The following is a 60,948-nucleotide window of genomic DNA, read 5'->3' on the forward strand; positions in this document are numbered from 1 at the left end:
TAGGTCTTTCATAAAGCGAGAGAAACTCCCGCACCCGGAGGCGTCTTTCAGTTAGCCCCTAAACAAATATATATACTAGTTCAGTGATAATGGACGCCATACTAAACTATAGACAAGAATCTAAAATTAAAAATAATACAAAGACTAAAAAAGGTCAAAAGCTCCTGACTTGGGACAGGCGCAAAAATGCGGCGGGTTAAACATGTTTTTTGAGATCTCAACCCTCCCCCTATACCTCTAGCCAATGTAGAAAAATAAACGCATAACAATACGCACAGTAAAATTCAGTTCAAGAGAAGTCCGAGTCCGATAGTATTTATGTCTTATAAAGTATAGTATGTAGACGGCTTTGTACAGTGTTACCAATATTTTATTATGAATTATAGAAAGTACAATATAAATTCATATTCACAGATAGGATTCAGAAACAGGCTTCATTTGAAATTGAATATATTTTCACTCATGACATAGACAAACAAAGAAGATAATAGTTCGGATTGTATACACCAAACAAAGCATGTAGTCCTCGGTCTCGTTTTCAAATCACATCTGTTGATGTCCGTTCTTTTTACACAGCCACAGGAACTGAAACATGAGAAAAATATATTGTTTCAAAATTAGTTTACAAACACAAACACAATTATATTCGTTAATTTTTCGTGCAAAGTTTCATTAAATTCTCATATTTTTTTCAACTTGTAAGTTTGAATGTCCCTCTGGAAGTTTTTGTCTTTTTTTAATTAGACTACATACGACTCATACTGTATAATTTCATGTTAAAATGATTCGTGGTCAACGGTTAATTAAGATGATATTGGCCAATGTTAAAGCCAGTTATAATGTATCATACTAATTATAGACTAAAATTTAAAAAAGTAACATATATTTAAGTTTATCTTTGAAAACCAAAGACCATTTCTGCCATTTGAAACATGAAACTAGTTCATTATTACTGGAATGATTAGGAATTTAAAATTAGTACATGGATTGTTCCATAAACAAACAAAAAAACACTCTACAATAATTTAGCATAGTTTGTAATTTCGTCCTTGTTAATCAAGCTAAATGCCTTTTCGAAGTCGGCATAATAAGAACAAAAATGTACCTAAACTTAAAATTAGAAAAGATGTCTTACATGCAATGAAGGCAACAGTAGTTGGCCAACGTTAAAATCAAACTCCTACCACATATTCTTATTTATATATAGAGAACTATTAGTTTTTATCAGTTTTGTAAATATGTGTGAAAGTGGGATTAGGCGAAAAAGATCTTAATTTTTGTGTTTTTTTCATTTTTAAGACAACAGTAGTTGACCGATGTTAAAAATCCATATATCTAAAGAAATGGACTGAGTGAATCAATAAAACTAAATAAAAGAATGACAGCGGGAGGGCATAAAAAAGTATGAAATAAATGCCGAACTTCAAGGCAAATTCAAATAGAAGAAGCTCATTAAAACTGACAAAATCAAACGATAAAACAAACTGCATTATTCCTGCTTTGTACAAGCTTCGGAAAATGTTAGATTGAACCTGGTTTTATAGTTGGGTAACATACAAATTGTTAAATCGTAAAACTTATTCATAACTGTACCAGCGTATTTGTTTTTAAACATCGGGAATCAACCGTTGATTAACTTAAAAATACACCGTACTTCATGGTGTTCGCTTTTGCAGATTACATTCGTTGCTCTAAAACCTCACTATAGAAAACTTGAAACCACCTGAAGGAAAACGTGTTTCCGAATAACATAACACGGTAGAGTGTAGTGGAATCCAAAATAGATATATAATGTGTTCCTGTTACTACGATCATTACTTTTTGGTAGTTTGGTTCGTGGTGCTCAGCTGTACCAAGTCAGGAATATGGCCATTGTTATATTATAGTTCGTTTCTGTATGTGTTGCATTTTAACGTTGCGTCGTTTGTTTTCTTTTAATTTTGAGTGTAAATTCACATTGCGATAAGACGTGTCACGGTACTTGTCTATCCCAAATTCGTGTATTTGGTTTTGATGTTATATTTGTTTTTCTCGTGGGATTTTGTCCGTTTCTGTGTGTGTTACATTGTAGTGTTGTGTCGTTGTTCTCCTCTTATATTTGTTTCCCTCAGTTTTAGTTTGTTACCCCGATTTTGTTTTTTGTCCATGGATTTATGAGTTTGAACAGCGGTATACTACTTTTGCCTTTATTTAAGGTTTATATGTTGTGTTTTGTGTACAATTGCATGATTGTCTTTTGATTTTTTATTCGTTTTTATCCACGTCATTGTGAGTTTGTTTTCGATTTATGAGTTTGAATATCCGTTTAACATTTTCACCTCTTTCATTCGAAGGGGCACACCATAACGATTCAATGCCATCATTTGTACATGGAAAGTGATTGTTACATGCTCAAACAAAGTGCAGCTTTTTTTCTACAATCCATCCAATAACACAACCTTTCCGTTATGCCGATCAAATCATGATTTCATATGCATAAGACAATAACAATCAAAACAACGGAGTAAACAAAGACTCACAAAACCAAAAGACATTTACATCAATAGTTATAAATAATGAATAAGAAATAACACGAACTCAACTAAAATCCGGGAGTGAAATCAGGTGCTCCGGAAGGGTAAACATTTCCTGCACCTTATACGGCATCCGTCGTGTTATTTCTTTGTTCAGTTCGGTAATGATGGAAGGTTATTATGACTGAGGAAAAATATAATTACCTTCGCATAGAGTTCCTTGAAACCCTGTAGTACAGGAACACGTATACCCTGACCCAGAAACAGTACAACTGCCACTATTTTTACATGGTTGACCGTGACAGGGGTCATCTACAAACAAATATACACACACAATTTAAGATTTCTATGGAACACAACTTCTTCATTCATTTGTGTGATGTCAATGAATAAATGCAGTAATTTAAAAGTGTGTGTTACAATTTGGTGTAAACAGGAAAAGATGTTTGTTACATTTAAGGTGGTACCTAACACTACAGGGAGACAACTCTGTAAAATCAGCAGATCGTTTTAATGACCTTGTGTTCTCAAAGGAATATTAAGCTTCTCAATGACCAAAACAAGTTTTTGTCAAACTGCTATATAACCAGTGTATTTTTTCTGATTAAACGGTTGGTTCAATTTTTTTGAAATTTTTATATTTTTGTCAAAGGTTCAAAGTAAATACTTTATCAAAATTTTAAGAAAATTAAACGAGCCAAATTTATTTTAGTAAAGGTGTTAGGTACCACCTTAAGAGAGCTACCATTTGATTTTTATGTCGGGGGAGGGGGAGCTAGAATGAAAATGTGTGTCCTTCATTTTCTGGTCTTCAATACATAATAAACAACGATCACGACTCAAAGTCATATATTACGCAGTGTAAACCTAGCAATAAAGACAAAATTACAAATAATTTTGGTCGCTCATTGATACAGTTGTGTTGTGCAAAGGATTTATATATATATTAAATGGACGCAAACATAATGATAGAGATGGTGAATTCACTTATATGTGTGCAAATGGTGCTAGTGTTATAGATTATATTATTTCTAGCTATAACATATTCAGATGGATATCACATTTTAGTGTACTTTCTGTTGATTTATCTAAACATTTACCAATTTCTTGTTGCTTAGATATTCCAGTTTCAGGACATGTTGAAAATGGTGAAGAATATTGTAATGAGAAACAGATACGATTTAAATGGAACAGTAACAAAGCTCAGTTGTGCAAAGATCTAATAGTCAATCCGACTTCCTTAGCAGGTTTAAATGATATTTTAGAATTAATAGACAGCAATACAAATGACGCTGCCAAGGCATTAATATCTCACTTGCAAAATATTTGTACAGAAGCAGGTTTATTATCATGTCATAATAAAAGCAGTGAACGTGCTAGTAACAATCAGGAATGGTTTGACTCAGAATGTGTGTCTATGAAAAGAAAAAAGTGTAAATTATTAAATGATTTTCGAGCAACTAGCAATGCTGACATACTACAAGAATATGTTAAAACGAAACAAACTTTTAACAAGTTGTGTGAAACTAAACAAAAACAACACAAAGAGAATAAGAAAACTGAATTATGTTATATTGCCAAAACTGGAGATTCTTGTAAATTTTGGAAATTGATCAAATCAGTTATTAGTAAATCTAATATACCTAGGTCAAATATTTCTAGCGAAGAATGGAAAACTTATTTTTCTGATCTTTTGAACCCTGAAATAATAGATAAAGATGTAAATTTTTCTGAATTTGTTGATAATTTTGTACAGGCTCATAATACTGAATGTGATTTATGTACTGATGAAAATTTTTCATATTTAGACAGTGATATTACTAGTGAAGAAATTTTAAGTGAATTAAAAAAGCTTAAAAATAATAAATCACCAGGTGAAGATGGTTTATCAGGGGAATTTTATAAATGTTTATCTTCAACACTTCTGCCAGTGTTATTAAAATTATTTAATAAAATATTTCACACTGGAGATTTTCCAGAATGTTGGTCTACTGCTATTATTATTACATTGTTCAAAAAAGGCGATAGAAATGATTGTGGTAACTATCGTGGTATATCACTTTTATGTGTTATAAGTAAAATTTTTATGGGTATTATTTGTAATAGATTAAAAGTATGGTCAGATTTGAATGAGCATTTAATAGAAGAACAAGCTGGTTTTCGCAGTGGCTATTCCACAATAGATAATATTTTCATACTGTGTAGTATTATTATGAAATATTTATCAAGAAAAAAGGGTGTTCTGTACTGTGCATTCATTGATTTTAGCAAAGCCTTTGATGGCATAAATCGTTCAAAACTTTTTTATATATTGTTAAGTAAAAATTTACATGGTAGAATGATAAAGCTATTGCAAAATATTTATGGCAATGTCAAAGCAAAAGTTAAAACAACTGATGGATTATCAGAAACTTTTACATGTAATTCTGGTGTGAGACAAGGTTATCCTTTAAGTCCTTGGTTATTTGCAATGTATATAAATGAACTTGCAACTGAAATTGAGAACAGTGGTGGAAATGGCATCTTTATACATGAGAACTTTCATAACGTTATGCTACTACTCTTCGCAGACGATCTTGCACTTATAGCCGATACACCAATTGATCTACAGAGAAGATTAAACAATTTAGAAAAGTATTGCGAAAAGTGGAATATGACTATAAACATGGACAAATCAAATATTGTTGTATTTAAAAATGGAGGTAAATTATCTAAAAACGAGAAGTGGTACTTCAATAATGAACCTTTAAAAGTTGTCAGTTATTATAAGTATTTAGGAATATATTTTTCCAATAGACTGAAATGGACTTACTGTTGCAAAACATTACGAATGCAGTGTGAAAAGGCTCTGAACATGATAAAACATTGTATGTGTAAACTTGGAACTAGAGATATAAATCTTGGATTTAAGTTATTTGACTCTATGGTTGCTCCAATTCTTTATTATGATGCAGAATTATGGGGAACAGAGAAAGTGAAAGACATTGAAACTGTTCAAAATAAATTTTGTAAATGGCTACTAGGAATGGGCCAAAAGACTAATAATCACATATCAAGAGGTGAATGTGGCCGTCATGAACTATATATAAATTATGCGTGTAAACCTATTAAGTATTTTCTACACTTACAATGCATGGATGATAACAGACTTCCAAAACTATGCTATCGTATGATGTTTAAAATGAATGAACATGGACGTTTAAATTGGTGTTCTAAAGTGCAAAGACTATTATTTTCAAATGGATTTGGTGTTGTATGGGAAAGTCAAAGTGTTGGAGATGCAAAATTGTTTTTACATTTATTTAAACAGAGACTTACAGATATAAACTTACAATCTTGGTCAGATTATATTGGCAACTCATCAAAGTGTACTTTTTATTCAAAAGTTAAGGATTATATTTGTATAAATGAAAATATACAGAAACTGTCATATAATCTTAGATATGAAATTTTTTCAATTTTATGTTCAAACCATAAGCTAGCTATTGAACAAGGTAGACATGAAAACCAACCAAGGGAAAATAGGTTGTGTAAAATTTGTAATACAAATGCAATAGAAGATGAATTCCATTTTGTACTAGTTTGTCCAATTTTGGCTGATATAAGGAGAAATTTTTTACCATTATGGTGTCAAAGTAATTGTAACAGAGACACTTTAACTAGTCTTTTTAGAACAGAAAATTTAATTACTTTGAAAAATCTGGCTGTATTTTTGAAAAAAGCTAAATGCTGTAGAGAAGAAGTCTTGTCACTATGACTTGATCAAATGAATATACTTAATAAATAAATAAATAAATTTATTACAAATACAAGTTTATAAAACTTTTTGAAAATTAATAGATATATATATATATATATGTTGGTAATATGTGTGTGTTGTATTGTTTAATATATGTTATTATTGAACTGTAGTTGATATTAAAATTTGAATTTATAAATGTACCGTGGGCTGGAGGCCTGTTTTTGTACAATAAACTTGATTTTGATTTTTTTTATTTGATTTTTGTCCTTCATTTTATTTTAGTTGTTATCTCTGCCCTGCCTTTTCATTTTTCAATCTATTCGGTCTTGCCTTTTTATTAGTTAATCATGACTTTTTTCACATGAATTGGCATCCTGTCTTTTTTTTAAATCAATCAAAACTATTACCCATTGCTAAGTTTTCTATTTATTCAGTTTTAAAGAACTACATCTACTCCTTTAAAAAAAATCCTGGATCGACCACTGATCATTCGGTTTAATTGGTTTTAAAATAAACCTTTAATAGACTCAGGAGAATTCCAAGTTTGACATAGTTGTATAGAAATTAAAAATTGTTAATTATAGTAAACTATGTTGCCAGAACACCTAGTCTGAATAGGAACTTTAAATCAGATGCCTCGTGTAGGTTAAAGGTCATATGCACGCTTTCTGCATGCTACTGAACCCTTGCTCCAACTATTTGAGAGGAGAACTACAAAGGTGGCCTTCACTAAGTCAACATTTCTGCATATATTTACATGTATAATACATGATTGGTTGATTGATTTGTTGATGTTTTTATACCACATTCAGCACTCTTTGATATTTCATGGCAGTGAGTCTTGTGTTGGTGAAGGAGGGAAGATGGAGTGCATGGAAAAAAAATAAATATCCCATAATGGTCCAACGCGCCTGCCATGTGCCTTATTTTCTCTAGTACCTGTACAGTACCGCCCCCTTTTGAACATCTTTACCTTCCACTAGGCTCATAATGCAGTTTACACCTTTTATTCTGCTTTATACAATATTTATTGAATAGCATACTTTGTAAGCTTAAGGTGTAACCTCAACTATATTCGTGCCTGATTAACTACTCTGCGTGGCTGTCGATTCAATTTTTTTCCAGGCTACTTATTTTCGAAGATTTTTTGAAAAATCATGTTTTTGTGGATATTTGAATTTGCGGTTTAGGCAATGTCTGCATATAAGCTTTTAGCCTCGTTTAGTATTGAATTCGTGGTTCACCTAAAACCACGAAATCCATCAAAAATTGGTATCCCTTGAATATTAATGAATCCAAAGTATGTTGATATAAAAACTACAAAAAATGAATTTCTATATAGATTTTAACATTTTTTACAGACATTTTTATATTGTTTTTCATTCACGATGTTTGATAACAAGTTTGGTGTCTTTTTATTTCAAATAAAAATATATATATTTAATCCTATCTATTTACTATTTGGGGTTTTGATTCTGATCAAGTTTTAATACTTTGAATGCTCAATACATGATGTCCAGCACTTCTTAAAATGTACAGTTTTACATAAAGTTATTTAATATATTGCACATCATAATTCTACCGTATATGGTACATCAAAGCTATTACGTATATGGTACATCAAATTAATTTGGCATCTTGTAATAGTTATGGTTTACTTACTCTGACATGTTGTACCTGAATACCCTGTTGGGCAGTTACATGTATAACTGGATCCAGCAATTGAGCAGGTTCCACTATTCAAACAAGGTTGTGGATTGCATGGAGTATCTGTGAAATAACAGGAATGCAAAGTTTTAATGTGGTAGTTCTAGACCATATGAGTAAGGTCCGGATCGTATGCGTACTTCTTTAGATACGCATACAATTTTTATTTCAGACTTCAGTAGCTCATAAAATGACATTTACACAAATTAAGGCAGGTTTAACATTTCTTTTCTTTCAATTTTGAACACAAGTAATACACAAGCAAATATGTGTGTCTAAGTTGCAGCCTAAAAATACCTTTTTACTTCAACCTACAAGACTAACGCTTTGTAAGAAACCGTTTAAAGTCAACATAAAATTAAGCAAAATATTTTAAGCGGATCTTATCTAGACAAAAATATCTACTGATTAACATGTCATGGACGCAACAGAAGTTCAAAGGAAAAAAAAAATGAGGGAATCACATACATGTTACCTTCTATAGTGCGTTGACGGGGAAAGCCTGATACTAACTTATCCACAGCTGTCCTAGAGTGAATCATATTGGTGCGTAATAATTATTGTTTACTTACTCTGACATGTTGTACCTGAATACCCTGCTGGGCAGGTACATGTATAACTGGATCCAGCAATTGAGCAGGTTCCACTATTCAAACAAGGTTGTGGAGTGCATGGAGTATCTGTGAAATAACAGGAAGACACAGTTTTAATGTAACATGTTCTTTATACGAAACCTGAAAAACTTCTTTTGCTAAGCTCAAACCAATACTTTTGAATTAATCAATTTATTAAGGCAACAGAAAAACAAATGACATGCAAATACTTTCGATATATATAGTTCAAGTTAGGCTAAGAAAACAATAATAAGAATCTTAATCAGAATTCATTGTATACGACATGTGTTTCATTTTTAACATTCATCGGGTATGATCTAGGATATATATAGGGAAAACCATAAATTTTAAACGTTTTAGAACATCAAACCCAAACATCAAAACATGGAAATTATAAACATAACATTCTAACGCAAAAGGTGTTATTTGCCTACGATGCACCTAATCCACCTAGTTTTGAAAATGCCTGTACCAAGGCAGGAATTTGACAGTTCTTGTCCATTCGTTTTTGATGCGTCTTGTTATTTGATTTTGCCATGTGCTTATGGACTTATCGAATTGATTTTCCTCTAAGTTCAGTATTTTTGTGACTTTACTTATTAAACATTTAAAAGCATTCGAACAGCTCTTGGATACAAAGATGAATATACATATACAATGGAATTGGTTTGCTTTAATGTATTTTTATCTCTAGCGGGGATATAATTACATGTTTTACTATTAATATACATTCGTAATTCTGTCTTGATTAAAATTTGAACTTCGATTGTATTGTATCTGTTTTTCTTGAAAAAAAATAATTTGATTAGATATATAACATTCATATTACAGTAAAACGACAAACGGCAGTGGTATAAGTAACATTTATAATAACTTTGGTTGAAATCAATTACCGTGATTATCCTGTATGAAAGATATCAAATATCGCCAAAAAATCAAATTGTTACAAAACACCATTACTAACTAACGCATGCGCCCTTACGTACGTTTAAAAAAAGAAAACATAACAGTGGATACAATTTACTCAAGGATACTTTGTGAAAAACTTCATATTAAATTCTGCAAATATATTTTAGGCGTTAATAGGAAGAGTACAAACTTTGCAGTTTTGTCTGAATTAGGCCGTTTTCCACTTCACTATGATATAGTCAAACATGTTTTAGGATATTGGCATCGTTTAGAAAATATTGGCTCATCATTTCCCTTGTTAAAAGCTGCATATAATTGTTCTAAAAAGCTATTTGAAACAAAAAAAACCTCTTGGTATGGATCAATTAATATTTTAAGGGAAAAAATGTCAGGCATAGAAAAACATATTCTTGAAAAATACTCAACATTTAAACTACACTGTGGTCAGATAGTTAAGGGATACTATACTGCATTGTGGAAAAAACAGCTAGACATACATAAAGATGGTAAACTACGAACTTATGTAACATTCAAGTGCAACTATGGTTTTGAAAATTATTTGTCAATAATTCGACATTTTGAGCAAAGGAAATGTATTACTAGATTAAGAATATCTGCTCACAAATTGCAAATTGAATCTGGTAGATACCAGGGTACTCTTCGACAAAACCGAATTTGTCTCAGGTGCACCTCAGGTGAGGTTGAGGATGAAGTTCATTTTTTATTTAAATGTGACACTCATTTATTAAAAAGAGAGGAAATGATGCAAAATATATTAAAATCATGTCCAAACTTTCAAAATTTAAATATTGATAACAAATTAATTTGGATAATGAATAATGAGGATCCTAATGTACTATTTGCATTTTACAAATATATAGAAGATACTAAGAATTAAAGTACAACTTAATCTGCAATAACTAATTCATTATAACTCTTTAATATGAATTTGGATACCATGTTAAGCCTGCACAGATCATAAGAAGAATTTCAAATTCTTTGGCACCGTCCCTTGATGATCTTTGCTGGAATAATCTTAGAAATATGTTTTTAAAATATATTTTCAATAATTAAGGAGCTTGACTCATCTGCATTAAGTACAAGTAGAGACTCCCCTTTAAGCACCGACTCTTGGTGCTTTCTGCAGATAAGTCATATTAAATATCCTTTATTAAATAAACTTTGTTATTTGCAGTATACCTCATAGTCAAATGTGGGAGTGCTTAATTGCTTTGTTTTTTATTGGGTTCTTTTTGTATTTTTTTGTATTTTTGTATTTTTTTTTTTTTATATATATTGACATTTCTCCGCACAAACTACTAATGCCTCATGTTTGTCTTCTCACAGTGAAGATACACTTACCGGGTGCACTTGAGTCATTTTCAACATAGTATTCATTGAATAATAATACATTGCTACTATTTTGTTGAGTGTATTTTCTGTGTTATATTATTTTATTTTATTATTTTTATAACACTTGTTACATATCTTTACTGTGTGTGTATTGCATATGTTATTGTTTATAATAATATTGTCTGTATCATATGCCCTCCTGGGGCCCTAATTTGGTAAATAAAAATATTCTATTCTATATTCTATTCGTACTTTGACAAGTGTCTCCGTAATATCCGTCTAAGCAGTTACAAGTATATCCTGAACCACTGACTTCACAGTTTCCATGGACACATGGTGATGATGTACATGGTGTTGCTGAAATAAATGTGTAAAACTAAACATAAAGTGATAGTGATACGCATAGAAAATAACAAAAGAGGTATATATAGATAGATAAAAGATTAATTATTTAAATGAATGCAATATTTTTATTATGCAATCATTATGTAATCAATTATTATGTAATTAGTGGCAAAATCTGGGTAAGTTCACTTGAATGAACTTAGCTCTATCATCTCTTTAAGACCCATTTCGAATTAAACACTCAGAAACAAAATAAATTGTACATACAAAAAACAGGGAAAATCTCCTACGACACTATCACAAGTTGACAACTGATTGTATTAGAAAGCTAGTAGGAAATTTGTTATGAGCTAAAAGCTATGTTGTTGGTTTGGGTTCCAACCGAGTTACTGCAGGTGATTAGCTAGTCTTCATGGTATGGTGCACTTACTACTTCAGTGTATTTCGACAGCTTGAACGTCACCTTAAACATGATAAAAGCCTTGTAAGACGCGATGAAATATGAAGAATTTTAATTCATTAACTTTTTTGTTTATTTTCATTGCAAAAAAATCAATGCAATTCAAAATTAAATTTATTGTAAAAAAATGTTCATTCTATGCAATTTTTGACATTATTAACAAATATAGTAAGTGTATAGCAAACATGCATAAAAATCATCATACTTATAAAAGAGTATGCAAGGCGCGAGTTTCGTTATAAAAGTCTGATCAGGGACGCTCATATATCAATCTAAAAGGTTAAAAGATGAAGAGACAGGAAAACCTCTCTATAGTTAATCAAATGTTATGATGTTAGCGCTATAGAACCAGGTTTAATCCACCATTTTCTACATTTGAAAATGCCTGTACCAAGTCAGGAATTTGACAGTTCTTGTCCATTCGTTTTTGATGCGTTTTGTTTGATTTTGCCATGTGATTATGGACTTTCCCAATTGACCTTCCTCTAAGTTCAGTATTTTTGTGATTTTACTTTTTATAATTGCAACAAGTTAAATATAAATATGAAAAATAATACTTTTTTCTGTCTTGGTGCAATTTAGAAACTAAATGATGTTTGAACAAACTTTAGTATTATTTTAAGATGTTGAATCAATATGTTGTGAAATAAGCTTTTGTCACTTTGGCAACATAAATTAGTCAATAGAAAGTTGCTTTGTATTAAGTTGTTGTTACTTTACTTACATTCGCAATATTCTCCATAGTATCCCGTTGCACATCGACAACCATAACCATTTGCCATATTTCGGCATATTCCGCCATTTTGACACTCATCATTGTAGTCATCGCACGGAGAAGCTAAAAATAATATATAATTTAGAATGGGAATGGGGAATATTCAAGTAGACAACAACCCGACCAAAGAGGAGACAACAGTCGAATTACGGCCACCAATAATTGCTCATTTCTAAGCCATTGATGTCTGCTGGAAAGTTGTCTCATTGGCAATTTTACCACATATTTGATATTTTGAATAAATTCAGTCTTATGGCTTTAAATCTTTGAAACAGTATTGACTCCATTTGCTATATTCACTTAATCATGCGTAGTGAAAACGAGAATCTGTTCTCTTCAATTTCTTCTTGTTTTTATGCTTTTGTGTGCAGAGATTATTATTTCTTTGGGGAGTGGATTATCTATTTCTCCCGTTTGTATGTATGAAAAATCGATGAATCATTTTAGTCCACTTCTAAGGTTGAAATAAGTCTATCGATATAGTCGTCTTCATTGTACAATTTTTATACTTTTACATAAAGCAATACAAAATTATTAAATATGTCTGTATGTGGGAAAATATCAGGAATTGGAACTGTTGGATTAAACTCATCATAGATACCAAGATTAAAATTTTGTATTTGCGGGAGACGCGCGTTTCGTCTACAAAGTACTCATTAGTGACGCTCGAATCCAAAATAATTTTTAAATGGCTAAAAAAGGACAAAGTTAAAGAGCATTGATGATAAAAAAAAAAGTTTGACCAAATACAGTAATCTATACAAGATTAGGTAATCTATTCCAGAGGTAGACAATGTAAACTTTTGTAAACAGTTTATTTATAATTATGACCATTTCAATAATACTTCATACCAACACAGCAGTATCGTCATACATACAATCAATTATGGGTCATATATGTGGGATGTACTTTTTTTAATGTTAATTGCTTTCCGACAGTTCCATGTAGGTGATAATGTTGATTGCAAAGTATATAGTCAATAAATATTATATTTAACAGTATAATTTACAATCAAATTTCTATAAATAATTGATATATACAAATTTAAAAATGGTTTTTAGGACAGCAAACAAAAAGTGTATGCATCGTAGGTGAACATAGAGCTTTCAATAATAAGCAAAACTAACGGCCTGATTAATTTACAAAACACTTAACGAAAAAGACATATGATACCACGGCAACATACGACAATGACTTAATGACAGGCTCCTGACTTCTTACAGACACATATAGAAAGTAGAGGACCTAGACATGTTTCCCAGCGTCTATCCTAAACTAGGAATGTTGTATAACAGCACAAATTGTGATTAAACTATATAAAAACGAAAAGGTATAAATAGAAAAAATGTAAGAAAACACAGACCATACGTGGCGGGTATCTATACATCCACTAAGCAACAACAAAAAGACACCGAGTGCAGATCTAAGAGTAATCGCGCTTACTGAAAGCTAGTTCAAAGCACTAACAAACTCTTTAAGGTGGTACCTAACACTACAGGGAGATAACTCTGTAAAATCAGGTAAACGTTGTAATTACGTTGTGTTGTAACGGGAATATTAAGCTTCTCAATGATCAAAATAAGTGTTTGTCAAACTGCTATATAACCAGTGTAATTTTTCTGATAAAACGGTTGGTTCAAATTTTTTTTAATTTTTATATTTTTGTTAAAGGGTCAAAGTAAATACTTTGTCAAAATTTTAAGAAAATTAAACGAGCCAAATTAATTTTAGTTAAAGTGTTGGGTACCACCTTAACAAACAGGTATCGACGACTAAAATAGCACACATCTAACAACAAATGGATTTAGTTTAAGGACGTCATTTACAATCAGTGAAAAACAGGACCTTGTGCAATGCCAAAATACAAATGGTATCGACAAATTGTAGAACCTTAAAAGTCCATATGTATATAACAATAATATCAGTTTAGTTTTAATTTACTGATAACAATATCAATATTTATACAAATAAAACAATATTCAAAGACGTAATTACATTGTTGAATTATTATCCTTTAAGAATAAATGTATCTTGAGGATCGAAAAGTTTACCCGGATCGTATCTCTGTTTCTGTGTTCAGTAAACAACATCTTCGCAAAAATTAAGAATGTTCTATCCAGTTTGAAATAAGTTTTCTACAGATAAAGACCAACTCTCAACCCAAATCTTCGTTACTATGGAATAATTTATCAACGGTTTTAAGTAATTTGTCGGTAAGAAATACATGATTTTATCATTTACCAGTACTACATAGATTATGTCCATTGATTTAAATACAGCCATGGAAATATAGATGTGATATATAAACAACTTAAGATGACGCACGGTATCCTGTACACCATTCGGTTTCGCCCCAGGGTGTATTTGGATACTTCATGATGTTAAAATATCCATATCTACGGATATGAATATAGATAACTTATAATATCACCTTGTCAATACTAGTAATGTACACTGCTACATGAACAAAAAATAAACTAATAAAATTGGAAAGGTTTTGTGCGTTCAAGTACATTCTGGTTTTCACATCAACGTATAGTATATATATATCAACTTTTACGTTTCGGAATATTTAGTCGAATTTCTGCTTCAACCACCATACCTATTTTTTAAACATGATTCCTGCACAAAATCAGGATTATGAAAGGTTTTTTTACCATTTGATTACCAAAATAAGCTTGGAGTTCGATATTTTTATTATTTTAGGTTTTTGTACAAAATTATCCCAGTATGGAATAAAACAAAATGTTGACAACTGAAGTTTTTAATGCCCAAACGACTAAGACACATTCGTATTTTCATAGAACAAGGTCTATAGATGAATAACGATCAGTGATGAAACCAACATGGAATATACTAGTAAATCGCCGTTTTCAGCATCTCTAGCATAGACTTATCATAGATTCAAGTTCTAAAATAGTGTACACAAGTTTCCTCTACAATTAAAGAACCTTAGTGAGCGCGCTCACATACCCCTGTCCTCACATTGTCACTGGATGAATAAACTAAATGTAAGAAAACAAAATTTAATCTTAATTTCCTGTCGATATGCACATCTTCATAAGATGTCCTTATTATCTACAAAGTTTCATGAAATTGTGTTGTGTGGTTTCAGAGGAGTTGCAATGACAAACTGTTGCAGTAGCATATTGAAGCAAATAAGTTCAAAGGGGCGTTACTCCTAGAAAAAAAAGTTGAATGGTAATTTCCTGTCGATATGCACATCTACATAGTACGTCTTTATTATCAAAAAAGGTTTCATGAAATTCTGTTGTGTGGTTTGAGTGGAGTTGCGATGACAAGCAACAGGACTGGCGGACTGATGGACGAACGGACGGGTCAATAACGGGCTGCGCTTTAGCGCATGATACGCTCGTTGCTCTTTTAACTTGTCTTTTATGCTTTAAATGAATTTATATGATCAACTAGAAATATATTTACAAATCAAAAGGGATGTTACATTAATATATTCACCAAAGTTTCATAAAATCCCCCTTTTTTAAGTATAAAAATTCATTACTTAAGAAAATTTAAAATCTAAAATTTTAAAATGGAAAGGGAGATTATGTCAATAGATATAAACAATTTATCAAAGTTGCATAAAATTTTGTGAAAGTGTTAGTTATTGTCCCAAAATTGGAAAATCCCCCCTTTTTTAAGCATAAAAATTCATAACATGGAAATGTAAAATCTGAAATTTATAAAAATTGAAAGGGAGCTTACATCAATAGATATAAACAATTCACCAAAGTTTCATGGACATTGGTGAAAGCCTTTTTGAGTTATTGTCCGAAGTGTTGAAAATCCCCCTTTTTTTATGAATAAAGCCCCATAAATCCAAAACTTAAAATCTGAAATTTATAAAAATTGAAAGGAAGCTTACATCAATAGATATAAACAATTCACCAAAGTTTCATGGACATTGGTGAAAGCCTTTTTGATTTATTGTCCGAAGTGTTGAAAATCCCCCCTTTTTTATGAATAAAGCCCCATAAATCCAAAACTTAAAATCTGAAATTAAAAAAAACGAAAGGGAGCTTACGTCAATAGATATAAACAATTCACTTAAGTTTCATGGAAATTGGTGAAAGTGTTTTTGAGTAAATGTCCGAAACCGTGGACGACGGACGGACGGACGGACAACGGTATACCATAATACGTCCCGTCTAAAAGACGACGGGCGTATAAAAACAGTATACCCTCCGCAACTTCGTTGCGTGGGGTATAAAAAGACTCATCAGTGATACTTGAATAAAAAAGACAGACTTTTTGTCATCTGCGTATTAATGACGTCATCACACTGGTGTATAGTAATCTTCTATACAATTGAAATGTTTTAAATACTCATTTTGACTATTGTTTTTAATTCTAGATTCATTGTTTATTAAATTGTCTTTGTTTTTGTTATTTGAACATCCGTTAAGAGAAATGGTGCGTTGATGGATTGAATTTATGTATTGTTCGTCTATGTATCGTGTACACTGTTTAAATTGAAAAATCGACAACATTGCATAGAGTTTTACTAATTAAAATTGAATTTTTTAAAAGAAACACTTTTCATTTTCAGCATCTCTAGCAAAGACTTATCATAGATTCAAGTACAAAAATAGGGTACGCCAATTTTATCTACAAAAAAGGCTCACTAGTGATACTTGAATAATAAAGATAGACTTTTTGTCATCTGCGTATTAATGACGTCATCACACTGGTGTATAGTAATCTAAAATACAATTGAAATGTTTTAAATACTAATTTTTACTATTGTATTTAATTCTAGATTCATTATTTATTAAATGGTCTTTGGTTTTGTTATTTGCACATCCGTTAAGAGAAATGGTGCGTTGATGGATTGCATTTATGTATTGTTCGTCTGCGTATCTTGTACAATGTTTAAATTGAAAAATCGACAACATTACATAGTGCTTTACTAATTAAAACTAAAATTGAATTTGTGAAAAGAAACACTTTTGAATGCATCTTTTGAATATTGACATTAAATAAATTGAGACGAATAGTTAATTTATTTTGTTCAACATACAGCGTAAGCACAAAAAGTCAAAAACAGATATTGAAGAATTCAAGTCTGGGAGAACATAATGTATAGTAAATTGTTTTTATAGCTTGGTGTTTTGGGGGCGTTTATTGAGTGCTTCGACGCAATTAATTGACTTAAGCTATCTCCAACTAACAAAACCAACTGACCTGACTAGAAAACACGAATTTGATATGCATGCTCTTCTATAGTTTTAAGTTTTTGTATATCAGGCATGAGGTAATGCAAATTTTGTAATTGTAATGCATGGTAATGCATTTAGTGTGTAATCCAGCAATTTATTTTCAGAAATGTAATGCGTAATTCAATGCATTACTTTGTTAAAGGGATTGTAATATAGTGCACTATTTTGATAAATGTATCTAATTGTAATTTAATGCATGGTTTTGTGTAAGTAATTGTAAAATAATGCATTACATTCCAAATTAATTCGTCCCATGCCTTTTTAATATTCATTCTTCAGATAACTTCTGTTATGTTTGTCACATTATTCTCTCAGGTTCAGGCAAGTTTGTATACCACAATTTCATAAGACGCACACCATCTATTTTTGGTCCTCACTCCTATCCATTTTAAACTTTTCACATCAAAAAATGTTATCGAAGCGGGATCAAAATACCTGCATTCCTATTTTAGACCGTACTGCATTGGTTACCGTATTTTTTTATACTAGTACATAAAACAGGAATTTTATATCTGAGAAACAGTCTACATGTGCCCACAATTTTAGAACTCATTCATATATTTTTGTATTATTCAAAATTAACAGTAAAGTGTTTGTTTACCAAATATCACCAGTACTTCACCTTTCATCTGATAAAATATAAAAAAAGAAAAAAAAGGTGTGGTATGATTACCAATAAAACAACTCTCCACAAGAGACCAAAATGACACAGCAATTAACAACTATAGGTCAGCGTATGGCCTTCAACAATGTGCAAAGTCCATACCGCATAGTCAGCTATAAAAGGCCACGAAATGACAATGTAAAACAATTCAAACGAGAAAACTAACGGCCTAATTTATGTAAAAAATGAACGAAAAACAATTATTTAACATATAAACAAACGACAACCACTGAATTACAGACTCCTGACTTGGGACAGGCACATACATAGAGAATATGGCGGGGTTGAACATGTAAGCGGGATCCCAACCCTTTCCTAACCTGAGACAGTGGTATACAGTATAATCTGAGAACGAACTAAACAAATCAGCTTAAAAAGGCTTAACTCATCAGTTGGACAAAAATACAAGTGGACGTGGCCGGGTACTTGTACATCCCAACAACACAAAGACACTAGGTACAGATCTGAGAGTACTCGCAGTTAACTGACAGCTCGTTCGAGCCACAAACAACTAATAAACAAAATAATGTTTGGCTTTCTAACTATTTTGATATGACCATCACTAGATGAAACGGACGTCTTGGGTATCAAATTATAAGCCTAGTACCTTTGTTAAATATTCAAACTTGCATTGAGATGAGCGCTGTTCCTTTGCTTTTTCAGTGTGTTTCTTGTTGTTGTGCATTAACTTATTGTGTGTCATGGATGAACTTAAATGAACAGACGAAAACAACTAAACGCAATAAACGAAAAAAAAACAGAATAAAACTGACGATAACTAAATAGATCAAGAATAAAAACATACTCTCAGTTATCAGAAAATTAATATCACACTAAATACATGAAATATTACACATATGTACTTTTACGGTTTTAAAATCTTTTGATGCCTATAATTTGGCAAAGCACAATGTCATAATTTCTTTGATTGTTTAAGACGTCTTTACATTCAATTGGATGTTGGATGTGTACTGTTTGATATTTTAGTCTTGGATACATGTATTTTATTCGTTGTAATTAACTATGAACTAGCTGGACATGTCCGGATTGATATTCTAATCATACAAAAAGGCAACAGTGGTATACCGCTGTTCAAAACTCATAAATCGATATTAAAAAAAAATCTGGGTTACAAACTAAAACTGATAAAAAACGCATTAAATATAAGAGGAGAACAACCACACAGCATTAAAATGTAACACACACAGAAACGAACTAAGCATAAGACAAAATCCGATGAGTGGATGATATTTTATGATTTGTTATTGGCTTTGAACTAGCTGTAAGTATATTTCTAGCTTGAACCATCTTTTCTTCTGTTCTGATCGTTAGAAAATAAAGAAAAAACAAGAAATTAAAGCACGTTGGGTTTTGTCATGTGCGGATAAGGTGGTTTATTTATGAAAATCACGTGAAATATCCCTTCCTTCCCTCTATAAGTAGTATACCTATACATATTTTTAATATATGTATCGTAATCCCAGGGCTTATAGTCATAAAATTATCTAGCACTATTGTCGTACTAAGACGCAAAAAGTCAAGATAATTGATTTGGTGTTTTAGTATAAATCTCGTATTAAAAAAAAAATAACAAACATTACAAATCTCGTACTCCGAGTACTGTATAGAATTTTATGACTGAAAGGAACAGAATTAAAAAAGGCTGTTTAAATCATGTATCGTTAGTTCAAGTTTATAACAGAAAGGCAGTGAAAACAAGGACATTCTTAAAACAGGATCACATGACCTAACATTAACAGAACGCCCACACGTTATAATCGGTAATAGATAAACTAATCATAGACACCAGGGTTGAAATTTTAAATTTACGCCAGACGCGCGTTTCGTCTACAAAAGACTCATCGGTGACGCTCGAATCAAAAAATGTTAAAAAGGTCAAAAAAAGTACGAAGTTGAGGAGCAGTAATTGAGGACCAAAAATTCCTAAAGGTTTTGCAAAATACATCTAAGGTGATCTATTCCTGAGGTAGAAAAGCCTTAGTATTTCAAAAATTGAATTGCATTTGAATATGAAAAAGATTAAAATGTGTAATCAAAGAAATACAATATGCCATTATTCTTATATGGTAATATAGTTAGCATACCACATATCGTTTTTGGGGTTCTGACTTAATCAAGATGAAATATCTCTATATATAAATATGTCAAAAAAATGTACAGAATACGGTTTTATATATACATGTATATACAATATTAATGTGCTTACCAAATAAAGATAAACTTTGATGTCACTTACCGTATGTATGACAGAACCTTTCGTCTGGATAGAGAACATAGCATTTCGTATCCGGTGGACATGTGTTTGGCCAACAAGCATCAAAATCCTGAAAGATAGACGCCAAATTATTCAGTGCCACTCAGATATAGAAAAAAGGCAGATGACAACAAAATCGTCTTGAAGAGGGACGACAGATACCAAAAGGACAGTCAAACTCATATATCTAAAACAAACTGACAACGCCATAGCTAAAAATGAAAAGGACAAACAAACAACAGCACACATGACACAACATAAAAAACTACAGAATAAACAACACGAACCCCACCAAAAATCTAGGGTGATCTCAGGTGCTCCGGAAGGGTAAGCATATCCTGCTCCACATGTGGCACCCGTCGTGTTGCTTATGTGATAATAAATCCGGTAAATAGTCTAATTCGGTAGGTAACATTCATGAAAGGGAAGGGGATTGTAGTTACGACGTTAGGAACATATCGGATATCATTTGTGAAACGGATATTCAATAACAGTCAACCAACTCGTGATAGCGTCCGTAAAATTTACGAAGGGATGATTTCAACTTCACCATTTAGCACTCTTGGTTTAAAAGCTTCCTTGTGAGCAGCAACCCTATATCAAGAAAATTATGATAGGAAATGAAACACGGGAATATCGTATCAATTGGGAGCTATATACCCCGTATGCAGGTGCTGCTGGAATGTTGCTACTTAGAAATGGAAAGTTCACAATTGGAAAGCTGAAATCATCTCTTTTGTCGTAAAATTGTGTTTTCAACCGACCCTCATTGTCAATTTCTAGATGTAATTCAGGATATGAGGCCGACTTAACTGTATCTGTAGTATCCTTTATCTCTAGCTCGATGGGATAGATGCGTTCCACAAAGTCACCAAATTTTGAATTATTTAGTGAAAGAACATCATCTATATAGCGGAAAGTAGAGTTAAAAGATATTGCTAACCTCTTATCTTTCTTCCTAAGAAGTTCCTGCATGAAGTCAGCCTCATAATAATAAAGAAACAAGTCGGCAAGTAGAGGGGCACATTTTGTTCCAATTGGAATGCCGACAGTCTGTTGAAAAACACGTCCACCGAACGTAAGAAATATTGAAACTTGGAACAGTTTTCTTTTCAAGCTGTAAATAGTAACTTATTTTGAAAGCACTATACGAAGACAAGAGAAAATTGGTTTTCTAGTATGATATTTGAGACAAAGCCGAAGCCATTCGAATGATGCAAATAGAAAAAAACCTAATGCGACTTTTCTTGTTTTGTCATTTTTCTTTTTCTCTAAAATGTAAATTTTAAATTATTATATATAAAGATCACTTGAGTTTGAAAATCACGATGATAATCTTCCGTGTAATTCATTTAAAAGAGCTTCACATTTAAAAAAAATAGCAACAAAATTGTAACCTTCCAATCAAAAAACATCATAATGCAAAAAATAAAACAAACGAAGTTGATTTCAGAAAGAAACATAGCTACTATGATCATAATAGATATAAGTATTATATAAAAAAAAAAATAGAAATAAATAAGTCATAGGTGCCAAGATTATAATTGAATACGCCAGATGCACGTTTCGTCTACATAAGACTCATCAGTTATGATTAGATCAAAACAGTTATAAAGCCAATCAAGTATAAATTTGAAGAGCATTGGAACCCGAAATTCCAAAGAAGTAGTGCCAAATACGGCTTAGGTAATCTATACCTGAGATAAGAAAATCATTAGTTTTTTGAAAAATTCATAGTTTTGTAAACAGAAAATTCATATTAAAACAAAAATCTTTACCTTCTTCCAAAGATCACTTTCTGAGAAAAATATGCCATCAGAACTTTCAAGCGCATCTCCTGGATAGTTAGCTTGTAGTAACTGGCATATATAATTATTCTTGTCAAAATTAACTGCATTGCAGTTTGTATGCATTAAACATTCCTTCATGCACATCTGTGGTCCCATATGAGGAAAGGCAAGCATGACAAACGAGTCCAATTGTTTGTTCTTATGGTATGTACCTCCTGTAACGTTGTGCACTGTTACAAGGTTAACAGTTCTCATGTAATGGAATAAAAGTAAACAGATCACAGTTTTCATTTTTCAGCTGATTCAGTTTCGCAACGAAAAATAAATGACACAATTACGTATCGTTTCTTTTAAGTCAGCTTACTTGCTTCAAAGTATGTTGATATGTATAACAACTTCTGGTAGATACAACCCGTTACGTTGTGGACTGTTTCTAAATTAACAGTACTAATACAATGGAATAAAATCAAACAAACATTAAATATTTATTTTGCAGATGTTTTAGTTTCGTATATAGAAATGTGATAATTCTGATTTGTTTCTTTTAAAAGTCAGCTGATCTGCTTCAATGTATGTTTAGATATACTGTCACTACAATATGCATATGTTCATAGCTATGAAAATAAAAATATCCGTTCCCAATTCAGTTTTGAATATATGAAATATCTTCGTGAAGTGTTTTAATAATCACTCTATTTCCAGTTATTTTCATGATTAAGAAATTCAAAGTTTTAAGTATCAAAAAAACGAAATAATTTCCTTTTTCCCTCTTATGCGATCGTTTAGAGTCAATTTGTATGTCTTATGATCTGTTTGAATTCACAATGAATTATTCGATAATTCAATTTAAAAGTAATCTGCACTCCAACAAGATATCAACTGTTTATTCTTCCGTTATTCAATTTTAATGACGAAAAAACTCACTCATGCAAATATATTAATTAAAACTGAAAACATTTATTTAAGTGTAAACAAATAATTTTAACCAATTACACGGACCTGTCTATAGACTGGGCTCTCTTATAATTTATGGTATCGAATATCATTTTAGGATGTCACTAGTTGATTTTGTGGTCAATTGGTATTGATTTTCCTATATTCAGCTGAATTTAATTGTTATGTCAATTTTAAATATCTGAGTTATTGAATCAATTCCGTTCATCATCATTATATTCCTCAATTAATCAACAATTCTTTAAAGTTTGTTACTCTCACACTTTAAAATACTAAGCATACCCAATTGATCTTTCATGATAAAATAAAATATTCCCAAGGCTGACTCTAAAAAAGGAATATGATCATCTCAGTCAATCTTCCATTCTGAAGTAGACCAATGCTTAGTAGGGGTATCTGTTTGATGGCTATACATGGTGCTTAAAAGAGGAGCGAAAGATACCAGAGGAACAGTAAAACTTATAAATCGAAAAAAAAACACTGACAACGCCATGGAAAACTAAAGACAGGAATCCCATAAAAAAACGTAGGGTGATTTCTGGTGCTCCGGAAGAGAATGAAGATCCTGCTCAAGTCCAATCTGATTAGAATGAACACTTTGAATCCCATACATCGTGCAAGGAGAGATCGACGTCTTCTACTGATTAAGGAACCCTTGCAGGTACTCTTTCGTGGTAGCTTATGTATCCTGTAACAATCCAAATTTCTGTCCCTGTGCAGCACACTTTGATTTTTCAGCGACCATAGAAATTCCCGTCATTTATCCCTTACGAACAACTTTACAGAACATAGATTTGAATGATGTTCGCTCCTCTTGGTTTTTTTTAAATGTTTGCCAAACTTTCGGAATCCTCTGATTTTATCCATGTAGAACCATTAAAATTGCTCTGCTAACCTCTACTTTTTATTATTTTATTTCATATATTTTCAAAAGCCATATTAAAAATCCTTTAACACCTTTGTTATTTTTTCATATTTTGTTAAAGAAAAATTGTGTCACTGTTGTTAAACACAAGAACACGGACCCTTCATTTGTTTCTGCCATATTAGTTTCTTTTTTATATACTATCAATCCAGAACAGTTTTGAAGAAGAAAAAATGTTATTTTGAAGGGAATAGTAAAAATCCTTGAACAAACAACACTATATCAATCAAAATTAGTTTCATTTGAACGTCAACTTATTTAATAAAAAAAAATGTAACCAAACATATCGAGCTCCAAGCTAATTCAAAATGGGAAGTCCACAAAAACTGTCTAACAAATTAAATGTTGTATTCCTAATACGGTGCAGTCATTTTCCGAAAAAAAATGGAAAGTTTAATCTGAATTTGTAGCTAGAAAGACCTACACGTATGTTATAGGTACCAGTTAGAAGTCGTTCATCTGTGTTAATACCGAGAAAAAGATCAAGATAAGAAGCAAACAAGTATCCTTAATTTCAATTTTACTTGGATATATTCAAAGTCAGCACTCATAGAAATATCATGGTTATAGAGTGATAGAACAGCATTTATACATCTAAAAGTGAATAAAAGAACTTTACAAGATTGAGAAGGTTCTCTATGAATTCCGCTTCATTTTAATGCAAATACAGTAATCCTTTAAATGTTTACAAACAATACATTTTAATACATTTACAAATTGATTAGGTTTTTTTTATTTAACATCTAAATATAGGAAGATGTGGTATGAGTGCCAATGAGACAACTCTCCCTCCATTTACCAGTTTAATAGTACTGTGGGTGTCCGGATCTAATTAGTTCATGCAGCTTTACAATTGTTAAAATCCACAAACTATTCAGTCAAACTTCAATTATTAATTGTTTAATTTCAGCATATAAAGTTAAAAATGTTAATTGATGTATATGCATTGCTTTAGGGGTTATCTTCATTTAAAATGCCCCGTTATATCTTTCGGGATAATTGAACATGAAATGGTTGAGCGATTACAATGAAATATGAAATTTTTATTAAACTGATTACAATGAAAAATGATTGTGTTGTGAAGTATAGAGTAAATTAATCCAATGTATGTCGTGCTATGGAATTCATAATAAATTTGGCAAAAAATAAAGTAAATGGTAATATTCTCGCCAGTTTGTCATGTTTATCTGAATTAGAAAGATTCGTCATATTTTTATATATAAATAATTTCAAATTCTAGAAATATAGTTTTCCTTTTATACAAGTGAAACACTAAAAGAGGGACGAAAGATATCAGAGGGACAGTCAAACTCATAAATCGAAAATAAAATGACAACGCCATGGCTAAAGATAAAAAGGACAAATAGATAAACAATAGAACACATGACACAACATAGAAAACTAAAGAATAAACAACACGAACCCCATTAATCCAACTTATATTTCATTTGGATCACAAAATTAGCAAATTTAATTTTTGCCTTAAATTTTCCTTCCAAAAGACAAAAGTTGTCACTTATTCACATTGACAAAGATTTCTCTTTTTCAATGTCGCATCCGCCGCTACGTTCTTCTCATTGTAAATAAGGTCGGAATCATCAAAATAGAAGCGGAGTCGGTACTCTCTGTTCCAATTTCAATCAAAAATGTATTGTAAAGTTTTGTAACAATAAACACAGGACTGTCATTTATTAGTTCACAATTGTTTATACTCATAATGAATATAGTTATCAAAGGTACCAGGATTATAATGTCATATGCCAGACTCACGTTTCGTCTTCATAAGACTCATCAGTGACGCTCATATCTAAATAGTTAAATTGTTTTGCCAGGGCGAAATATCTGTTAGATGTATATGTATATCTGAATTTATCGTCATCGAAATCCAACTGTCATATAAGCGAGAGATCTAGCGCTATCAAACGAGGTTCAATCCATTTTCTACAATTGAAAATGCCTGTACCAAGTGAGGAATATGACAGTTGTTAACCATTCGTTTGATGTTTTTTTATCATTTGAATTTGCCATTTGATTTCCGTTTTGAATTTTCCTCGGTGTTTAGTATTTTTGTGATTTTACTTTTTTCATCATTAATGTCTTATCTTCGCGATGTCAAGATATATTTGTTCCGTTAAACAGAATTTCCACTGTGAACAATGTTATAAATAGTATCAAAATATCGGTTCCTGTTTGAAAAAATATACTAGTAGCTATAGTATACCAACTATTCTGTTAGGATCATGAAATATTATATTCATTATTGTGGAAATGATATTTCAGAATATTTGTGTCCATTTAGAACTTATATTATAAAGGAACTTTTTTGTCATGGCAGCACTCAGTACATTCGTCATTTAACATCTATTTACATTGGAAAACACCCGCAACATCGCGGATCCGTGACTAATTTAAAGTGCCAACGCCTTTTTAATCCTGAATTTTTAGTATTCGTATTGTCCATGGTGTCATCTGATAAAGTCGTGCTCATTATAAGGTGCATAGTTTTCTCTGCTATCAACATCTTTATATTAGAAACCTTACTACAAACGGAAAATTCATTTGACAAAGACTGAATTTAGTAGTATTATTTCCTGTATTATTGACCTAGTATTATATGTTTAGGGAGCAGTACATCGACTGAGCATGTGTGAAAGCTTGCGAAAGTACAAATTCTACATTTATACGTCATATCACAAATATTTCCTGCTTTGTATGGTTTCAGAGGAGTTGCGGTTAAATGAAATCGGTCTTTTCCTTTAGTGGTATAGATGTCGCGACCGTCTAACATTTTGGGATACAAAGGGACATTCAAAAACAAGAAGGGGGAGGCAGACGTCATTACCAGAATAAAAACGATGAACTGACAAAACACAAAGAAATTATAGATTGTGCAACACTAGCTTCATGCAAGAGAGAAGTCTTTGGAGAAGACGTTACTAAGTTGAAAAACTTGTGTCTAATCCATTTGTCTCTTTTTGGAACAATAAATATGTTTAAACTAGCTTCATGCAAATTTGGATAAACTCAGATGCTACTTAAGGAGAGGTCATTCCAGTCACAAAAGGATGCGATTTTAAAGTACCAGTCCGGTGAAAAGTGTACCGTGAGTACGACGCGTGACTTAAAGTTTCCCGACGTGTCTTTTAGGTCGGATTTATACAAAAATGTTGAATCAGTTAATTAGACTTTTTACTGGATTTGTTATCGCATAAGCAACACGACGGGTGCCACATGTGGGGCAGGATCTGCTTACCCTGCCGGAGCAGCTGAGATCACCCCTAGTTTTTGATGGGGTTCGTTTGTCTGTTTGTCTGTTTGTTTTTTTCATTTTTAGCCATGGCGTTGTCAGTTTATTTTCAGTTTATGAGTTTGACTGTCCCTTTGGTATCTTTCGTCCCTCTTTTAAAATAGAATTTTAATATATTAACACATAACAACGCATTAAGATATCAAACTAAAGTGTCGACTATGTATTTTGAATTAAAAGATATGTAATCAAAAAGCAATTTGCTTTTAATCAAAAAGAAAAAATCACAAAAATACTGATCTCCGAGGAAAATTAAAAAAGGAAAGTCCCCAATCAAATGGCAAAATCAAAAGTTCAAACACATCAAACGAATGGATAACAACTGTCATATTCCTGCATTGGTACAGGCATTTTCCTATGTAAAAAAATGTGCATCTGGAGCGGTGAAATCTTGTATTTCACATGTCATGTGTACAGCATTTTTTTAGAGAGGTGGGATGTGGGGATTTTACCAATTTATTTAGCTTTAACCTATTAAGGTAGATGGCGTGTCTAAATTATAATCCATAGAATTTTTTAATAATTTGCCAAAATGTAGTTTATATCATGCTTTTAAAAAAACAACCAAAAAATGGGTAACCGGGCTTACTTTCACGCTACACGGTGTTCAAAATTGACAAATTTTGTATAGATTATGCATGGAAAACCCAATTTTCTGCAAAAAAGCGTAATCTACACCATAGAATTTTGAAATAACATATGAGAAGATGGCTTTAATAGTATGCGTTCAGTTAAGAAAAAGAAACAATTGGGTCACCGGACCCGTTTTCTTGCTACATTATAAAATAGGTAAATTCCTAACACATTCTATTGTAAAATTACCTTAATCTTAATTATCTGCCCTTGTATTTGAGTTGCCTCCCCTTATGTGGCAAAGTTGAAAAAAAATTGATCAAACAAAAGTTTTCTGTTTTTTTTGTAAAATACAACCATAAATATGATAAAACATGTTATTTTTTATATCGAAGTGGAAGTTCTTACACATGAATTACCTACTACTCTAAAACTTTGCACATTCTATTAAAGATCTAGACCTTGTTTTCTGGTATTTCCAAATCCAAAATGGAGGAAGACACCCTATCTACCTTAACATTAAACATTTAACATGATTTTAATTGTCATTTTGTGTTTTACTTTATTCTTTTATTACGACCAATTTAAGTAAATATAGCGTTATTCGAAATGTAAATATTGGACTGTTCTTTATTCGATAGATTTTACAACATCAATTTCAATGATGTGCTCTTATCTCAAGTTTAATAGAAAATAAATTAATTAAGTTTTCGGATAATTTACATTTTAATTGCTCTACAAATAGAAAAAAAAATTGATGCATCGATTTCTCCGTCATAGTGATTTCAAAAATGTAAAAAAAAAGGTTTCAGATGATGATCATTGCTATAGTAAGAACTCGTTTAGAAAACTTTTAACATTACCAAAGACACGAATATTGTAAATAGTGGCAATACATTTCCTAATACCTACGGTGATCTATAGTTGTTAATCTCTGTGTCATTTTAGTCTCTTGTTGGGAGCTGTCTCATTAGCAATCATACAACATCTTTTTTCATTTGTTTACATTCTAGTGTGTACTACTAGAATAGAGATTTGAAAAACATGAAATGCCCTTTGGTTTGATGCAATCCTACTAAATTATTTATATATTTAATATATTTAATGAAGGAAATAATTTGAGTAGACTTAATAGGTCAAGTACATAATGCATTGTCTTGCAATTAAGAACATACCGAACACCGTTATTTTTTAAAAGTAATCCAATCGAAACCGATTATAAGATTATTGATAAAAAGAAAAAAGACGTGAACGTCACGATTATTTGAGGCTAGAAATATCGTAAAATCAATTTAATGAATAAAACCACATAAGCAAGAATTTAGTCTGAAACTTTATGTTAGAAAGGGGTGAAATATGCTCGATATTTTTGACGAAATTATTTTAATCACCTCAAGAAAATAAAAACAAAAAACATCCGATTATTATTATCCTACAACACAAATTGTCAACTTGTTCAAACAGACTTTTTTTCATTTCATCTTTGTTGAAACTTACCATAGGATAACAAATTTCACATATTGATTTTAGTATATATATATAAATATCAGTCAATAGTTATCAAAGGTACCAGGCTTATAATTTAATACGCCAGATGCCTGTTTTAATCTACTGAAGACTCATCAGCGACGCTCAAATCAAAATATTTATAAAGCTAAACAAGTACAAAGTTAGAGAGCATGCATTGAGGACCTAAAATTTCAAAAAATTGTGCCAAATACGGCTACGGTAAGCTATGCTTGGGATAAGAAAATCCTTAGTATTTCGAATACTAGTAATTCAAACATTTGCAAACAGTAATTTTATAGAAATGACCATTGAAATGATATTCAAGTCAACACCGAAGTGCTGACTACTGGGCTGGTGATACCTTCGGGGACGAAACGTCCACCAGAAGTGGCATCGACCCAGCGGTGTTTATAGTTATCAAAGGTACCAGACTTATAATTGAATACGCGGTCAACAGTTGTTTGCCAATAATTCTTCAACTTTTTTTTAATGAGTTCAAAACGGAAAGTTGATTATCAAACGGCACATGTTATGATCACAATCTAAAGAAATCTTTCATTAAATCGAGTTTTTACATAAAATATCAATAATTTGATATGATATGCTCCAATCACGTAAGACTAATAACTACATATTATAATGTAAATATAGAATAAAGGACTTTTTGTTTTTGATACTGACTTTATCACAGTAAAATATCAGGTGAGCTCAGTGTTCATTGATTTCAAATAATTCTAAGAAGAGGAGACCTTTATACAGCCTAACACAACAGGAGGCAATGTAAACTGACTAAATTATCTGAACAAGCTCATTTCCTGTCGACTTCATAATTATTTCAAACATTTTAATAGACGTCACTAATCTTTTAGCTTATAATCTTTGCTTTTTCAAAGTCATGTTCATTTATTTTCAAGACGGACCAGAAATATGAAACTTGGAGTTTAAAGGCCCTGCGGTTACCTTTAATTTCAAAAACGAATTTAGGGGTAGGCGACCGGGTCACAGTCACTCCTTATAAAGGCTACAATTCTGGTCAGAGCAGACTTTTACAGTTTGATGCCCCCGGTTATACCCCCCTTTTTAAAAGTTATCCTAGATCCGCATCAGTCCAAATGATTATGACGTCTTGTTGCTTTGACGCCTTCCTGTCGATGTAAGGCGTCAAAGAAAAAAAAATATAATAGCCTTTCATTGTCAAGATGTCATAATTATTTGGACTAGATCCGCATATGAATATATCACCAAGGATTTACTATACAAATCCTTGATATCACGGTTCACTTTGTTGTTCTTTGTTCTATGAATATCTGTCATTGACAATGAAACCACATCTTTTAAAATTGTATATGATGGTCCCACAAAAATGTCGAAAATGCGTAAATTTCATTTTTTTTTCTAGCTTCTCTCCTGCGATAGCGGTACCTTTTTGGTCACTATTTATGTGTTGCGTTTAAATATGAATTGCAACACTTTATAGTGACTGAACAGGTTAAACAAATACTTCTCAAGAAACAGAAAAAGAAAACTACTTGGAACAGCACCAGGCTATGTATTGGTATTGTATGAATAAAAACTCAGCATTGACGATATGTAGTTGTACTTCATATAACGCATTTTATTTTAAAAGTCTATCGGGTTTTTCATGCATTTTCTGTTCACATTTTCACAATAATCTTTCAAAAAGGCTAAACTGACTTTGTAAAAGTTTCAAACAATGTCAAGTGTTTCATTCGCCAAAAATCTCGTGCGTTTCTGCGAAAAAAAATCACGCGCAATTTTGTGAATGAAAGGGGAAAGTAGATCCTTACGCGTTGCAATCGCGCATGTCATTTGCGTACTAACCCAATAATTTTCATATCACGGCCAGTCCACTGATACTGACATTATCAGCGAGTACACATCAAAGGAAAAATGTACAAATTACCGATAAATGTTAATAAACATGCAATTAAATAAATAATGATCCGAGCGTAATTGTCGCGTCTTTTGTCGACGAAACGCGCATCTTCCGTTCATAATGTTCATTAACTAGTTTGGCTGAAACAAATGCGTCCGGTGGCTATTATTCTGGCTTCACCGTTTTTCTTCCGGGTTGAAAATCAGAAACAATGGTTATGAAGTGATCATATCATTGAAAGGTGAGAAAAGGTAAAAAAAAAATACAATCGAGATCAAATACAAACCATACTTTTAATTCAACTAAACAAAATAATTTCATGGGTAAAGAAAAAAAAATAACGTCAGATGATGCCATGCTGTTCATACGAAAATGAGTATACCATGTACATACCAAGACAATTACTTTGACCTTTATTTTATTTAAATAACAAATTATACCGTTTTTTAAAGCAAAATGTAAAAATGAACCATCACTCCACATAAACAAGGACACAATTGTATTCTTCAGTACAAGCACTAAATGTCGTGTATGCTAATACAATATTTTTATATTACCGACTTTTGACTTCAGATAATATAATTTTTCGACTGGTAACGTACTTTGTGATAAAACAGTCTGGTACATGTTCTAGGTCAAAAGTAGTTAAATCAGACATATATTAATAATCAATGCAATTTGGGGTAAAGTTTACTGTTTTCCGATGACTTTGTCGTGTTAAGAAAACACAAACCAGTTTTCCCCTATTTAGTATCGAATGTAAGCTTGATTTTATTTCTTTAAGTTGCTGTTTCTTGAACGAGAACCACGATGTCCTACCACAAATGAAGTAATCTGTCGAAAAATATATAAATCCGAAGTAAAAAAAAGTCGGTAATATGAAAATAGTCTATTGTATCTATATATGTTTTTTTCATAGATGACTGACAATCCTGATATATGCAGTGTTTGGGATCGTCGTCACATTTCTGAGTCATCAACTGTCTGGTGTTATGAATGTGAACAAAGTCTGTGTGATGAGTGTCAAGATGTCCATACATATTCAAGGTCATCTGAGAGGCATGATACAATACCAATATCCAGTTATATTTCACCGAAGTTAGCTGTTACAGTCGTGTCCACCTATTGCACAGAGCACAATGAAAAGTTCCAACTTTTTTGTCAAACACACGATGAACTTGTTTGTCCCTAATGTCTTAAAAAACATTCCGAATGTAAAGATATGGTTACTCTAAAAGAGATGATAAAAGATATCAAAACGTCAAAGTCGTTCCGTGAAACAATTAGAGGAACAGAAGACGCGGAACATAATTTTGAGCAAATTTATTGTGTTTTACAAGAAAATTTCGAAGTCTGAAAGAACAAAAGAAAACTGTTCTCCAAAATATTTCCGATATTCGAATAGAAATAACTAAGCGTCTGGATGATATGCAACACACTCTGACAAACGATTTGTCTAACGCTGAAGACCAAGAAAGTAGTAAAATCAAAGTTATAATGAAAAAGGTCGAGGAAAAGAAAAGAAGAGTAAAAGAAGCACAAACATTTTTGGAACAATTAAGCAAGGTAATATCACTTGCTATTTTTCTCATACTAAAATAGATCTTCAAACCTATTTTAGTATGAGAAAAATAGCAAGTGATATTACCAGTATTTTTAATCATACTTAGAATCCATTGTGGAAGATGACAGCTTAGATAAATTGAAATTTGATTTTACAGTTGATGAGAAAATCAACAGTATCTTAAGAATGGATCCAAGACCAGTTCCGACTTTTGGGTTTGTCCAGGTACTTAAAAGTCGTAGCAACATTTCTCTGGTTAGACATAAAGACATACAAGCTCAACTCGTTGGTCAACCAAGCAAAACGTCCGCCAATGATATCAACTTATTGAAAGTAAAACCAATTTGTGATTATGAAATCGATGCAAGAATGCTGTCAGGTTGTTGTATGTTGAAGAATGGTAAATTATTGTTCAGCAACTTTGAGAAAGATAAGGTGATCCTAACTGATTCGGTTGGGGAAAAAGTATTCGACAAATGTATGAAACCAGCTGTGGTTTGCGATGTAGCTTATATCGATAACTCAAATGTAGCTGTAAGCTCTTGTTCCACGAACAATCCGAAAATTTGTTTAGTAGATATAACAGAGAGAAAAGTAACAAGTTATATTCCATTTAGCAGGAGATGTTTTGGGTTATCATATAGAAATGGGTCGCTGTTTGTATGTGTTGAAGGAAAAGGAATCCAAAAGGTTATTTTAGCGAATCGGAAAGTTGAAACTGTCGTCAAATGCAACCTACCTTAATGGTCATATATAACGTTAACCGATACTCACCTGTATTATACAAATACTACGCTGAACACCGTCACTTGCACTAGTATGGACGGCAAGATAGTGTGGGAATTCCAGGATGAAACGTTAAAAAAACCGAGAGGTTTGGCTATTGACGATTGAGGATACATTTACATTGCCGGAAACGAGTAGTCAAATGTTATGCTTATATGTTCAAATGGACAAAAACGTCAGCAGCTGCTATCGAAGGATAACGGAATCAAAAATCCAAGGGCACTACAGTATGATATCCCTCTAAATCGTATTTTTGTAGCGACGAAAGAAGGAAAGGTTCACATATTTGAGGTATCAGAATGAAAACAGTCAATAGATAAAAAAAAAAAGAAAAGCATAGGATGATATTATTTTCAGTTTATTTTAAATGTGTATAATGCTGATTAAAATAAAGTCATGCAGGGCTTGGAATTATTTTTTTCTTTTTGGATATGTTTCTTTAAATTTAAAGTTTTTGCGTTCCAGATAAAGGTAAAGACAGAAATGTATTCACTTGGAACAGTTTTAAAAACTAGTGGTAGTAGATGATTTATCCATTTTTTCCAATATTTTTTGCACGACATACAACTTTCCAATGTTTCTTTTTTATCTTTCACTTTAATGCAGTATATTATACCATCTTTTCATTTCAAAAGTTCGAAATATAGTTAATTATTCTTAAAACTTCTATTACAGACGACACTGTCTGGTCCATAGAGAAAAATGCAACTTTACTAAAACGTAAAATAGCAAAAAATGGAACTCCGAGTAAAATTCAAAACGGATAGACTCTCCAATCAAATAACAAAAACAAAAGCTCAATTTGAAATAATTACATCAAGATTACTCATTCTTTATTTAGCAGCTATATGTTGTATTCTTTTGTCGCCAAAACAGGGCGGTAGTCAATGGAGACAAAAACGGCAGCTAAAACTGAAACTGCAAAGTTGTTGCAGGTTTGGCTTTTGAACTCGGGTTCTGTAAAATGCAATAACGATGTACCCTTGGGTGGTTCTTATTATTTTATTACACTGAAACAATTGTTCCGAGACACATTGGCAATGTGTGTTATTGCGACAAATATTAGAAGAACAAGACAGTAAAATGATAATATTATCGCGAAATTCAAGCCTGACAGTTGTAGTGTCACTATGAAAATGACTTAGTGACAAAAAAGTATAGTATTTTTTTAAATAACGCTCTAAACTAGCCTACAATTAAAGAGAGGCGAAATATACCAAATGGACATTAACACTCATAAGCAAAACATAAAAAACACAATAAGACAATCAACAGTATATAAAACACAACATAAAAAAACACAAAATTTGAGCAACGCAAATCCCACCAAAAACCAGAGTTGCAACGCAAGGCTATACATATCCTACTTAATGTGTAACAGTAACTACATGAGCACCATTTGTATAGGTGCTTTGCTACTCTTGTCTTTCTAATATTTGTTTTGTGTGTGGTGTAGAACTGACGAGTCTTGCTCAAAATAACGGACATTTACCTTTTTTTATATAATGCAGTTACGCCTCCTCTGTCCATTATAAATGCTATAGTGGGCGCTCACATACATTTTGAATTAAAATAATTCAAATAGTAAAAGAAAAAGAAAATTAAAAAAAAGATACATTTTTTATTCTGTTGAATTATTTCTGTGTCCTGGTCTTAGGTGAAAAGTTTTCCCATTGACAAGCATACTTTCTAAATTACATTGTCAAAACAACCTCTCTTATATGAAAAATGCAAAGGCGAAAGACATAAATTACCTTAGCCGTATTTGGCACAACTTTTTTGAATTTTGGATCCTCAATGCTCTTCAACTTTGTACTTGTTTGGCTTCATAAATATTTTGATATGAGCGTCACTGGTGAGTCTTATGTAGACGAAACGCGCGTCTGGCGTACTAAATTATAATCCTTGTACCTTTGATAACTACATAAAAAGTATATTAAAACTAAAAACGTAAGGGAAAAAGCAAATAAAGGACCAAATGAAAAATAACAGTATACACAACACAACTTAGAAAAAACTGTCTCTGAGCTCAAACAAGGTTTGTGTAATACGTCGAATACTTTTTAGACAACCTACAAAATATACGAATTTAACGCGAAAAAGTCTGTTACCAGTTTTTCAAATCCTATATGTAATTAACCAGTACCAAAGTTCAAATGTTACATTTAACAGGCGCGTAGCTCCCTATACGCTAACACGCAGTTGCGTGCACATCGATTCGGCAAGCAAAAGAAAATGCCAAAATAAACATTTATAAATTAATTATGGTTAAAAGAAACACATATGTTGTCACTTTATAATTGATGAACTGTCATTAAATAACAGCATTTCAAAATAAACGTTTTATTGGAGATCATGTAAAAATCGGACAATAACTTGTATCTTTTACCAGATTTGAATTTATTATACTCAGTCTAAGACGTGTAGTTTCGGAGCACATTTTACAGAGTACGGCTTATCTGTTTGCGATGTACCAATCGACCATTAGATTTATCGAAACCCTTTGATATTATTGAAAATATGCCGAGGCGATGTATTCGACAGACTACCATGCAGACCCAATCACCCTGAAAACACGCCAAAACAGCATTGGAAAGTCTCATTATATTTTGCGTTCACACACGTAGACCATATGATAATGGAATTGGAGAGTAGAGGGTGTCTGGTATTATCAGAAAATAGCTTCTTTGTGTCCTATCTGTTTCCTCGTGTTGTAGGAAATATAACCAACGAATAATTCTCAACATTGTCTGAGACATACAAAATGACCTGGCATGTATTTGGCGGACAATTTCAATCGGGAGGTCGCTTGATGGAGAACATGTACGCTGGTTTATAACATCTCGCGAGTGCTACCATGCAGATCTATCAGTGTATTAAGTTGAAAACAAATGAACGATCAACGAACAACGACAGGTTATCATCGCTAGCATTACTGCATATTGATCGGGATTTCAGTGTGAATGTTGACAAAGTAATAGAGAAGTTCGTTTCTGCTTAGACCCGAAGAGAAGATTTTGGTCAATCATTGAGTAAATTCTGTAATTCAAAAATGTGTTGTTTATGTATTAAATTAACCATGATTTACTCTATTCAGAAGATTCAAGTATTAATAGTTTTACGTTCATAAATTGTTTATAAGTCCTATCTACATGTAGCTCTTCTTTAAACCGTCCTATGACCGAAAACCAAAAAAATAACATTTTTCTGCATTAAAGGGTCCCAAAAAAATTTCCCCTGCATTAATTACCACAATAGAATGAAAAGATAATACACACAGATTATAATGGATCTTGCATAAGTTTTTTTTTACAGGTTACCACACAAGATATTATTATTCAAAATGAAACATACTTTGGTATAGCAGCAAATATTATAAACTTGGTTGAATTAGTCTTATGTAGACGAAAGACTCATCTGGCGTATGAAATTATAAGCCTGGTACCTTTGAAAACTATTTACACCACTGGCACGATGCCACAGCTGGAGGACGATTTGTCCCTGTGGATATCACCAGCCCAGCAGTCAGTGTGCTGACATGAATGTCAATTATATGGTTGTTTTTTTTTAATTTACTGTTTGCAAAAGTATCAATTATTCAAAATACTATAAGGATGTTCTTATATATATCCCAGGCATATATTTTCTTACGCGTCTTATCACAGGCATATATTTTCTTACGCGTATTTGGCACAATCTTCGGATGCTCAATGCTTTTCGGCTTTATTTTTTTATTTTACTTGTTTGGTTTTCTAACTATTTGAACCTGAGCGTCACTGATGAGTCTTAGACGAAACGCGCGTCTGGCATATCAAATTATAAGCCTGGTACCTTTGATAACTATTGAATCCTTTCTTTCAAAAAGATGTCAAATTTATCAAGCTCTACTTTTAGAAAATATGACATCTTCATAAATACCAGTCACATCAGGTGTCCCACTTGGTACATTGATATGACCAATATTATTCCTAGTCTACCTCAATAATCTTCCAGACAATTCAAACAAATCCGTATCAGACTTTTTGTAGGTGACAGAATAATCTACAGACAAATTTAATTATAACACGACTGTCTCGAGCTTCAAGAAGCTGCTATAAAATGAAATCCCGACTACAACTACAACATACATGTCCATATAATAGAATCAGTAAAACATGCAAGGTACTTTAATGTGCATCGCAATTTCAACAGATCTAAAATGAAACACTCACATTCAACAAGCAGCCACGAAAGCTAATAAATCCTGATGTTTCATCGGCAGAATCATCTCAAATTTCATTCACAAACAATTGAAGAAATAGTATATCAAACTCTTATCAAACAAGCTATAAAACCAGGTTCGATCCATCATTTTCTGCATAATTTTTACCAAGTCAGGAATATGACAGTTGTTGTCAATTCGTTTGATGTGTTTTAGCTTTTGATTTTGCCATATGATTAGGGACTTTCCGTTTTAAATTTTCCTCGGCGTTCAGTTTTTTTGAGATTTTACTTTTTATAGGATCCAACGTTGATCAATGTTGTACTGTATCATAGGCGGATCCAGGGGGGGCTTTGGGGGCCCGGCCCCCCCCCCCCCCTTTCGTGGGAAAAATTTGGTTGATTATATAGGGAATCATTGAAGCATGACTGGAGCGGCCCCCCCCCCCTCAAGTTAGGTCAGTCAGCGCCCCCCCCCCTTAGGAAAAGTTCTGGATCCGCCACTGTGTATGTAGATATAAATAACCATATGCAAATGAAAACATAAGACCATTAGAAATGAAACTCTTATCAAACTAGCTATAAAACCAGGTTCAATCCATCATTTTTCTGCATAATAAAATGCCTGTACCAAGTCAGGAATATGACAGTTGTTGTCAATTCGTTTGATGTGTTTGAGCTTTTGATTTTGGCATTATAAGATCCAACGCTGATCACTGTTGTACTGCATGTACATATATAACCATTTACAAATGAAAACATAAGACCATTCGAAAAGAACTGAGACGGTCGTCTAGGTATGCATACAAAAGACATCACAACACCAGTAGTGTGTCTGAGATGTTAGACCATGAATTGGCAAAATCTCCAAGAACACCGTCTAAGAACTAACCTAATAATATTCCACCAAATAGGAAATGAAATATGTCAATTGCATCACATGTTTTGTCTACCCCTTGAAGAGTTTACCTTAGCTGTGTTTGGCAAAACTTTTCGGAATTTTGGTCCTCATTGCTCTTCAAGTTTGTACTTTATTTAACCTTCACGTTTATCTTTTTTTTTTATTCTAACGTCACTGATGAGTCTTTTGTAGACAAATTTGTCAACCCGTTAACGTTAGTATAATATAGTCCCAGGTAAAATCTAAAAACAAAAGAGTATATATTGCACGAGCTTGCGAGTGTAATATATCTTCTACGAGGGACAATATTCCATAATATTCATGCAATAACCCTTTTATTGTAAAGCATAATATTTGAAAGTAAAAATTGATAAAAAGCTTTTGTCGTTGATGACGTCATGAATTTTGAAGATTTATTGCACTAGTGCAATATTGGAATTTATTGCATGCTAACTTTTGGTTACTTTCTGTGGGAAATATATATTGCTATGCAATAAAACAATATATTCATTATTCATGACTAAATAAAGTAAAACTAATTTTACTTTTTGATAATCTTTATTTTGCTAATGTAATAAACATGCAAAACATTTAATGAACACGCACTGGAAAGTAAACTTTAATTCTGATTGTTTTTTGTAGCCGAAGAACTGAGAAATATTAAATTATAGCATAGCGAAATCACGGAATTCCAATCTTAGCCTTACCGTGACTTGTTTTCTATTTATACTTGATTGCATTTCCGGTCGGCATTTTGGTAAGAGAAAAATTAAAAACAATATTTATATATGTAAAGCCTCCATTTTTGAACCTTATAGAAACTGAAAAGTATAATTTCACATAGAATCAAAAAAAGCGTGTTCCCATCCGACATAAAAACTGTGTCTGCTCCGAGGTGTTTGAATAAATCAATGTCCTTAAAATCTTCATGAACAAAAACGATTTTTTGCACTGTCATTCACAACCAAAAATGAACTTGTATACGTTGTAGAACCCAAATTAGGATGGAGCACTCATCTTTTCTTTATTTGAGTTGTTTTAGTTGGTGGTTTGAAGAGTTTCATGAATAACACATGTTCATACAAGCCAACTTGAAAGTCTTCATCATTGTTCATCCATCAGCATCGGGTTGATCCTGAGACTGAGTAGTCTGACAATGGGTGATAAGATCCTGTCTTGTTTTGCCTTCAGCAGATTGGTCCCTCAGACTACAGAAATTAATTTTATTTTTACAGGACATCCGGTCTGGTAAACATAAAACAACCTAGCTTAACCAGACCGAATGAAACTTTACCAGACCATTTAAAAAAAAATCTAATTGTACATGTACATATTATCCGACAAAATACAACAAACTTATGACTTGTTGTGCCCTACTTCTCTCCAAACTGCACAAAAACAAAATCATGTGACAAGAGGATATATTGTTATGAAAGCACAATTGCTTGAATGCATTTCAGTGATAAAGAAAAGTAATGTCACATTTTATTGGATTTTTACATGTTTATAAACTAAAAATGATAGTATTATTCAATAATATTATGTTGAAACTGTTTTATTGGGGTATATTGGGGTAAAAAGTCACGCCGTAAACTAAACATAATTTATAGTTTCTGTATAAAATATTAGTACCGGTTTCTTCTTTCTTTTTCATATATCTTTTGGTTTTCTAGTGTTTACATTTCATAGCTAAATTTTGTGACCTGCTTGGATTTTTAAATTTATTTATTGTATTTGATCGGAAAACCTGGTATTAGTCTTAACCGTTCCTGTAATCTGATCCAGTAATGTCTACATTTCAGTCTGCACGGTTAGCCACTAGTCCGATGCCCCAGACTAGTGAAATTTTATATGGACTAGTAAGTTATTGCAATACTTTGGTTGGACCAATAAGAAAAATGTTTGAATATTTGTCTTCGGACTAGTAGTTGAAAAAGATTTTGGTGCAGACTGACATTTCCAGTTGTGCCAATGATGGCAGCCATTGCTGTTTTTGTCAGTCAGATATGTTTTTACCTGGATTTACACATTACTGGTTGGCGATGTTCAGCATAAAGCTAGCGGTTGAACAAAATAAACATCGCTGTCATGAATAATAAAGATGAAAATGAATTTTGAGATCGTTTGGGAATTTTGCTAGAATCCATGGGAAAAAAAACACCTGACATTCGGACCGGAATTCAACAAATTTTACCAGACTGATCCATTATTCATGGGATTTGTCCGACAGTCCAACGATTTCGTGTAGTCTTGTCCTTCATACAAAGTGTTGTTTTGCTTTTGATGAAAAGAAAATAGGAAAACTGGGCTTTTTTTTAACTAAGAAGAAAAAGAAGAAAATTCATAATATTTGAAACAAAAACAAAAATATTTGAAACAACTTTTCTAAAAAAAAGTTTCTGCAAATAATATAAATATGTGCCCTTTTGTACTATAAGCTGAAGTTTTACCCCAAAAAAATATGAATCTATCTTAAAAAAAGGATGAAGTTCAACTAGTACTACAACTATAGACAAACATGAAAAAGGAAGATAGCAGTTCTCTAAATGCAAACTTTAGCTTTAATCATGTTGATCTTTTTGATTTCAGAAATGGACAGACTACTCAGATTAGGTGGTGGTATGCCAGGACTAGGCCAGGTATTATTATATATGATTCTAATGCAACTTCATATGTAACGTTCATTTTGACTGGATAACATCTCTAATTTTCATAACATCATTTCACACAACTGATGCTTTAGTTTAAACAGTATTTATTAATGAAAAATTACAAGATATATATGACAATGTTACATAGAGTTCAAATATGGGATTCGGCAACAAGTTTGGAAAAACTTTTATAAATCCGTCTCCCTGATGCTTTGAAAATGTATGCCCAAGTGCAGACAAAGTATCACAGATTTTAGATGTATGATTTGATATTGTTTACTGTCAGTTTCATAAGAATAAAGATAACAATATTGTATTTTAGGATCTAACAGCATCAATTAGTGATTACCAAAATACCTAATTGTGACCATCAAATCACCAATTGAAGCCGTCAGAGCTTAAAATACAATATCAGTTATCTCCTAAATGGCTGTATATTTACCGTGTACATATTTATTAGCATACATTTGTACATTTTGTAGTTGTGAAAGTATCACTAAATACATGTACATACATACAATTGTGTGCATGTTCAGGATGATAAATGGAAAAGCGGCGGCAGAGTGTTTCATAGTCTGTGACCCTGGCTCACTGTGTACATGTATGTAGCCAAACACAGAACTTACACTTGTATGATGAAACTGTATATTTTGTTAATAAAATTTCTGGTTTGATAGAATCAATCATGAGAAACATAAAAAAAAATGCTTCATTACAATATGAATTATTTTAATTTCTCATTTTCTGTCTAGGTTGGAGGCATACATTTATAATGTTGTCACACCCATTTGGCATGTTATGTGTAAGCTTTTGAAAATTTACCCAGAATGCATTACATTCTTAAAGTGATTTCAAGTCACAAATCTGCTACTCATAAAAAAAATCTCAAAGTGTGTTTTTATTAATCCACGTCACAAATCTGCTACACTCATAGAAAAAATCTCAAAGTGTTTTTATTAATCCATGTCACAAATCTGCTACACACATAAAAAAAAAACAATCTCATAATGTATGTTTTTATAAATTCCAGGGTGCCCCTCCATCAGATGCCCCTGCAGTAGACACACAAGAACAAGTGTATATATCATCTTTAGCTCTGTTGAAGGTAAATATAACTTCTATACAGTACTAACATAAGGCCAAATAAAAATATATATGTGGTTCCAGTAACCCGACCGACCCTAGAACCTTTTTTTTTCATTTCTGAAAAATAAATTTTCAAACGATCAAATTTTGAGGATTGTGAATTAAAATAATTAAATTCATAGATTTCTGTCATCTGAATTTCCATCACAAGTATCTGTTATGGCTAAAATGCAACAATTCATAACAGAATGCAACAAAATTAACTAAAAACGTATCATGACTGTTTATTTTACAACCAAACACATGTAAAAATGGTGGACTTCCGGTTGGGGCATGTATAATACCGGAAACAATTTCGGTAAACACACGATTTTTTTCCGGATTTTGACATTCAAAAATTAAAATAAAAAAAAAAATAAAAAAATTGCCGACCTAAAGACCCTATTTTTTAAAAGTATGTAACTGGAACAACACATATATTTTTATTTGGCCTAAAGTAGATTTATAATTTTACAACATTGTATTTTGACAATGGAATGCTGTAATGTTTGGCAGACTTTGGTGAATGATGTAGACATGTCGTTGATGTCATTGTTGAAAACACAAATTAGAAACAAGAATCACATGAATTTTAATACAGATATTGTATTGAATGTAAACTTTTCTGAATACAGTTGACAGTCAGGCTGTGACAACTTTCTTTGTACATGTCTTCAAAATTGAATATTGTACCAATGAAACAGCCATACATGTAAAAAATTTGCTTTGAGAAATATGAATAAATAGTGGGGTATAACTCGATGAAACAGCAACCAACAGTGTGTCCAGCAATAAATTAGTGTCTTTAAATATATCAACTCTTCTCTGATAATCATGATGATGGTTGAAAAAAAATACATGTCTGAGGTGAAAATATAATAAAACATCTGAATTAATAATTTCTCAATATTTAATTACAGATGTTAAAGCATGGGAGAGCTGGTGTTCCCATGGAAGTTATGGGTCTGATGTTGGGAGAATTTGTTGATGATTACACAGTCAGAGTCATTGATGTGTTTGCTATGCCTCAGTCAGGAACTGTAAGTATTAAAAGGATACCAGTCTAAAAAGAAAAAAATCAGTTGGCTTTTTCCTTAACTATTAACTATTTATAATTTGTGTTTTCACAGGGTGTAAGTGTAGAAGCTGTAGATCCAGTATTCCAGGCCAAGATGTTGGACATGTTAAAACAAACAGGAAGGTATTATAGACTTGTAAATTAAGGTCATGTTACTCTAAATAGGATATGTCATAAATTTTCTTAAAACTTTCTATACAACTTTGGCTTGTTGAACTTTAACTGAAAATCGTTAAAATTATGTATTTACCTCTTTTATTTTCTATAAAATAGGTGAAAATTTGCAATTGTATTGAATGCACATAAAATCATTTAAGAATTGAATGCTTCTTTTTGTAAATTCATTGGGGTGTAAAAGCGTTGACCAAAGTATATTTTGTATGTATGCAAGGTAAACACTTTTACAACCTTATGAAATTACTAAAAGAAACATTCAATAATTATAATTGTATTTTTTTGCTCTTAACATGGAACACATAATTGCTATTAACTTTTTAACTTTACCTGAAAAATTTATGCCTTTATCTAATAATCTCTTTGATTTTCAAAAAAAAACCTGTAAATTCAAAATTATCATTTCAGAAATGTGAAAGGGTTATAATTGCAATAATTTAAACTTGCATTTTTATTTAAATTAAACAAGATTTTTCTCAATATCTCAAAAATTTAATTTGCATTTTCTAAAATGACTAAATCTAAAAAATAAATACTGATAACTTAAGCAAAGTGAAGATGAGTGTTTGAATTATGCTCTTGATATGAAATTAAAAATATTATTGTGAATTTTTAAAAATGATTTTTTTTTATTGTTTTCTTTTTTTTATTTGTTATACATGTATTACAACAATTTTGAATGTGGCAACATTAATCTTAACCCTTAGACTGCTGCATTCATTTCTATTGTACTTTTGTGTATTGCTGAATAAAATTTTAATCACTGATGAAATAAACATGTTCACTTACAATTGCTGTATCTTTGTAAATATTGAATATTCATCAATAAAAGTTATATAAAAAAGTATTGTTAGATTCTGTATTTTTTATTTATTTTATTTTTGTGTGAGTCTCTGGTCATTTTTTACCTGTACAGGTGCAAATAGAGGTAAACAAAGGTAAACTTATTTTTTTTTATGTTTTAAATATTAACGAATCCATAAATGTAAAAGTATCCATGACTTCAGAATTGAACCAATATATAAAAATCTCTTTTAAGAACTAGTTCCATTGTGATTATCAAAAAAAAAAAAGTTTCTTCTAGAACCAACAGCCTTTTTGATGCAAATATTTTCCGGTATTTTCCTCCGACTTTCACTGCGCCGACTTTTACTTCCATGTACAAATATATGTTTTATACGACAAGTTCATTGTTATAGCTTTCATCAATAAATAATCTTGACAAACTTAAAGTTCGGATCTATCGATGTCAGTCAATATTGATTCACATTTGAAAGGCGAAATGATAAACATCGCAAATCCTGTTTCATGTCATCCATTTTGGACAAGGTCTAGGAATCCCGGTGGTTCTCGCTTTAAAAGTCTTCTGTTCGCAGTTTTGATAGAATATTTCTATTTCCATCTATTATATCTTCCGTTCTCGTCCAAATCCTTTTTATGGGCCGCCGCTGTTAAATCGTTATCATTGAAATACTTCTGAACGTGTTGGCCATTTCTCCAAATAATATCCGCCATTTTGTCACTTTTTTCATCAAAAATTTTCACTTTCGGTTTTATCGCTTATAAAATGTACTTGATTTAAAGTCAAGAGACACTCGAAAGAACGCAGATTTTTAACCAATCAGAATCCATACAAGTCGAAACTGCCGCAATCTCATGAATATTGACTCCGCCCATTCCATGGTAACTGTGTAAACAAACGAGTTACGGAAAACGACTATAGTCGCGCGTAGCAGTAGCGGACTGCTTTATCGGAACGACAATAGTCGCGCGTAGCAGTCTAAGGGTTAATAGTGGGAGACAATATAATATATATTTTATTTTTTTCAGACCAGAAATGGTAGTTGGTTGGTATCACTCCCATCCAGGATTTGGTTGTTGGTTGTCTGGTGTAGATATTAATACACAACAGAGTTTTGAGGCTCTGTCAGAGAGAGCTGTGGCTGTGGTGGTTGATCCCATTCAGTCTGTAAAGGGCAAGGTGAGAAGAAAACATCTTGGTTATATGTATGAAAAATGTTGTTGCTTTACATCATTTAGAATTACCTGTATTTTTGCTATCAACCATCAAAATTAAATGATTCACATAAAACATGACAGAACAATGATTTACACAAAGACAAAAATGATGATTCACATATCACAAAGACAAAATGATCAAATAAATGACACAAGAAAGAACACTGATTCACATTACACAAGAAAAGGATTAGCTATTCACAAACATGGGACAGACTGATGATTCACATAACACAAGACAGAACATTGATTCACTTTATTACGTATGTTTTGGTTGCTCACCCTATTTGTCAACATAATGGAGCTATAAACAACTGAAGTGGGAGGTTAAGCTAGCTTCAATATCAGATTTTTAAAATAGAAGCTGTTCGGTGTTATGAATAAGGAAAGGACTATTTTAATTATCATTAATTTTATATTCACAGGTTGTTATTGATGCTTTTCGATTAATTAACCCAAACATGATGGTATTAGGACAAGAACCAAGACAGACAACATCAAATTTAGGTCATTTACAAAAACCATCAATTCAGGTTTGTAAAGATCATATTTTAGAGAACAGAAAATAGGGTTTATCATGTTTGTGATTAGGTCAGTTATGGGGAACTACTTATGATAGGCGATAAAATTTAGTATTCAGTTGTTTTATCCTTATGCATCTCATTTCCATTAACCCTTTCACCGATTGCTGCCCAGACAGAAGCTACTCTGAGACGATGGCTTCCCTGGCTACTATTACTCAAGTGGGAGATTTTCATAATAAATGTCAATAAAAACTTGTTTGTAGTTATTTGTGTATTTATTTCATTCACTAACACTATGTTCACAGTTTTGTTCATGTTTTGATAATTTTTTCATCATAAAATAATCAAATTTTCAGCATTATCTAGGTGAAATTCTCAAAATTCTGCTCTTTGACCCCAAATCGTAATTTTTTAACCCAAAACGGCAAAATTTTGAAAAATTTTACGAGGCTGTACAAATTCCTCACACTGAATGATGTCCATTCCAAGTGTTTTGTACATAAAACGACATTTCATGTCAAAAAAGTATACTAGTTTGACTTCAATTCTTCCATATTCTTTCAAAAAAAATGTTCCCTCATTTCAAATTCTCGTAAATTCCGTAAATTTCCTCTGATTTTGACATGGTTTTCAACAAACGGAAGCGCCATGTTTACACTTTCATCCGGGTATTCATCAAAGAAAGATAACTCATGTTTGCACGGTTATGAGTGGGAAATATAAAAGAGGTATTCCGATCCCGGTAAAACGGGACTCATCGTCAGCTGTCTGAAGCGTGAATCCCGGTAAACCGGGACTCATCGGCGAAAGGGTTAAGATTCTATTGTGTATATCCCTATGTCACACGTCAAAGTTATATGAAAATTTTACTGTAACTTTAATGTAGTCCTAGAAAATGTAAACTAATTGTATGTGCATTCCCAAAGTTGTTTAACACTGGTTCTTTCAGAAAGACTCTTGTGTATAAACTTGTTAATTATTTTTTAAAAGTGAAATTAGTAACATATGAAGTATGATTTTGCCTAAGGTTATTTTTTTTTCTTTATTTAGTTTATTTCAGTTACAGAGACCTCTTTAACTTTTTCTAATTAATATTTTTTGCTCTACCAGTCTACAACTGTGTATATTAAACATCCCCTCTACCAACTACTTTTTGGGGGTACTGTACACACATTAAAAAAGGTAAATAGATTTAAGCCTAAGTTAAAAAAAAAAATTGTAGAAAATATATGGGAATGTTTCCATGAATGAATATATATATTTGTAGGTAACCGCTAGATATATTTTTGATGGAACATTTGTGGAGCTACTAATAGTTGTATTTAAGTCTTCTATTACAAATTGCCCAACAAATAAAGATTATAACAAAGCCTTCAATTAAAAGAACAATTACATTGCTCGTGTTACTTATCAAGGCTTTTGTAGTAAAGAGATAAAATCAATGAGTTGATTGTTAAATTAGTGTTGTCTCATGTTCATGTTATACATATGTTTATATTTTGTAGGCATTGATTCATGGACTAAACAGACATTACTACTCCATTGCCATTAACTACAGGAAAAATGAACTAGAACAGAAGGTATGATAATTTATACTATTAAGTGCCAGTCTGCCTAAGAATCAGGCAGTGGTGAAAACATGACCAAAAAACTCCACCCAATTTGACATTGATTTTAGTTTTTAATATGTAGTTATGCACAAAAATAACATTCATTTCCGTTTTCTGTTCTGTTAATAGAAGATAAAATTTGGTTGAAATGCACTAGAAATTAACAAATAAGGAGAGATAACTCTGTAATTTGCTATCATTCTAACCAATTTTCTAACCATGTTATTTGATATTACCAGACACACACAAACAAAAGACTAATAATTTTTAACTCAGGATGATGGTTAGTATTAAATAGCATGATTAGCTCGGTGGGTTTTTTCTGACCATGTTTTGATTTTTACCTAAATTTCTGATTTTTGCAAAGACTGGCACTTAAAAGGAGGATGTGGTATACAATTAAAAAAAAAACAAAGACATCTTGTATTAACCTTTGTTTCCGTTATTCGATGCCCTGAAATATAGGCTGCTTCCTGCTTTCAATAAAATTATTGTAAAAAATTATAATTTTTTGGGGGTGGAGGAATATACAATCTACTGAATATGCTATAAAATTAATTAAAAATAAAATTACCACTGCAGTAATACTAATTTACATCTCTTTCTGTCTGTTCATCAATTAAAATTTTGCCACAACTATTCAGAAACTACAAATTTTAATTTTCTGTAATTAAGAAACACCAGTTTTGTATTTACTGAATATATCTACGTTCTACGTTCTTACATAAAATGTATGAAATTATTGGCACATTTTCTCGGGCATGAATTAAAAATCAGAGCTTCTAGAAATGCAGCTTGAAGCTTCATTTGAGCATGTTATACCCTGTGATTGTAGAATCTATCTTTTATGAACTTTATGTTGGCTGTTTATTTATAGTAAGGGTATTATCTGTACTATTAAACGAGAAGACCTCAATTTGTGTGTCGCTTCTCTTCTTCCCACAATAAGTTAATCATCATGCCTCTGTGTCCTATAGGTACTATGCATAGTCACATTTGTCATCCATTCGTATGATTTTTCAGTTTAGGTTATTTTGGGAGAAAAACGAAAAGGTGTCCGAATATGGTTTCCATTATAAAACCAACTTTTATGTCATACATGACTTCCAGATTTAACATTGAGAACCAATCATATGATAGATAACAAAAGTGAAAAATAAATAAGCCAATCAGAGCGTTGTCCATATCATGGTTTTTATGTCGTTAGAACCACTACTATTATACCTCGATTTTAACTTGCACATAATTTTCATAAGTACTCAGATGGGGACAGGACAATTATTTTCGCATTTGTCTGCATGTATGCTATGATAAATATACTACTATAATTTATAGAGACTGTCTATATAATATAGCAGTGATCGCCATGGAGAAGAATTGATAGTTAATAGAAAATTAAATACACTTAAATATTTATGATATAGATGTGTATGTTCAATGTATAAAGAAAATAATGTAATATAACGGAAAACAAAATAATAACAGACTTTGAAAAATAAAGAGAGGCTTAAGAATATTGTCCTGTCATAAAATCCAAAAGACATAAAATCTTTTACAAAAATTCATCTTAAAATAGTTATCATACTTTCAACCAAGCTTAAAATGCCTGTGATTTTGCTTTTATGTCAAACAGGACTACCTGTTTTAAACTTGCACATACATTTCATAAGAGTACTCGGGGACAGGACAATAATTATTGCATTGATAGAGACTTTCCAAATAAAATAGCAGTGATCGTCTAGGAGAAGATTTTGATAGTTTAAAATAGCAAATACACTTTACTTATAGTATACGTATGTTCATAGTATACAGAAAGGGGAAAATAATGGAAGTTAACAGAAAAAAAATTACAGACTTTGGAAACAAGGGAGAGGGCTTAAACTGTTTCCATGTACCTATGCATTTTGATATCTTTTCTAAAATTCTCCAGATATGAGATCTTTTGCTGAAATTTTCTAGACACAAAATCTCAACAGCTCTTAATGCCCGCAATTTCGCGGGTGTGTTCTAGTTAGATATATATTTAGTTATATATATATATGTTTTATATGGCTATCTTCAGCCCTTTGATAATGTGTTTCCCAATTTAATTGTCTATCATATATACGTAAGCGAAAAACATGGAATAAGGTATCCGTCCACTATACAAAATCAGTACATGCACAGCAAAAACCACAAAAATGCAAAAGAACAGGGTGTGTCATAATTTTCTCAAATTGTAAAATTTGTATTTAAATGTATTTGTGTATTGTAGATGTTACTTAACCTACACAAGAAGAGTTGGGTTGATGGCTTATCGCTAGAAGATTATAATACACATTGTACTAATAATGAAAAGACCGTTAAAGATATGTTAGAGTTGGCAAAGAATTATCACAAGGTATGTTATGGTTTTTCTTGAATCCAAAGATATGTTTGTAAATAGCAAACCAGTCACTATTTGCTCTTCAAAGACCTATATGCAAACATAGAACAGATTGTTTCTTTCCTTTTGTCACGTTCTTTAATAATAAAAAAAATAGCTAAGTTTCAATAAGTTAAACCGCAACCCTGAGATAAATCAATACTTTTCATATGAAAAACTTAGCTTTAAAATGGGAGATAACTCATGTTTTTTCCTATTTTTCTTTAAACTTGTTTTTCTAAAAGAGTTTTTTTTTACCCTTTCCTCCATAGTGACGCCACCCCCTTTACTCCATAATGACGCCTTTTGACGCCTTTGTAGTACCTCAGTTGAAATGCTTTGACTACAAAGTGTCTGCAGTAGACTTAATAAAATTTGTATCCAATATGAAAAGGAATATCATAGGAATATCTGACTTAAATTTATTTGATGAAATATTTGTTTTACGCGATGCATTAATACTTGAAAGCATATTTTCAGAATTTTATTGAATAATCCTATGCAAATCAAGTATGCAACAACAAAAAAATCAATGGAGGAAAGGGTTAAAGATGCAGAAAATACTTTTCAAAGATACAAATTGTCCATTTCCATGATTAACAGTAGTTATTTTTGTAAAATAAAGTGCAGTTATATTTTCATACAAAATGTTAATGCAAAAACAATTTTCAAATTATGTACTGTTGCACAAAATTTCAATTCAAGAAAACGTATTGTGACTAAGGATACATAATATGTTTTAAGGGCTTAAACAAATCTTTTATGTCCAAAAACATTTGATAACTAGATGGATTTTTCTTATTATGTTTATTCACATAAATTAATTTTTGCTTAAATATGCTCCGAGAGTTTGAAATTCAAAGGGAGATAATTTAGCATTATTCTGACATCAAAATTTTAAACAAACAATTTTTTTTTTTAAATCTGAAAGTCTGATTAAAGTTTGATGTAAGTAAAAGTTACAGATATATTATTCCACTAAACAATTCATGCACTACAGTATATTAGGTTAAGACTAGTTTTCAAGGAATTGTAAATTGGTGTCACATTTATGTGGTCTTTTTGGCTGACCCGTCTAAACAGTTAATCTACTGTATTACCAGTTTGTCAACACTGAGGTTGTGAATTGGAATCCCAAATGTGGCAATTTTAATTGACTAGTATTGCAAGTTTTCAGCAAAAGTCATGATACTTTCCAGGCACATGAGAGCTTCTCCACCAATGAAATCTGGCCACCTGAAAATAGCCAATATTGCTTAAAAAAGCTAAACACCATAAATCAATCAAGAAATGACATCATATTTTGTCTGATAAGCTGATTAAAATATAATAGATGGATTAAACTGTGATTTATCTTTTTTTCAGGCTCTAGAAGAAGAAGAAAAGATGACACCAGAGCAGTTGGCAATAAAGAATGTGGGAAAACTGGTAAGTGTAAAGCCCATATTATTTTACGTGATAAACATTTCTTGAAAGTTAAACCTTGATACTCAATACTAGATAACCTTGACCTAAAATTTATGTAGTATTGGTTGTTTTATATTCAAATTCAGCAAAACCATATGATATAGGTTCCTTTATTTATGACTTCTACTATGTATTTGACAGTTAAAGAATTTTTTCAAGCTTTATCAAGTACGTTAAAATGGACTGAAAAAGCATGAAAAGAGTTCTTGATCTTAAACAACAGACTGATATTACAGTTAGAAAATAATTTACCCCGACTTACGAAGACTGGTATAAATTACCTAAATACCATTAAAAAAAATCATGATTCTTAAACACCAGTCAGATATAACATGTTAGAAGTTGTATAAAAGTTATTTATTTTTTTACAGGACCCCAAGAGACATTTAGAAGAACATGTTGATGTTCTGATGACCAAGAATATCGTCCAGTGTCTAGGAGCTATGTTACATGCAGTAGTGTTCAAATAAACTTTTCTGTTATATGTGTTTGATCTGACATAAATTGTAATTTAAATAAAATATATGACAAAAGGGTTAAGAATTATAATTTGTTACAGCTGATTTCATTGAGTGTGTAGCTAAGGGTAATATCTTTGGTCAGCTTGCTTGTAAGCTGAACCAGGAAGTCATTATAAGGTCAGGTATACTACCCTCCTTTCGAAGAAGACTAGTCCAACAGACAGATAGATTGGTTATCTGTTGGACTAGTCTACTCTTAAAGGAGGGTAGTTTACCTAACCTTATAATGACTTCACGGTTCAGCTAGCAAGCAAGCTAACCAAAGATGTTACCTTTTCATACACGCTCAATGAAATTGGCTGTAAATGGTTTTAGGATTTATCATATTAAAGGAGAATTAACCTTTTTTTTATGCCCCACCTAAGATAGTAGAGGGGTATTATATTTTCTGGTCTGTGCATCCGTCTGTCTGTTCGTCCCGCTTCAGGTTAAAGTTTTTGGTCAAGGTAGTTTTTGATGAAGCTGAAGTCCAATCAACTTGAAACTTAGTACACATGTTCCTTGTGATATGATCTTTCTAATTTTAAATCCAAATTAGACTTTTGACCCCAATTTCACAGTCCACTGGACATAGAAAATGTAAACGCGAGTTTCAGGTTAACGTTTTTGGTCAAGGTAGTTTTTAATGAAGCTGAAGTCCAATCAACTTGAAACTTAGTACACATGTTTCTCATGATATGATCTTTATAATTTGAAAGCCAAATTAGACTTTTGACCCCAATTTCATGGTCCACTGAACATAGAAAATGAAAGTGCAAGTTTCAGGTTAAAGTTTTTGGTCAAGGTAGTTTTTGATGAAGTTAAAAGTCCAATCAAGTTCAAACTTAGTAGACATGTTCCCTATTGTATGATCTTTCTACTTTCAATGCCAAATTAGATTTTTACCCAATTTCATGGTCCATTGACCATGGTAAATGATTATGCGAGTGGGGCATCCGTGTACTTTGGACACATTCTTGTTTTTAGATAAATACGAAAATAAGGAGATGGTATATGATTACAAATGAGTTTACTATTCATCAAAGTTCAAATGAAGTTGATGTAAGAAATTAAAGCCAACTGTAAGGCCTTCAAGAAATTAGAAATACCCACACAGCTGTATAGACAGTGAGACTGCTATAAAAAGCAAAACATGAAAAATATGATGCAATTCAATTTGGGAAACTTACAGACTTATTTATAACAAAACAATCCATGAACTATAGACTCCTAACTTTGAACTGGCCCAAGACCACAATTAATGATCCCGCTTTTCGTTGTCCACGAATATAGTTCCCTTTAATTATAGTGTATTTTTTCTTTATTTTTTTTCTTTCCCTTTCTCATTCATTTCTTAGCTTTTCTTGGGTGGAAATGAAAGAAGAGAGCTGGATGTTTTATTTTAACTGATTTTTATAAGGAAACAGTGATTAGGCCAGGTGCAAAAAGGTAATATTTACACTTTTCGGAACATCTCTTGACTTGCCTATAGGGGTATGGATGTGTATTGGCCAAATTTGTATGATGTAAAGATGCAATTTTTCTGAAAATTGTATATCTTATTGGACTTATACTGTACATTACACACACAAAAAATTAGACAAAAAGAATAGGCAAAAAAATTTTAATGCGACAAAACGTTATAAAGAAATGATAGAGGAATTAATTGTGGTCTCGGGCCAACTGGCACATAAAGAGTGTGGCTGGGTTAAACTTGTTGAAGTTTGTTTCACTAAAGTTCCAGATCTGAGAGTTCTTGTATAGCACATTTACCAGTATATATGAAAGGAGATCATGAAACAGCAACCCAATTATAAAAAAATCAATTGTTTATTAACCAATCAAATTTTGTATTTAAACATCTTTCATTTTTTGTTCCTTTTAAAATTGTTACACGATGATTACTGCTGTTTCCATATTTTGACTATTTTATTTGTTATGTCTGTTTGGTTCACCCATCATTGTAAATATAACGGAATTTGATGAGACTGTCAACAAAGAGTGAGGTTTAGCGCTTTAAAACCAGGTTTAATCCACCATTTTCTACATTTGAAAATGCCTGTACCGAGTCAGGAATATGACAGTTCTTGTCCATTTGTTTTTGATGTGTTTTGTTGTTTGGTTTTGCCATGTGATTATGGACTTTCCGATTAGATTTTCCTCTTGAGTTCAGTATTTTTGTGATTTTACTTTTTCATAAAATTGAGAATGTGTCAGACAACAACCTGACCAAAGAGCAGAAAACAGCCCAATACATATGTATGCATGCATGCTCCTACTTTCTGTCAATCTCAAACGTTTTTATGCCCCAACAAAGGAGCATTATGTGTTTTGGTCTGTGTGTCCATCGGTCTATCCTTTTTCAGGGTAAAGTTTTTGTTTAAGGTCGTTTTTTATGAAGTTTGAGTCCAATCAACTTGAAACTAAGCACACATGTTACATTGTTACCTTAGATCTTTCTAATTTTAATGCGAAATCAAGAGTTTTGACCCAAATTCTATGGTCGACTAAACATAGAAAATGATTATTCTCTGGCTTTTGTTAGTCTTGTATGATTTTTAATTTTAATTCATTTATATGATTTGGAGTGTAGTATCACTTTCATTATCACTGAACTAGTACACATTTTTGTTTAGGGGCCAGCTGAAGCACACTTATGGGTGTGGGATTTTCTCTTTGACACATTCCACATTTTCTTTCCCAATTTCATTCTGTAAATTCAGAAATTATTGCGAAAAATGCGACAGGGTTATATATATAATTGTAGAAATAATTTAAACTCGCATTTGTAAAATTTTATATGATTTAAACTGGATTTTCTCAATCCGATCAATTGCAAATATTAAAATCGCATTTTAGTCTGAAATAACATTAAAGCATTAATAAATTCTTGCAATAATTTCTGAATTTACAGTATTTTAATATTCTGGTATAAGAATTATAGGAATATTCTGAGGAAACCCTTCGAGAGATGTTGGATTTGGTGTCCATCTCGCCACTCATAATGAGTGTTTGACCAAACCGTGTTCATTAATTGCTGAGTGAGGTTGTTTTGTGGTATAAGTGAACTGTGATGGCCCTTGATGCTTATATTTTTTATTTGAATGTGCACCCGAAGACTCTGAAAATGGTCCAAGAATTTATAGTTTTTACATTATAACATCTGAAATCTATGATGGTCACCAAAACCCAAAACCTAACATGGGATAAGGTAGAAGGTACATGTTATCTTCAAGACTATTTTACACTTGGAATCTGTATTTATAATGGAATTATTATTGTTCTTCTGAAAGTGTTACTTTTCCAAGAGAAAGTGCCAATTTCAAATGGATATAAATAGTATGGTATGAATATTGTATAAAAATGCAAACTTGAAAATATGTGTGTGTCAACAGCTTTCAAAATATTTTATAGATGATTTTTTATCTCTTATTTTTGTAGACAATACATTGATAGCTCTTCATGAAATTTTGAATTGTATAATCCATCCAAGATGGCAGCCATTGCTCATTTGTTTTCCCCTAAATTATGTTCTTGCATCTATAGACATATCTGATGGGCATCCCGCCTAAAGTTTTAATTTTAGTCACCTCTTTTGTAGAAGCATAGGCGGATCCACCAGGGGGGGGGGCGTCTTTCGTGGGGAAAAAATGGTTGATTATATAGGGAATCACTGAAGCATGACTGGAGCGTCACCCTCCCCCTTTTTAGGTCAGTCAGCGGGCTCCCTTATGAAAAGTTCTGGATCTGCCACTGCTAGCATTGAGTTCATGAAGTCATTGCTCTGGTTGCTGGTTGGCATTTCATAGTTGACCATAGTTGGTTTGCTGTTCATCATGCAGTGTCTAGAAAGAACAAGATTGGACTACTGTGAGTTCGAACGATGTGTCAAAGTATGGGTCACAGATCTTTTTGATGACCTTTGTACATTTAAAATCTTATTTTGCAGGTTGAGACTAAAACAAATCGAGATAGCTTTATTTGACATGAACATTTAATGTCCTAAAAACATGTATACATTAAATGATTGTTAATTGGTATTACGTCATAAAAAAGAAGCAAAATATATCCAAGGGATAATCAAACTCATAAGCCAAAATTAAACTTATTATGGCATGACTAAAAACAAAAACAACCAAAAAGATTTAAACAATATACAAAACACAAAACCTATAAAAAAAGGCTCCACTTTTTCCATGCAGATTAAAGTTGTCTTTTTGACATTGTTTTACATAGTGTATCGTGTTAAATTAATTCGTTCTTGTATTTGTTAATATTTTTTTTTATTAAGTTCAGCCATTTTCATTGATATTGACCCACTCCATATGTATGTACCTGTCAAAAATCAGGAACCTGTTGTTCAGTGGTTTTCGTTTGTTGATGTGGTTCTCGTTTCTCGTTTTTTCTTCTTCTAATTTATTGAACGTTGGTTTTCCTGTTAGAATTGTTTAACATTAGTCATTTCAGGTGTCGAATCTGGACCTTTATGGCTTGTTGTTGGGTGTGTTGCAAGACTTTATGTTGAAGGCCGTACTTTGACCTATTAGGGGTTCATTTACACATTGATGAAGTGTTGTGTCATTGGCACTCATACCGTATCTTCTTATTTCAATTCAGCAACACAACCCCACAATGAATGGAGTGTTGCGTCATTGGCAATCACTAGATTGAAATGAAAATGTCATGACTTTTTATCAAAGAATCTGTATTATATTCTGAGATTTAAAAAAAAAAAGGATTGCTTACATGAAAAATTTTAAAAATGTTTCTTTCTTAATATTTCATTTTACAGCAGAAAGATCCTTTTGACTATTTGACTCGACAGCTTCACAATTGTATATGACATATTTTTATATCAAAATTTTTTAAATTTTGGCCTTTCAATTAAAATATGTAATTTTTTGTTAATTTTATTCTTTTCTGACCGCTAGATTCTATATATTTATTATAATGATTTTGTCTTGTATTTATGGTTCTGTTCTAAACTAAGAGTAATTGCAATAACTGCACATGGGAGTTTGTCCAAAGCTAGTTGCAACTAGTACTGAAATAAATCTTGTACACGTTGTATACTTACACATACATCCTGATGTATACAATGAAAGTTTTTGAAAAGTGGTGGTCCGACTGACGGTTTTGAACATCGAAATTTTGCATTAGTTATGAGCAGAACATTTTCTTCGATGACCACCAAAGAAAAATGATTTTGAAAACTTTCTGATATCTTTGCTTTATACAAAAATAATCCAGTTTGGTTAGTTTAAAAAAAAAATATTGGATAGACTAAGATGTCCTTTTTGATCAGTCATATATACTCCAGACAAACAGCTTTTTATATAGTATATAGGTGTATAGTGTTGAGTACCCCATAATTTGTTTCTGAATTCTTGTGCAATTTAAGATTATTCTTAAAAATAAAAAAAATAATGGCGACGTCATCTATTAATGTTGTTGTGTTTCATTGTTTATTTTTCAACAAAACGCCGCAGAAAAAGTCCAGCGTCCGATATATTCGTTATACGGTTAACTACTGACCCCCTACGGATCCATAGAGGGTGAATAAAATTCATAGGGGACTCGGCCTCCGGCCTCACCCCTATGGATTTTACTCACCCTCTATGGATCCGTATGGAGTCAGTAGCGAACCATATAACTTATAGTAGGTGGATAAAATGAAAACTTGTAAGAATCTTTATTTGTTTGAATTTGTTTAAGGTGGTTGGTATGTTTATGTCTTGTTCTACTGTCTGATTTAAAGAGAAGATCTTTAGGGTAGATTGCTATGTGTTGGTGTATGATCTTATAGAATACCACTAGTCTTGTTTGTATACGTCTCAATTCTAATGTAGGCCACTGTAGTTGATCAAGCATATTTGAGACAGATCGGGTATTGTCAGGTATCTATATATATATATATATATATTACATCTATAGCGAGCAGCTCTTCATTGGACCATCTCAATTTGGCTGATTTGATTTTTGGTGTGAGGGTCCCAGACGCAAGAGCTGTACTCAAGCTTAGGTCTAACTACAATCTAACTAACTAATGACATGTATGCACTTTCTTTAATTTGTTTGGATGAAACTTTAAGGTTACGTTTTAGAAAATTAAGTTGTCTATTTGCATTAGCTGTTACATTATTTATGTGTTTATTCCATTTTAGATAAGATTGGATGGTTATGCCTAAATATTTTGTAGCTGTTTCAGTTTGGAGGATGTGCCCATGAAGGATGTAGTCATGATTGACTGTTTTCTTTTTTTGTGTAATTCTAAGTATCGAGCATTTGTCTGGGTAAAATGACATTAACCAGTCTTTTTCCCATTGTGCCGCTGAATTAAAATCCTGTTGTAGTTTGGATGCATCACCTATGTTTTTGATGTTTCTATAGATTATGCTGTCAATCTTAAGGTGCTGTGTTGTAAATATTCTGGGAAATCATTTATGTAAATGAGGAATAAGATTGGGCGAGTGGCACCCCAGATGTTAGGGGACGACCATTTGATATTCTTAGGGGGGGGGCAGGAGGATTTTGAAAATAAATAACTCAGCCTTAATAATCCAAAAAATAAATGGTTTGTTTTGTGGTAGTTTGAAAATAAATTACCTGACTTGCAATGTATTGAAAATAAATAACTCAGCAGGTCTAATCGAAAGTATGAGATGGTACCAGATTTTTTATAAATTCATCTTTTATCCAAAAAAAATAATCGGGAAACACTTCCCAAATCTTTTAATAATAAAAGTATAAATATTATTTAAATATACTTGAAATGTCTGAAAATTGGTTTCATTTAACTTGAGGTATATTGTCTTAGGAACACTAGAACTTACCTCACTTTTATTACAGGGCCGTAACTACATTGAGGCAAATGCCTCATGTAGGAAATTTCAAAACCAAACGCTTGTCTCCATATCAAATTGTGTTCACCGTGAGTGCCTTGCAAGAAGCAAGTTCTGTTCTCCCTCAGACGTAGCCCTTGATTTTTCGGGATCAATGTTTCTTATTTATTGGTCTTTTGTTCATTGATTGCTCTTCTATATTCTGTTAGTGTTGCATTCATTTGTAATTTAGTGATTTTGTTATCAACTTGATCATGAGTTTAAAAAGAAAGCTGCCACAGACTTATAAACTATGTGAATTAAATTTTTGCTTTATCATGCATATTGGTCTTTTGGTGTTGTTCCTACAAATTGAAGTCTTACACTGAATCTGTACATTTTGCTTTGAGACCAAAATATTGTCAAACAAGAATGTGTCCACAGTACACGGATGCCCCACTCGCACTATCATTTTCTATGTTTAGTGGACCGTGAAATTGGAATAAATTCTCTAATTTGGCATTAAAATTAGAATGATCTTATCAAAGGGACATGTATACTAAGTTTCAAGTTGATTGGACTTCTACTTCATCAAAAACTACCTATACCAAAAACTTTAACCTGAAATTTGCACTATCATTTTCTATGTTCAGTGAACCGTACAATTGGGGTCACTACTCTAATTTGGCCGGCATTACAATTAGAAAGATCATATCATAGGGCACATGTATACTAAGTTTCAAGTTGATTGGACTTCAACTTCATCAAAAATTACCTTGACCAAAAACTTTAACCTGAAGCGGGACAGACGGACGTACGAACGAACGAACAAACGAACGAACGAACGAACGAACGAACGAACGAACGAACGAACGGACGGACGGACAGACAGACAGACGAACGGACGCACAGACCAGAAAACATAATGCCCCTCTACTATCGTAGGTGGGGCATAAAAAATATTAAAATAGAACTTGCATTTTCAGATTAAGAAAGGATCTGGGGAACACCCAGAACGCATGATTTTGCATCATTTGTTCTATAGCTTCTTGCGCCTTCAGCAGTTCCAAAACCCTTAAAAAAAATTCCCTCGCTCCACTCGGCGCAACACTTTTAGATCGAAGAGCTTAGTTACAACCAAACTTAAATACTGTGTATATATGCAGTACATGTATATGTAGTTAGGAATATAAAAGATTCATTTCTTCAGAGGATGATGATTAATTCTGATTAAATGATACATAATGCCTTGACTATACATGTATTATTTATAATAAACAAATATTTAAAAATTGTATGTTTTCGAATAGTATAAGTATAAATAATAAGTCGCTTGCTTTAATGAAAATGAAAAATCTTACTTCAATAGTGCCGAAAATAGATAATCTGTTCTCTCAGTTTACAAAAATAAATAACCGATCCAAAACAAATACTCCCCACCCCCCCCCCCCCCCCCCCCCCCAGAATATGGTCGTCCCCTTACCCCAATTTTTTTCTGATTGTTCTCCATCTAGCATGACTGTCTGTGTACGATGGTGTAAAAAAATCACCAATCCATTCCAAGGTATTATAGT

At 32.0% G+C, this 60,948-nt stretch overlaps 2 protein-coding genes across 3 annotated transcripts; one reads left to right on the forward strand and one right to left on the reverse strand.

The window, feature by feature from the left end:
* Positions 1-181: 181 nt before the first annotated feature.
* On the reverse strand, positions 182-23,291 carry LOC139498968 (adhesive plaque matrix protein 2-like). The gene is made up of 8 exons (XM_071287560.1): positions 22,374-23,291; positions 20,578-20,665; positions 12,368-12,481; positions 11,091-11,195; positions 8,535-8,642; positions 7,918-8,025; positions 2,718-2,825; positions 182-585 (listed from the first exon to the last, which is right to left on the reverse strand). The coding sequence occupies exons 1-8, from the start codon at positions 22,674-22,676 to the stop codon at positions 569-571; spliced, it is 951 nt and encodes a 316-aa protein (XP_071143661.1). The 5' UTR covers positions 22,677-23,291; the 3' UTR covers positions 182-568.
* Positions 23,292-39,690: 16,399 nt separating this feature from the next.
* LOC139498969 (26S proteasome non-ATPase regulatory subunit 14) lies at positions 39,691-52,586 on the forward strand. 2 transcript variants are annotated; one of them, XM_071287561.1, is made up of 11 exons: positions 39,691-39,758; positions 41,591-41,640; positions 42,683-42,757; positions 43,698-43,817; positions 43,908-43,978; positions 45,860-46,010; positions 46,474-46,581; positions 48,078-48,152; positions 50,437-50,562; positions 51,952-52,014; positions 52,425-52,586. In XM_071287561.1, exons 2-11 carry the CDS (start codon positions 41,593-41,595, stop codon positions 52,521-52,523), a joined length of 936 nt encoding a protein of 311 aa, XP_071143662.1. In that variant the 5' UTR covers positions 39,691-39,758; positions 41,591-41,592; the 3' UTR covers positions 52,524-52,586. The 2 variants fall into 2 exon arrangements, with proteins under 2 accessions (XP_071143662.1, XP_071143663.1); XM_071287562.1 differs by having other exon boundaries at positions 39,750-39,829.
* The last annotated feature ends 8,362 nt before the right edge of the window (positions 52,587-60,948 follow it).

Source organism: Mytilus edulis, chromosome 12, assembly GCF_963676685.1.
Source record: "Mytilus edulis chromosome 12, xbMytEdul2.2, whole genome shotgun sequence".
In the NCBI taxonomy this organism is placed as follows: Eukaryota; Metazoa; Mollusca; class Bivalvia; order Mytilida; family Mytilidae; genus Mytilus; species Mytilus edulis.

Bases quoted from the DNA above. Each gene is read 5' to 3' on its own strand.
- LOC139498968 (XM_071287560.1), bottom strand. From the start codon at position 22,676: ATGAAAACTGTGATCTGTTTACTTTTATTCCATTACATGAGAACTGTT. The intron at 11,196-12,367 runs GTAAGTAAAGTA...CATTTATTTCAG, and splicing joins CTATGGAGAATATTGCGAAT to CAACACCATGTACATCATCA. The intron at 8,026-8,534 runs GTAAGTAAACAA...GTTATTTCACAG, and splicing joins TTCAGGTACAACATGTCAGA to ATACTCCATGCAATCCACAA.
- LOC139498969 (XM_071287561.1), top strand. From the start codon at position 41,593: ATGGACAGACTACTCAGATTAGGTGGTGGTATGCCAGGACTAGGCCAG. The intron at 41,641-42,682 runs GTATTATTATAT...TATAAATTCCAG, and splicing joins GTATGCCAGGACTAGGCCAG to GGTGCCCCTCCATCAGATGC. The intron at 46,011-46,473 runs GTGAGAAGAAAA...TTATATTCACAG, and splicing joins TTCAGTCTGTAAAGGGCAAG to GTTGTTATTGATGCTTTTCG.